The 72,089-nt window shown below is 43.5% G+C and overlaps 1 protein-coding gene across 1 annotated transcript; it reads right to left on the bottom strand.

Annotated features, from left to right (window-relative positions):
• Positions 1-11,841: 11,841 nt before the first annotated feature.
• plppr4b (phospholipid phosphatase related 4b) lies at positions 11,842-70,299 on the bottom strand (the record flags this gene model as incomplete). Its single annotated transcript, XM_080793825.1, has 10 exons — positions 11,842-13,347; positions 13,755-13,957; positions 15,273-15,417; positions 19,044-19,214; positions 20,651-20,824; positions 22,576-22,633; positions 32,722-32,917; positions 36,482-36,611; positions 54,840-55,025; positions 70,219-70,299. 10 exons carry the CDS (start codon positions 70,297-70,299, stop codon positions 11,842-11,844), a joined length of 2,850 nt encoding a protein of 949 aa, XP_080649951.1.
• Positions 70,300-72,089: the final 1,790 nt, after the last annotated feature.

The following is a 72,089-nucleotide window of genomic DNA, read 5'->3' as shown; positions in this document are numbered from 1 at the left end:
CCAATGTTTCTCAATATTAATGCATGCTTGAGCGATGAGCGACAGAAAGACATGGAGCCTGTGCCTCATTTAGTTGCGTGCCGTGCAGCCAGACATTTCCGAGCTACAAGCTCGCAATGCAACGATGCGATCATGCGCGAGCTCATAGCCAATTCAGACAGCACTTTCTCCCAGCCTGGCCGGAAATCTGCGATGTTGTACCACTGCTACAAAGCAGTGTTGTTTTCGTCGACTAAAACTGTGACACATTTTTTTCGTCGACTACCTTTTTTCACAGATGAAAACTAAATGGAAACTAAAGGAAAAGTAAGCTATGATGACTAAAATGAAGACTAAATATATTGACAATTTCGTCAACAAATAAAAACTAGACTAAAATGTTAGGAAGGGACTAGTGGAGAAGAGATCTAGTAATTTTACACTTGGTTGCATGCTGAAAATAGCCGATCTACAAGCTCACAACTTGTGAACTTGTAGATTGGCTATTTTCAAGGCCCGCCAGAATACATTTTAGTCGACTAAATCAACTGTGGATTTAGTCGACTAAAATCTCATGGCATTTTGTCGACTAAAACTAGACTAACACTAAAACATTCCAGGTGACTAAAATGTGACTAAAACTAAATGAAAACTATTGCAAAAAACAACACTGCTAGTGCTACAAAGGCTTGTTTGAAAGCACTCCAGGAAACTATACAGTGGTTTATAATTACATTTCTCCTAAAGTAGCCTACATTATAATGGAGAAAATCCCCTGAAGAGCAAATATAGGGTGGAGTGTGATGCACCTTTTAAATAATTTGTCAACATCTTCTCCATCTTCTTATGAGATTTGAGCTTTAGCATACAGAATGTCTATAGTTATTGAATTATGGATTATGACCATTTGAATAATTCACTAAGCTACTCAATTGAGATGAAGACATTCGTTTGGAATGCGGCTAGTTCATTTTTTTCTCCTGTTCCATATCAAATATGCATTTTCTGTAAGGGAGTGATTCGACCGGAATGCTGGTAGCCTTACTTACAGTAACGTCATCATGCGAGAGTTGTCATTGCTTTTCAATGCTCTGTTGCAAGTATAAAGTCTGGAATTCTAAATTGACTTAAAAGGTAGCCTAAAAGTGCTCATTATGCAGAAAGTTTTAAAGAAAGATCTTTTGAATATAGCAGATCTAGAGGAGCTTACCATGCGTCGAGGGCTTGTAGATCGTCTATTTTCAAATAGCTGAAATGTATAGGCCTATATTGGGCTGAAGTGATTCATGCACTGTAAGGTGTTTTTGTAATAGAAATTGAAAGCTACAAAGTAAATAAAGTTTTCAAATAATTGTAGTGGAGTAAAAGTACAATATGTGCCTCTCACATGTAGTGGAGTATAAGTAAAAGTAGGCCTACTGTAAATACTCCGGTAAAGTGAATACCTCAGTACTTCTACTTAAGTAAATGCATAGTTAATTTCCGCCACTGGCTATCACAGTACAGTGCTCGGTTTAAGCTCGACCCAACACACCCGCATGGATACTGTTTGTTTCCACTCACTGACACGGGTCGCCGGTTACATCTAAACTAACCCGTGGTAGGTTAAAACTAACAATACAGCCTCCATCTGGGATTGTGCAGGGATTGGCTTTCAAACTGACCCGCGCTGAGGGCGGCGTACCAATCAGCGGCAGCTATACGGGCGGGATATATAGGTGAGACTGTGACGCCATCGAGAATTAAGAGCCTGTTCTAATTGTATTTCCTATTGCACCTTACTTACGGGTTTCTAAAAGGCCTAAGGCTATCAGGCCTAAGGCTATCAGGCGTTCATTAAAACTTTTATGGCTCGCGGGGGTTGCTTACTTTCCTGCTGGCACAGCTACGGTATACGATACATCTAGACCAGTGGTTCCCAAACTTTTTCCTGTCAAGGACCCCTAAAATGTACACTAATTCCCCCATTTGGCCCAGGGAACCCGCCTAAAGAGAATATTTGTATGGCTCTAACAGAGATTCTCAACCCGTTTTAATTTCAAGGACCCCCCCCCCCCCGCCCGTTTGACAATTTATATTGTAAAATCAATGTTAATTTAACTCTCAGAGTTACAGACCCATAAAGGTCCATTTGGTTCCAAACTATTATTTAGCTGGGGACCCCCTGGAACTCCCTCAAGGACCCCTAGGGGTCCCCACTTTGGGAACCACTGGTCTAGACTTTCATGTCAATATGGTTGACAGACAGTCCCATCAAATCACCTGCCACATGTGTGTGCCCTTGTATTCTTTCAGAATATAGCGACGTGGAGTGCCCATCCAATTTCGAAAAACGTCTTCTGTTCTAAAGACATCTGGAGACGTCTTGGGCACAAAATGTGTAAAGCTGGAAAAAAAGGGACGGCTTTCTTCAGCGATCGTGCTATACATACAGAGAAGCCATCCAGTAGAACTGAAAGACAAGCAGTGTTGTGATCTACAACTAAACTGTGAGCTTATAGATCTACAACGTGCTGTGAGCTTATAGATCTACAACGTGCTATGAGGCTTATAGATCGCCCATTAGATCGCCCATTTCCAAATCAGGCATTGGCCCGCAAAATTATATATATTTTTGTCGACAAAATCAACTTTGGATTTATATAGTCGATTAAAATCTCATGATATTTAGCCTGCTTAAACTACAGTAGACTAAACTAAAACATTCCAGATGGCTAAAATATGATTGAAACTAAATGTAATTGCATTCAAAAGACTATACGACTGTCAGAATCAACACATTGGGCCTTCTGGGCCCAATTTGGTCTCTCCTTCCCATCTCGTTTTCCTCCAACAAGATAGGAATCCTCTCTGAACAAACCCTCACTCTTTCATTTAGGCCAATCCCATGACCCAGTTCCAACCCAGCTGATGGTAATTACACATGGCAGGGCGAGCGAGTGCAGTTACACACAGAGAGAGACAGCGGTGGAAGAAAAGCACTCCAATTGGTTTTACTTGAGTAAAAGTATAGCAATACCATGATCTACAAGCTCACAAATGTGTCGCATATCGCTGTGCCTCGTGAGCTTGTAGATCAGCTATTTTCAATTTGCCCAAATATAAAATATTTTGAGTAATACTATAGTGACTAAGATATTGAATTAATTGTAATTGAGGGGAAAAATAAATAAAAATCTACAATATTTGACTCTGAGATGTTAGTCCTAGTATAAAGTATAAAACATGGAAAATTATCAAATAAAGAAAACATAGGCCTACCTTTTTTTTTTTTTTTTTTTTACAGTACTTGAGTAATTGTACTTAAAGTTACTTTCCACCATGAGAGAGAGAGAGAGATTATTTTTTCCCTTTTTCAAATGACGAGGGTTGCGTTTTTTTAAACGCTTGTTGCTTGTTTTAAGAAATGTGGTGGCTTAGGTTTGGGGAGTGTGAATCACGTCGAGTGACAGAATGGGTCTGGTGTCTCTACTTATTAAATTAATAAGTGACCAAATCATTAATTATTATAGACATACTGTACATAGTATTTATAATTATCATACTATAATTCAGCGAATGTCTGTCTGTCTGAATATCTGAATGTCACTGACAGCGCGTTATCTCATCATTAACTGCACGAATCACTCCCACTTTTCACACAGGCATGGACCATAATTATATGGAGGTCTTAACGGAGCCCTTTTTCCCATTTGACACATTAATGATTAATAATCAATTTATTAGTGAAAGTTTACCCCCGTTTATCCGTCTGTGGTCTATCTCCGACCGAGCCACACTATTAGCACACATTAATTACACACACATTACAGACGCAACTGTCATATTTACTGTACAAATATTGTTTTTACATCACCACACGATGGGCAATGCGCCCGGGCGCAGTACCCCCCACGGCCACAAGAGGGGGGCAAATATCTCACAACGGGTAAGGGCTAGTAATGATAAATGCATCAAATATTTTTTTCTTTTTTTTTAGGATTACAGTATATGACCATATTATTGGGCTTGTTTTGGCTTGTTTTTTGAGGGGAGATTAGGCTTATTTCTCTCACAAGAGTTGACTTTTTTTTGGCTTGTTTTTGGAGGTGGGTTGCCTTATTTCAAGCTTTCTTCGTTGCTAACATGCCTATTGGACAAGGATGGGTTGGGGATTCATGAACGCGGCGGGCCGCAAGTCGTTCGTCGCAAGTCGTTTGTTGGTTCCTTCGTGCTTGCGTGCGTGCGATGTGCGTGCGAGTCATGAACGAGCACTCGACAGTGGCGGTATACGACGCATGTTCATGTTTTAGTCCCAGTTGGGCTTGAGCTGCAGTGCCTACAATCAGCCAGCAGGTCCATTTTGGTTTCAACGCTTTGACTCTCGGCGGCCGGGGCTTGTGTACGATTGTGTCACATTTGAGAAACCTGCGGACTGCAGTTACACTATGACTATGCAGAGAGCCTATAAGAGCAGTGGCCGTGGTTCTCTGGTTCTACTGAAAAATCGTAGCGAAACCGTAGTAAAATACGCACCTCACTGAGACCCCCTTTTCCACCAGTTGGTTCCCAATATGGGGATAATAATAAATAGTAAATAAAAGTAATATAGACTCAATCATCTGAGCTGACGAGAGCTGACGAGATGTGAGAAATGTGGAAAGGACCATTATTTGGTTTAATAACAAATATTTATTCCAATCATTTTTAGACAATGCACAGTTTTTCATCTACCCTGATCAGCGTGCTCTGACTGAATGGTCTGTCTGATAGCTAGATGTGTGTGTTTATATATACATATATACACACATACATACATACATACATACATACTACATACATACATACATACATACATAATATAGTAGGCCTATATATGCATAGAATTCAAACAGCTGGTCACGTATTCACAGTATCATAAAAACAGCTTTATTAATTTGGGGATGTCACAACTTGGAGGCTATACACATGCAGATAGCATCTGTTCACAGATCTACCCATTTGATCTATGTTTTCATATGTTCTGCTACTGTACGTATAATATACGCTCTTCAATTTCACACACCTTTAGGGACAGACTCGCAAGGCATTAATACCCAATGGTGGAAAAAAGCATACACTGTATACTCAAGGAAAATACTCAAGTATTCAAAGGTATACAAATTAACCGGTTGAAAAAAGAAAATCATACTTATTTACTGTCCACCACTGGTAATAGCCTACCGTATATAAATATAAATATCCATGTCTAATTCTGTTCCCTTATCTCAGTTAAACAGCATAGTTACAGTGTTATCCACTTTGATTTTTTTTTTTTTTCTGTTAATCTGTTGTGTATTCCTAAAAGGATTATGCTTACTCCGTTATACAGCTTTGGGACACAGTAATTCAAACTGTGTCTGGGGCTCTTTTTGGCAGTATTAAAGGTACAGGCCAGTGGTTCCCTAACTTTTTCATGTCAAGAGAGAATAAGATAATATTTGTACGGCTCTAGCAGTGATTTTCAACCCTTTTAATTTCACGGTTTGACCTGAATTAGGCTACAGTCCCCAATTGAATGGCATTTCTATCTCTGGGACCTCAATTTATATTGTGGAATCAAAGTTAATTTGAATTCAGAGAGTCTACAAATGGACACACACACTCTGAGTTCCAGATCTGTAAGGGTCCATTTGGTTCCAAACTATCATTTGGCTGGGGACCCCCTGGAACCCCCTCAAGGACCCCTAGGGGTACCCGGACCTCACTTTGGGAACCACTGGTATATAGGCCACTGACAGTTTCCATGTCAAGGACTCCTAAATTAAAAAAAGTATGCATATTACAGTACAAGCTCACGTAAGTCACACACCGCGTCACAGCGTTGCGCGGCTTTAGTGTAGATTTTTACAGCAAATCTTGATTTTGTTTTAGTCAGTCTTTTGAACACGCTTTCATTTAGTTGTTTTGGTCACATTTTAGTCATCTGAAATGTTTAGATGTGCGTTTAGAGTCCAGTTTAGTCTAGTTTAAGTCGACTAAATATCATCAAGATTTTAGTCATCGACTAACATTTGGGCAGGCCTTGATGGCGTCATAATGGCTGGTTGTAGACTTGGTTGCTTGCTGAAAATAGCCGATCTACAAGTAAGCTTGTAGATCTGCTTTTTTCAGCATGCAACCATGCATTACATGACTACATTGAGGGAACACACACCCCTAAAAGCTTTATGTTCTGTGGAAACGTTGGTTGCTTCGATGTTTATCCCATTTGCCAATGATTACAGTAGATTGCTTACAGCTAGTCAAACATTTTCCAAAGCAATGTGGTAAAATTAATGGAATCGGACCGAGAGCCAAAAAGAAAGAACGTTATCGGGACATCCCTAGTCTGTGCGATTTTTAGGAAGCCACTGGAATCCATTAATTTCGGTACCTTAATGAAAAAAATCGCAAAGACTTGAAACTAAATGGTCATATTGTAGGCATTCCAACACACTAAACGTCTTCGCACAGTTTGTTGCATTTTAATGCACTATAAAATATGGATTGATTTGAAAAGTCCAGCCCAAAGGTGGTCCCTATTGAGTAAAGGTTGATTTGTAAACACAATTAAAACGTGCATAACTTATTAACCACATAGAATAACGTTTGGCCACCATTCAATTTAAGTGTTCAAGTAAAGGTTCATTATTGTTTGAGTGAAAAATACAAAACGATAATACTGAAAAAATATATTTTTATGGTCGATTATATAATGGTTAAATCTGTGAATTGACATTTACAGTGTATGTACAGTGTCGATGCTGGTATTCAGTCAGTTGAATTAAAATACGGTGGACTTATAAGATGAACAGGTGTTTTTAGTTTAATAGCACTCGGATCGTGATGGCACCTGACAGGGGCAACAGTACTTGAAAGGATTGTCAATTAAATTGATTAATATGGAACGTATAGAACAAAGCACATTTAACACTGTAACTTAAGTCTACAATATAAATCTGTGACATTCACTAGACAATGTGTCCATGCAAAACATTTACAGGGGCATAGCATGAAAGTCGATATACGCACGCATGGACAATATGTCCGTACACAAACAAATGTGTACGGACACTTGTCCTTGTCCGTGGTTTGTTTTACACACCATTATAATGTTGTTATTTTGATCATAAGACCCAATTACTGAATGTCAAGTCTCCAGGTTCCCAATGGGAACCGGTTCAGTTCTTTTAGGTTGTTAGTCCATGAGCCAGAGCTCCAGAATTGGTGGGAAAAACTAGACCTATATATTAAATTGTTTATAGGATCAATACAATCAAATGCATACATGATAATCCTCCCACAGTAGTAGCACATTTTGCTATTTTCCTACATAATGCCTCGTTTGCATTTAAAAATGTAAAATTTGTAATACAATAAATCAATGTCTTCGTGTAAGTACTCAATTGGGGAAGTTTCATGGTGATAACAATCTAATATAGGTATGGTTTTGCACACTCAATTCATAATTAACGTTCCAATTTTGGAGCTCTGGCTCATGGACTAAGAACCAAAAAGAACTGAACCGGTGGAAAAGGGGCCTGCAAAGAGTGTACAAATGGAAACAACTGGACCTGTTGAGGGTCCATTTGGGTCCAATCAGCACTATCTATTTATGTGTTTATGGTCATGTTGTTGTGCGCTCATTTTGTATGTCGGTGGAAAAAATAGAATTTTGACAAAAAGGTCCACACGCCTGATTATACGTGGTGGCGCACAGTCACACACACACACACACACACACACACACACACACACACCGTATGCTGATCTACAAGCTCAAAATGCTATATTGTGAGTGGGGTTGGGGCGGGGGGGGGGGATTGGGAACCAACACATTCAGAGCTGGTATGTGTTTACAGGACCACCGTAACTCTGAAAGTACTGCCCTGTGTGTATCGCAATGCTTCTCAACCTGTACTATCCACGTTTAATGTCTAATAAAAAAACAAAACAAACTATCATTATAAAAATATTGGTTAAACATTGGCCGAATTGTCAAATAATAAAGAAATCGGCTATTCTTTTGTTGCATCTGTGGAACTGAGTCAAACTAAATATAATGCCTCAACTACTTCAATTCCAAGTCCTTGTCAGGGTAGGGTCAGGTCGGGTATGATTATTATATGATTATTTTGGTGGGTCACAGCCTGAAAAGGTTGAGAACTTCTGATGCATCGTAGCTTTAAGAGGCAATCGTTAACCCATTCTAGACCGGGACCCGTTTTGGTGTTTTAACTAAGCATTATTTAGCTATTGAAAAATAGCAGATATACAAGCTCATAGCGCGGCACTCGGTGCCGCGCTATGAGCTTGTAGATCTGCTATTTTAGAAAAATCGTAAAAATGTGGCACAAATATTTGAATATATATTCTTTCAGAAGACTTTTTATTTATTTCGATGTCAGGCCTAAATGGGTTGGAATCGGTAAAAATCACCAAGGATGCCGGCCAATAGATAAAAAGCTAGATTGGAGCAGCGCGTATCGCACTGTAAGGTGGAAGACAAGTCAAGCGAAAGGGCGGAAGGCACACTCCGTCGCTGCCACTCGCGTGACTATACTGGCCAATCACAGTCCCCCTTTTTTCCCCCCGGGACTTATGAATTGAATCCAAAGGTGCTTTGTTGGCATGAGAAAACAAACGTTTACCTTGCCTCCGACTGGCCTATACAGAACGTCCCCTTTCTGTCGCACATCACGAAGCTTGCCTCCTCTCGAGATACACATACGCCCCCAGAGCCGAAGGAGGTGTCTATGGGTGCGTTCGGAAATGCGCACCGGGAATGTGGTCAGTTTGTTGAGTGTGGTGGGGGGCGGTGACGTCCCAGAGTGTCTTATTTACGAACGACCACAGCTGTGACGCATTCACACCGCCGACACCGGACAACCCCAGCTTCAGGGTATAGGGTCGCTCAGTGCGGGCACTCGGCACTGAATAAACGAATGACAAGAGAGCACACCAGTGCGTTCAGGGGGCATTTCCGAACGCACCCTATACCTTGTATGTCTATGATGCCGACTCTAATTGTGAGCTTGTAGATCACCTGTTTGTTGGTGCGAGACACGCAAAAAGTATAACTTGGATCTAAATGTACAATAGAATGCAGGCTTACTAGTATTACCAGTGCCGTCACAGGCACAAACATATCATGCATAATAGGGCAACGACATAGTCAGCAACATCCCTGATTATTACTTTAATGAGAATTACAGTTACTATAGTCCTGTTTTTCTATGAAAAGCCCTAGCTTTGGCAAACATTTTGGGTATTTCTTACTTTGTCTTTTCTATTTTGTGCTGATATGTGGATGTTGCTTTCTTGCATCCAGTGCATGTTAAGTTCTAGAAATATAAAGTATTTTTGATATGTATCATATTGAACACTTTATCAGAGTTCCTTATCGTTGCTGGCATAAACCGGTTCATATACCTCATATCGCCATACTTAAAATGTGTATGTTTATTAATTTGTAAATTAATGGGTTTTCAAAAGGTGGTCCATGAAGGTATTGCATGTGGTCCATGACCATGTATTTACGAATGTAGGATTTGTAGATATTTTAAAATGTCTTTCCAATAGAGGGTATGTGCATGCTTAAAGTGAATGGCACATCGAGTGGCAAATCGAGTGGCAAGGCAACAGGCAAAGTGAGTTTAATGTTGTTTAATGCAATCAGATGGGACTTTTCTGTTTGGATGCATGGGCTGTCAAGGCCAGAAAGTAGGTTTTTTTGGCCACTAGGCGTTCTCACATAACGTCCAGTTTAGATGAAGATGTCATGCGCATACCCTCTATAGTTAATAGTATATATAGTAATAGTAAAAAACCGTGAAGTGAATGCTCCGGCGATTAATGATGACCGTCCATGTGCATTTATACTGACAAGTTGGAGGTCAAGGAATTAAACGGAAAAAGGGAGTTTTTATAGAATCTCAAGAGGGGGAAGTGCACCGGATTGCATGGTTGAGTCATTATTCTATTGGTTGAGAAACAGTGGGATGTATATAGCATAGCAAAGTGTTAGAAAAGCACTAATCTTAGCCCATATCCCCACCCAGCACAACAGTGGTCCCCAGGTTGATTTCAAGTCAGGGTGGTGGTCCCTCACTCACAAACAGTTGAAAACCTTTGCTCTAATTCATCATACAATAGTGTCCCACAAGAGCAGTGAGAATAGAAGATCTACAACCAAGCTTGTATAGGCCTGCTATTTTCACTACTTAGATTTTGTTTAAAATAGTTTAAAATAATGGTTTTGGACATACAAGGTTTCCAACCGACCAATGCAATCTCGAGTTGTGAATATAGAAAATTGAATATAGTCATGTCCTGTCTACTTGCTGATTTTCACAATCCTTTGTATATTGTTTTCTTTTTTTAAACGAGACATAAAATATATCTATATATTTTTTTTATGACAAAAATATTGCAACCCAAATGAAGGTTGTACTTTTAAAGCTACAGTCCAGAACACATTTTTATAAACACAACGCTAATTTATCCAATTTGTATGATAGTATAGACTATTATATAACTCATATTATGTATCTTATGTAACCCATTTGTAATGAGTATGAGAGGGCCTGTAGTGGTTGTCAGCGCTCCAGATTTGAGACTGGATGCACTGCCATATTTATTGTAGTAATTACTATATACTCTGTCGGGAACAGCAATAACATTTACATATTGTAGCTTTATGCTGTAATTTAGTACGCTCTGTCTGTGTGTGTGTGTGTGTGTGTGTGTGTGTGTGTGTGTGTGTGCGCGTGTGCGTGTGCATGTGTGCGTGCGTGCGTCAACAGAGGATATTGGCTCATCACTAGCTACCATGCAACTCCTGCTATACATTACGAGCACAGTGTTTTTATATAACCGTTGATATAACAAATCCAGTTGTTGAGTATGGGTTCTTTAAAATGTAGGCAATTATTTTTTTAACCTGGTGTCATGGATTAGAAAATAAAATATCATTACAATAATGTGGGGTTTTGTGCCATAAATATATAGGAAAGGGGCTTGATTGGGGACCAGGGGAAACCTGCTTCAATAAGGTAAGGTAACGTACAGTATACATTTTGCAAGTTACAGTAAACGCATGTTTCAGTGCAAGTCACAGCATATTTGACTTCATTGCTACAGAAGGGATGCTACAGTATAAGCACACTTATGGTTAAAAACAGTTTTTCTTTTGTTGAGTTGTGTGGACTCTGTACATTGGGGACAATAATACAAAACGTATCTCTGTCACTAAAATCAATTTCATCTATTCAAATTATACTGTATATTATATTAAATGGTCTTTTACTGGTGTATAGCACCCACCATTACACAGTATTTACAGTAGAGGAAAAAGTAAACATTGGTTTCACAGCTATTGTACAATAACTTTGCAATAGCTTTGCTACAGCTTCAGTGCTTTAATTTTAAACGTTGTTTTTATTCTATTTTTGTTTCTTTATTTTTTTGTGATCCAAAATTCCACGCTAACCGTCTAAAAAAACCATTATCGCTGCATTCCCAAACAGTTGGCACGGCATCGGACGCTGCTATATATCTTTTTAAGAATGACCACAAAAAAAGTACACAGTGATTATTTCTACAACACTTAAAAAGGTTGTGCTTTAGTTTCAACACGTACAAAAAAAAAAAAAAAAAAACTCATGCTGCATAAAACCTTTCTCTTTTGTCTATATAACAATAATTATGTACAGTGAGTGCAGTGGTACTATACTGGCTCATATACCACAGAGACATCGGGGTTTGCCGATGCACAAGTATAACAGCCAAATCTGAATTCCTTCGTCACGTCTCTCAAAAATCTTTTTTTTGTTGTTTTGTTATATATTTCCCAACCCCGCGTTATTCCTTGAACGTGTGAGTCATGGACGTTCCTTTGTAGAAAATGTTCCGGGTGCTATCCGGGCTGTCGGCTCTCTCCGGGATCAGGATGATGTTGTTGGCCTTCCGCCGCAGCGTCGACTCGCGGCTCGAGGCCGACGACGACGGCACCTCCGAGCCGCCGCCCTCCGCCGCGGCCCCGCCCCCTCCTCCCGGGACGGAGACGACGGAGGGCCCGGACACGCCCACGCCGCCGTCCCCCCCCGGGGTCACGCGGATGGTGGAGAGACCCTGGGAGGCGGAGGGCGGCGGCCTCAGCTCTCCGCCGTGGCCGCCCGTGTTCTGCGTGTGAACCGTGACGGTCGGCGACGACGCCGCCGCGGCGGTGGCGTTGTGGTTGTTGGCGACGCCGCGGTTGGCGGCGCGCTGCTTCCTGTCGACGGAGCCGTCGCGCGGCGTCGACTCCGAGCTCTCCGAGTCTCTGTTGAGGTCGTTGAGCTCGAACGACTGCTTCGCGCCTCCTCCTCCTCCTCCTCCTCCTCCTCCTCCTCCTCCTCCCCCGCCCCCGCCCGTGCCGTGATCCAGCGAGCGCCACCGCCACGAGCCGCCGTCCTGGGCCGAGGGCGGCTGGATCACGGGCCGGTGGGGGTGGTGGTGGTGGTTGCTGTTCTCGGGGTGGGCCTCCACTCGGACGATGCTCCCCGAGACGCCGTCCACCATGCCGCCGCCCCCCAAGGGGGAGGAGGGGGGGGGCTCCTGGTGGTGGTGGTCCGGCGCCTGCTGCAGGCCCCGGTAGCGAGAAGGCGGCGCCGCCGCCCCGCAGCCCCCCCCGCCGCCGCAGCCGCCCCCCACGCTGCCCTCGTCCAGGCTCTTGGAGTGCGTCTGCAGCAGGCCCTGCTGCTTGGACATGGCGATGACCTGCATGATCCGCGGCTGCGGCTGCTGCTGCTGCCCGCCGCCGTCGCTAGTCCTGTAGGCCGCATTGGCGGCGGTCGCCTCCGCCGCCGCCCGTTGCCAGTTGGCCTGCGCCTGTGCCTGTGCCGCTGCGCTGTTGGCCGCCATCGCCTCCCCTCCTCCTCCTACTCCCGTTGTCCTCGGAGACGACGCCGCGGCGGCGTAGTACTGGTGGTGGTGGTTGAAGTTCTCGTGGGCCTCCTCCGGGATGTGCACGAGCTGCGAGGAGCCCGGCCGCGACTGCATCATCATCATGGCGGCCGTCGCCTGCATGACGCTGTTGCGGCCGCCTCCGGCGATGCCGCTGCTGCTGCCGCAGTTGCCGGGCAGCGTGGCGCTGGCTCCGGCCGCCGCCATGTGCTTCATGGACGCCATGTAGGACTGCAGAGCTACGCCGGAGGGGTCAACAAAGCCCCCCCCTCCTCCTCCCCCGTTCAGGAGGAGGCCCACGGCGGAGGAGGAGGAGGGCTCGGAGGCCACACGGAGGAGCTCCATGCTGCCGTGGTGGTGAGGTGCATGCTGGGAGGACTGGCCCGACGACGAGTCCACAGACGACGAGAAGGAGTCGGGGACCTGCGGGGGAGAAGCCAAAGGTGTCCATGTTTAACATATTTATAGGCCTGACCTCAAACGTAAAAATAAATCCTCCAGTTTTCTGAAATAAATATTTTCACCATTTTTCAAAAATAGCAGACCTATACAAGCTCATAGCGCGCCACTCACTTGCAGTGGCCCCTGGTCCGTCTGTCACTGACCTGTAAGGAACACTTGCGGTGGCCCCTGGTCCATCTGTCACTGACCTGTAAGGAACACTTGCGGTGGCCCCTGGTCCATCTGTCACTGACCTGTAAGGAACACTTGCGGTGGCCCCTGGTCCATCTGTCACTGACCTGTAAGGAACACTTGCGGTGGCCCCTGGTCCATCTGTCACTGACCTGTAAGGAACACTTGCGGTGGCCCCTGGTCCATCTGTCACTGACCTGTAAGGAACACTTGCGGTGGCCCTGGTCCTGGCTGCTGCTCTTCTTCCACTGGGACAGCAGCTGCTTGGAGCGGCTGGAGTCCATGGAGCCGTGGTGCAGCGTGGCGGCGTGCCGCCGCGCCGCCTCCTCGTACGCCGCCATGGCCTGGGGCGTGTGCACCCGCGGCAGGGTGTGGCTGAAGGTCACCATGGGGTCCTTACCTGTTGGGGGCGCGGCGGCGGACAGGACAGGGCATTGCGGTGGTTATTGTCACTATGTATAACGACATTTTGTTGCACACGCTTAAAACTCATTCACCGCCGAGGTCGTCTTTTGGCAACCTTCTGGCCCCAAACGGCTTTGGGCGTGTTTTATTTAATTTCATTACGGTTCACAACTCTGTGCTGTACACACGCTCGGATCACTCTGGTTCTGCTGCGGAAAAAACCAAGAAAAACAGAAGTGAAAACTCCGCTGGCTTATAAATGCTGTCTTTTGGGAACACAGTTTTTAGAATCGTAATATCTTGGATTCCTCTTCCAGGCTCCGTTTGGGATCAAAACCAGGTTGATTTGTGGCTCATTAACGATATGATCGCCGGTTACAAAATATATGATTTTTTTTGGGTGACTTAAATAACATTGTTGCGTGTAGTATATTGTGGTATCTTGTATTAAGGTGGTCTGGTGTAGCTTTATATTATATTAGTTGTAATTCACTTAGTTTGCTTTGCTATTCCTAATTCCCTTTCTCCTTGTGTTGCAGTGGATTGGGGAGCAGAGCTGTGATGATCAATCAGTCAAGCGGCGGCACCTGGGCCCGGTGCCGACGCCCTGTATAAAAGCCTGCCTCCCCAGTCCCTTCCTCAGCTCTGTTGTATTCAGTTCTCCTTTGCTCCTCTCCCACCATGCACCTTTTCCAGCATTTGGGTTAACACATACAACATGCACACACATCTCACTCATGCATACACGCACTACACTACTGATTACTGATTTCCACACCTCATCTGTTTGCCCTCGATTTGGGTATGATTTGGTTTAATTCTTATTTTGATTACTAAATAAATGTATATTTCATTTGTGTACTGTGTCTCCCCTGTATTTTTGTTGCATACTTGGGCTCCCCTAGGCCAGGTATCTAACAAATGTTGCGTGCACGTCCCCCCTCCCCAGAACATTGGCCCCCTTACAGATTAGGCATTTAGCAGACGCTCTTAATCCAGAGCGATTTACATTAAGCAAGAGCAAAAAAGCATGGGAATACATCACATAAAAAGCATTTATCATGAAACGTGCGTAAGCTAAGAACGTAACAGTGGAATATCTATATAATGAAACTATACATATACACTATACTATGCTATACATATGTACTATGACGTGCTATGACTACATATACAATGCAATTATAGTGCTGTCTACATAACATGCTACAAGCCTGTATCAAATGCTATCTATAAGTCTACAGAAATGCTATCTATACAGACTATCTTCCAGTGCCCCCTGGTGGTGACCGGCGGTCATTGACCCTCACCCAGCGGGCTGCGGGGAGACATCACGTCCACGTCGGCGCTGGAACGCTTCAAGGTGTCCCCGCCGCCGCCGCAGGAGGCCTGCTGCTGCTGCTGCTGGAGAGCCCGGTGCAGGAGGCCGTCGGAGTAGGAGGCGGGCAGGCCCTGCTGGAGCCCGCAAGGTTATAATGGTTATTACTAAAACTAACAAAACGAAAAAACGAAAACTAGAATAAAAAATACATTTGAGTTAAAACTCCTTCAGTGCCACCTGGTGGCAGAGGCGGAAAGTTCTTATAACGGCAGGGGGTTCAAGCAGCGCCCCCCCCCAGCGGTGGAAAAAAAACGAGTTTTGTTTTTTCGAACAAAAGCCACCTTATTAGCATTTGAATGCGGCATGCGCGGCGGCCCAACACCTATCTTGTAACTACGTGCATGACAACATGACCACTGGGGAGGGGGAATTTCAGTGGACAGTCAGTGGGTGCATAATTTACTGCAGTGCATAGGCTATAGATATATTTTGCCAAAATGCAGTGGGTTCAGTCGCGCCTTTGCCAAAATGCCAGGGGGTTCAATCGCGCCTCTGAACCCACGGAGTTTCCGCCACTGCCTGGTGGTCACCAGTTTAGTGCCAATTCTCCCATTATAAAGAAAGAAATAATTTGTAATTATGTTATGCATGTAATGTGCATGTCATCACCTGTACACCAGATTAGAGGAATTTTCAAAATATAGATAGAAAAAAAAAACGCCCGTGGCATCCATTACTTGGTAGGCAATTGGACGTATTTCTGGCTACTATAACTGAAACTAATAAAAACAAAAAATAAATTTAAAAACGATAACTAAACTGAAACTGTTTTGTATGTCAAAACTATAACTAAAACTAAACTATAATGAAAAAAAACCAAAACTATTATAACCTTGGCTGGTGGTGGTGATGTCTCACATAGGCAAATGTTGTACTTTTAACGCCAAAACTGTAGTTACTATAGTTACTTTGTAGATTTTGATTATTATTACAAAACATACATTAACCACTACATTTCAGCCATTCAAAAAGACTTGATCTACTACAGGCTCACAATGCGTCGCGATGCGATCATTCTGCATTATTGTCCTGATCGTTTCCATGTTGAAAACAACAGATATGGTGTTGTGAGGTATATACCCATATCGCCCCATTCCTAACAGACATGGTGTTGTGAGTTATATACCCATATCGTCCCACCCCTAACAGACATGGTGTTGTGAGGTATATACCCATATCGTCCCACCCCTAACAGACATGGTGTTGTGAGGTATATACCCATATCGTCCCACCCCTAACAGACATGGTGTTGTGAGGTATATACCCATATCGTCCCACCCCTAACAGACATGGTATTGTGAGGTATATACCCATATCGTCCCACCCCTAACAGACATGGTGTTGTGAGGTATATATCCATATCGTCCCACCCCTAACAGACATGGTATTGTGAGGTATATACCCATATCGTCCCACCCCTAACAGATATCGTATTGTGAGGTATATCCATATCGTCCCACCCCTAACAGATATCGTATTGTGAGGTATATCCATATCGTCCCACCCCTAACAGACATGGGCCCTCATTTATCAACCGTGCGTACGCCAAAATATGGGTGCACGCCGAAATTACCGACATTTTTGACATTTACCATTTCCGCCAAAGCTTGAAATTGAACGTGACAACGATCAAAATCCACGTTTGCTCCTCAGCTGGCGTACGCATGTTTTTCTGTCGCAGAACGGCGGAGCAGCATTGTTTGACCAGCTGAGAGGCTGCCAAAGGCATCGTATTCACTCCTAAAATGTTAATATAAAACTGTATGTATATGGGCTACATGTAAAAAAAGAAAAAGAAAAAAGGAATGGACCTACAAGATGTGTCTTTGTGTCATATTAAATTTATAGGAGCTTTCCAACTTTACAATTAAAATCGCACTTGATTTAAGCCATTTAAACAGTGTTTTGCATGAGCGCATACATGCGAGGATTTGGGCTGTCTGTGCTGGAATATCTCCATGACGTTGGAAAGTATAGCCTATAGTGCAGTGCTGCCGGCAGCTGCGGAGAGTCCCAACATGCATGGGTAGCCTATATACTGTAGCCTAATCTACAGCAGGCCGATGTCTTTCTGGAGTTACATGTGCAATCTCCTCCTCGTTTAATAAACCCGACGCGTCGCTCGAATGCCAAATGTACCGCCAGCGCAAGTGGGAACCGCATCGGAGATGTAGGCTACCCAGCCAGCCCACCACCACCACTCCTCCAGTGCCAGCCACATGGGCTACGGTTTTAGCTGCACATTCATATATTGACAGTTGAGTTGAGTTGACAGCCTATCCACTGCAGCGACTAGCGACTGTGAGGCAATCTAAATAGACTGTCGAACGTGCATGGTCAGTTGATCACGGTGTCACGGACAGACAGACAGGCAGACAGGACAGGATCAGGATCGAGGAGCAGCGCCTATGCAAAACAGCAGCGTGTGTGTGTGTGTGTGTGTGTGTGTGTGTGTGTGCGCGCGCGCCTATTTGTTATTTAATTCATGGTTCACAGGTTCAGGTTTTCGTTCACTAATAGATCTTGTTGTATATTAAATTAAAAATACTTTAATAATTTAATATAACTGTACAACTAACAACACACAGTGACAGTTGCTTGCAAATTGCGATATGTGCGTCAGCGTGCGTGCGGGGGGGGGGGGGTGAGGCGGGCAGCAAGGGGGAAGCGAAGCGAGAGGAGAAACAGACCTACAGCTTTATTTAATTCATGCAGGTTTATTTATTTAAGATACAACAAGTTGCAAGTTGCGTGTGCGTGCGTGCGTCTGTGTGTGTATGAGAGAGCTGGGGCAGCAAGTCCATGTAACCATGGTTTCAGGAAACGTATTGCCGTTTTCAGGTCGCAAAAACGAGGGCGAGGCTTGATTTCATAGGGCGTGCCAGATAGATTTCAGCCGTCACATTTATTAACGTCAGAACGAAATTAAGGAAGGATCAGCTGTTTGCGATCACTTTATAAATGCCGTGGCGACGTGGGTGTACTACGAAACCTGCACTCGAATCTGTGGCAGATTTTACACTCGATTGATAAATGAGGGCCATGGTGTTGTGAGGTATATACCCATATCGTCCCACCCCTAACAGATATCGTGTTGTGAGGTATATACCCATATCGTCCCACCCCTAACAGATATCGTATTGTGAGGTATATCCATATCGTCCCACCCCTAACAGATATCGTATTGTGAGGTATATCCATATCGTCCCACCCCTAACAGACATGGTGTTGTGAGGTATATATCCATATCGTCCCACCCCTAACAGACATGGTGTTGTGAGGTATATACCCATATCGTCCCACCCCTAACAGACATGGTGTTGTGAGGTATATACCCATATCGTCCCACCCCTAACAGACATGGTGTTGTGAGGTATATACCCATATCGTCCCACCCCTAACAGACATGGTGTTGTGAGGTATATACCCATATCGTCCCACCCCTAACAGACATCGTGTTGTGAGGTATATACCCATATCGTCCCACCCCTAACAGACATGGTGTTGTGAGGTATATACCCATATCGTCCCACCCCTAACAGACATGGTGTTGTGAGGTATATACCCATATCGTCCCACCCCTAACAGATATGGTGTTGTGAGGTATATACCCATATCGTCCCACCCCTAACAGACATCGTGTTGTGAGGTATATACCCATATCGTCCCACCCCCCCCTTATAGGTGACGGGCGCTATACCTGGTGGTGGTGGTGGTTCCCGGCCATGGCCTTCATCTGCAGGTGGTGCAGGACGGCCTCCTGGCTGATGTGAGGGAGGGAGCAGGGGGGGCAGTGGACCCCCCGGGGAGGCGGAGGCACGCCGGCGGCCCCCTCCTCGCTGGGCTGGAAGTTGCCCACGGCGTACAGGCCCTGGGACGGGACGGAGGAGAGAAGTAGACTCTTTGGGGTGACCGGTCGGTGTCAGACTGCAGTGCATTCCATTGGCCTTATATGTGCTCACCGCTGCCATCTTGCACCAGGTGCAACTTCCCATTAGTTTAGTTTAGTTTATTCGCACAATAAAACATTACAAAAAAAGGTAACGTCAATAAAAAGAAAGTATGTGCAGGTGAGAAAAGAAACCCATGGTGGGCTTACAGTATATGTGGTTCTCACTAAAGATAATATACAAATAGTAGGTAGGTATGGAAAATAACAAAAACAAATACAACAAATACATAATTTACACTTACATGTGTGCGCGTGCGCGCAAACCTGAGTGTGCCTAAGTGTACATGCATGTCTGTCTGTGTCTGAGTATGCACAATAAAGCTACATTACGTTAGAACCAAGTGGTGAGGGTTGCTTCAAGAGTCTGCGGCTCTCAATCTATGTTTAAAGTTACAGAGTGAAGATGAGGCAATAAGTATCTGTGAATTCCAGAGTAAAATATTCTTTGAAAGTTGTAGGAAGCATATTTGGAAGGTGAGTGCATTTATAGATGAAAGAGCAGGACTGTCAATCTTTAAACAAAGGAGCAGATGGAGCCAATAGTGAGAAGAGGTAGCTATTCTTACACATTTCTTTTGAATAATTAATAATTTGTGTAAATTGGATGGATATGTACTTGCCCAAACAATATTGCAATATTGCATACAAGCCTGATGAACCCTAATTATTCTGATGGCAGCCCATTCATCCAAACAGAAAGGTCCTATCTGATGGTATTAAACAACGTCAAATTCACCAACAAGTAAGGATATTCAAGCTTTTCGTACAGCTGCAAAGCGTTTGTTTAACCCATTATACTGCCTCCTGCTGGACGCAGAGCCAACCACAGAATTTCTTTGTAAATGGTTTGAAATAACAATAATTAAAAACTAAATGTAGGAAACAAGGGACCCATACAAATGTTTCTGCGACCCACAAATGGGTCCCGATAAACCACTGTTTGGGAACCAGTGTTGATTTTGTCGACTAAAACTAATCCACTGATGAAAACTAAATGGAAACTAAATAAAAACTTCAGCTATGATGACTAAAACTAAGACTAAATGTACTGACAATTTCGTCAACAAATGAAAACTAGACTAAAATGTTAGGAAGGGACTAGTGGACAAGAGATCCAAGTCATTTTACCCTTGAAAATAGCAGATTTCAGAATGTAAAAACGGTGATTACGACACCATCAAGGCCCGCCAAAATAAATTTTAGTCGACTAAATCACCTGTAGATTTAGTCGACTATAAGTCTAGACTAACTCAAACATTCCAGGTGATTAAAATGTGACTAAGACTAAATGAAAACTATTCAAGAGACTATGACTAAAACTAAAATCAAAAAATGTGTGCGTTTATTTTTGTTACCAGGTAGATGGCGATGGCTCCTCCCAGGACGAAGCCCAGATAGACGTCCATGGCGTGGTTCTTGTACTGGATGATGCGCGTCAGGCCGCAGATGATGGCGCAGATGACGAAGGAGAACACCAGCAGTGGCTTCAGCAGCTTGGACGAGTCCGTCAGCGTGCTGTTGAAGTACATCTGCAGAGAGAGAGACATTAAAGGACCACATTGCATTTTTATAGTGCTTTTTCCAAGTGCTCAAAGCGCTTTACGATGGTTCAGTCAATCATACGTTGGGAGGTGAGGCGGCGAACAGTCGACGCCGGCGTCCTCACTTCCCACATTCACACACCAACGGTGGCGAGCTCACACCGACCGACTCATTGGAGGCAATGTAGGGTTCACTGTCTTGCCCAAGGACACTTCGACATGTGGACAGGAGGAGGAGCCGGGATTCTAACCGCCGACCCAGGGATCATTGGACGACCTGCTCTACCTCTTGAGCCACAGCCGCCCCATATAATAGGTCCCCACTAATAATCATGATAAAATGGCACGATTTTGTTCTACTCAGTCTGTCTCTCATATATAGGAGGGCTGTGGGCAGTTTAGAAACCGTCCTCCAGTGACATCATCATTAGGCAGCTTCTTTTTTTTTTAAACAAGATTTATTTTTACAAAAATGTTTAGATTCTTCAATTATCGTGAGAACGATGGCTTCCATTTTCGCATTGCAACTTTTCGGGACTAGAAAGCCTGCAGTTTCTATTAGCTTGTATTCCCCATCGATGATGTCACTGGAGGACGGTTTCTGAACTGCCCACAGCCCACCTATGAGACAGACTGAGTAGAAAAAAATGCGCCATTTTTTCATGATTATTAGTGAGGACCTATTATATGAAGACAGGTTGAAAAGTGGTGAAGTGGTCCTTTAAAGCTATGAGGTAAGTGATATTTATTTCGTTGAAATGTGTATGGGTGTCACAGCCCCTGTAGTCCTCCCTCCTTCCCTATAGGGCCTGTGTGTGTGGTTGTGTATTCCCATACTCTGTCTTTCCCATAGATTTAACTAGATTTAAAACCTGTTGCTATTTTAAAACCTGTGTTGCAAATTTAAAACATGTTATTTTGAAACCCACGTGTAACTTGTGTTGCTATACTTTAAAACCTATAGTGTTGCTGCTCGCAGTTATGCTCATTTGCTTTACGTTTCTAAATGTTATATTTTATTATTCTTCTCACACCGTTCAGGAGTGGGAGTGGCTCTCCTAATGTTGTTACAATGACGACGTCAAAGACTTAGATGACTTTCTATAAGTATACATAATACAGGCTGATCAAGAGAGAGAGAGAGAGAGAGAGAGGGAGAGATAAGGGGACAGAGAGAGAGAGAGAGAGAGAGAGAGAGAGAGAGAGAGTAATGTCCAGCTCTCTCTCCATTGGTCACGCTCCAGTCATTGTGAGTCAGCAGTATTTTCCTAGCATGGGCTGCTATGATGCCAGCCCATGCCCGCTGTGTGCCCAGCACCTCAGTGTCGTGGGCACCAATACTCCGTGCCAGTCGCTCAACAGGCACCTGAGGTCATCCTTCCTTCCTCCACTCTGAGTCAGCACTTATGTGTGTGTGTGTGTGTGTGTGTGTGTGTGTGCGTGTGTGTGTGTGTGTGTGTGTGTGTGTCTGGCAGACGTCGTGTTGTTGTAAACCGGCAGCTACTGTACGACTATAGGCTGACATTATCGCCTATTTACCCAACCTGGGCCGTTGTTATTAAGGATGTTGTTGGATGGTGTTTTTCTGTACAGGCACAAGGGAAGTTAACCGTCTATTGCAAGGTTTCTGTCACTATATATATAGGCAAAAACGATGTCATCTGGCAACACTATATACAAGAGGACAGATTCAACCTTGTTCCTTTTATTATTATATCTTTTGTTTGTTTGTTACTCACCGAGATGTAGACAGCTGCGAAGGATGCTAAAGTGGCATGTTGAGACGGGAAAGATTTTCTGGGGGAGAGAGAAAGAGAGAGAGAGAGAGAGAGTTAAGTTAATGTTCTATTTGTATGTTTGATATTGTTTTCTGTTATATATTCTTTGCTGCATTGTATGCTTTGGCAATACTGTAGTTATTTCATTCATGCCAATAAAGGTAATTAGAGAGAGAGAGAGAGAGAGAGAGAGGGATGTTAGAGCCATACTGTATGTAATAGTATACAATTTGGTCTATTTTGGGGTTTTTGTTTCTATACATTGCAGAAACAAGTGGAGAGAGAGAGAGAGACAGAGAGACAGAGGCGTCTCTCATATGCAGCCTCTCGCATATATTGCGTGCAGTTCTTTTAGGCAGCAGAACAAATTGGGCCTATATTGGGCATTGCTTCAAAGTGCATTCACGTGACGCTGCTGCGCATGCAGCGAGTGTGAGTGCACCCAGCGAGCCTCCAAGCTCAATTTCACACCTTGCTGTGGCGTGACTTGTGTGTGTGCTGCGTTTTGAATGCAGTGTTGTAAATTAACAAAGCACATTTACTCAAGTCATTTTAGTAATTTTGTAATTTTTAGGTATTTATACGTTACTTGAGTATATGTCCAATTTAAATTGTCAGTACTTTTACTTCTTCTCCACTATACATCTCAGGGCCAAATATTGTACTTTTACTCCACTACAATTGTTTGAAACCTTTGTTGCTTTGTAGATTTTAATTTTGATTAGGAGACGTATACCGTAAACCACTTCGACCCTATATCTATATTCATTTTGACCATTTGAAAATAGCAGGTCTATAACAAGAGAGAACGATACGCCTGCACACTGAATATCGGCCTGGTTCAGGAGTGTTGTGTTTAGATCTACAGATCTACAGAGAGAACAGAGAGAACGATACGCCTGCACACTGAATATCGGCCTGGTACAGGAGTGTTGTGTTTAGATCTACAGATCTACAGAGAGAACAGAGAGAACGATACGCCTGCACACTGAATATCGGCCTGGTTCAGGAGTGTTGTGTTTAGATCTACAGATCTACTGCAGATCTGCTGTACAAGCTCACAATGCGACGCATCACATTATGAACTTGTGAAATGGGACATTCTGCAATACTTGGCACTTGTACTTTTAGTACTTTTATAAGTACATTTTGATGCCGATACTTTTGTACTTTTACTCAAGTACACGTTGAATACGAAACCTCTACTGTAATAGAGTACATCTACATTGCAGTATTAATACTTTTACTTAAGTAAAACATTTGAGTACCGTAGAATCTGATGAGATCACAGTATATGACGGTTCCATATAGCATCAGTAATGTGTGCAAGAAGACGACGTTATCCCTATAATGACACTTGTTTCACTATACGGGCATCATTTCTACAAGAAAAGCATATACGGCCACTGCATTCAGTGATTCAGACCTTCATGTTTAAACACGCTCTAATGTGACTGCTGAGTTCAGCGCTAATTACACTCTTACAGTCTGTAAATGAACCGCTATATACCCGTCTATTCACACACGGCTCCATCCCTAGCTGTGACCTACTTTGTGTGATGTGCGCGTGCGTGAGTGCGGGCAGGCAGGCGGGCGGGTGCGTGCGTGCGTGTGCGCATGTGTGTGTTGGCAGATAATCCTTTCTGTTCTTGGACAAGTCCAGGTGTGTCTTGGGATTCTGGGAAAGTGAGAAAACACTGATGTAATGTAGGGCGGGCGGGGGGGGGATTTAATTATTATCCCTGCACATTTTGGGAAATGTATATACAGTCTGATATGTTTGATTTGATTGTCTGATTTATTTGTTTGTTATCAGTTATCAATTTAGTTTTTTTCACCCAGTGTCAATTAGCTAACGGACTTATACCTCATGCTTCCTTCTGTGCATGAGGAGTCCAAGCCGCTTCTTTTCAACTGACAGCGGGGGAGTTTCCCTGGTTGGACGTAGCGCGCGGAAGGAACACGTTATTCCAACCAGTTACTTTGCCCTCCATCAGGTGCCCCGGCTGGCCAGGGGGAGGCAGTTTAGAGACCAGGATTACTGCATGTTTTTGTGAGGGTATACCTATCTGGTATGCACAGGCAGATTAGACACACCGACATGCGGAAACAACGGTCGGACATGCGGTCGGACATGTGGTCGAACATGCGGTCGAACATGCGCTGCTCCCGTGCTTGCGCTTAGGTTTCTGGTTTAAGGACTTCAGTGTTTTGTACCGAACAGTACAGAGTACAGAACAAAGAATGTTCGCTTTCGCCATCTTTGTTGATTCTGGGCAATTATGTTTTAGCTTCTTTAATGCCAGTATTATTTTTTAGTTGGCTAAGACTAGATTAAAACAAAATAGTTTAAGTAGCCTATAGGCAGGCCTAAAGTTCAATGGTGTGTTCAAAGACTATGAGCTTAAATTATAACTTGCTACTAAAAGTAACCCTATAAGCCTAAATTGCAAAAATACTTTTAGTCTTACTAGAATTACTAATGAATGATTTTTTGTGTCTGTCCGTCCGTATGAGGATATGCTGTTCCTTATGCTGTTTAGATTTACCACCATTTATGTAAATAAATGTGCAGAGCAAGTTCAGTCAGGTAACCTCAGTGCAGTTGCTGCCGTTCATTGGGCCGCCTCAGCATTACGTTCTCACACACATGGTTCACTCAGCCAATCACACACTCACTCCATCTGCATACCGGCTATTTAAACTGAAAGGGTTTGCACTCCAACCTCCTGCTTGCTTGCTTTGCAGCTGCTGGTTCTGCTGCGCTGCCGTATGCTAAAGTTTTGCTGCTCACCCTCCACCACCCCAGCTGCCACCTGTCGTTTTGGATCTGCTGTTTAGGTACGGGGGATTCTGAGTCCCTATGGTTGGGACTGATGCGCTTGATCTGAGCAGGGGAGAGCCGCCATGGTTGTAACATTTTGCACGTTTCACTCTTTTACTCATAGAGATCCGTTTATCTACATATGTAATATTTTCAGGCAACGGACCTATACATGTCTGCTATCATAAACCACTTCAAGTTTTTCAATTGATAAAACAGGTCGGGAGTTATTAAACTGAACGTGGACGCTGTTCCAGTGTTACATTTGCTGCGCATATGGGATTTATTCTAACGGCATGTGCGAAAAATGTAAATGTAACGCTAAAAAATACAATTAAACATATGGAAATATTACATACATAAAGGAAATTAAATAGTACCGGGTGTACCAGTTTGAGTGTTTGAGTCAGTTCAATGGGAAAATACATCGATTACACAAAAAATTATAAAACGTTTGATTGATTGAGTTGTACAATGTTATACAACCCTAAACTAATTTAGAATACACTCTTTAATTGAAAGACCGCTGCCTGAACATAATATGTCAAATATATAAATATTACATAATGGTATGAAATGGTATGGCGTGTGTGACCCACTTTGCAAAGTTGTTCTTTGGCGTTGCTTACAGACCAGAATGAACGTGCATTGCGTCTAAACACGATGGAAACTAATGAAGAACATAAGCATGAAGACATCCATGTGGATTTTTACTCACCAACATCAAAGAAAAAAACTGTAGCCCACAGATACTCCAGGTGTAAAATCTTACGCCTTTTGAGAAAAGCCAGTTTTTCGCCAATAATTCCCAGTAGGATGAAGGTAAACACTTCAAACTTTCTGGGCATGTAGAGTACAATGCTGTAAACATACTGATAAGAGATAGCATGTTACAACCATAACGCGTTACAACATTGGCGGCTCTCCCCCTAAAAAGCAGATCCAACTCATCGCCAAACCATAATCAATATATTGCTCATATTATTCCAACCATTCTTGAGTTGTCCTGACTGAATAACAATAATTATAAAATGTGCTATTGTAAAAATAAGAACACAGACAATTGCAGATGAAGCTGCTTTGGGAAAGAATGGCTCTGTTTATGCCAAGAGGGCTTTGGTTATAATTAGTTACCTTAGTCTGTAGCTACAGTATATCCTTGCCAACAACCCTGTGTCTCTGCTTACGCACGCAAACACACACACACGCACACGCACATGCACACGCACACGTGCAGCAGCCAACCCCACAAAATTAGCCAAGGATCCCATATTGCGGCTCTTCATGGGTTGAATGCAAAAACAAACCGTAGTGGAGAGAGAGACACACACACACGCGCGCGCGCGCACACACGCACACACAGTCACACACATAGCGAGACATTGTTGATGCCTGAAGATACTCGCACAGTGTTGTGTCGTGGCATTTTGTGGGTCATCACATTTCAGTACATCTGTGCTATGAAATCCTAAATGCTAATTTGAAAATGTAGACATGTAGCATTGCAGGCAGTGGCGGACAATCACTCAACCACTAGTACCACGAGTCAAGGATACGCAGTAGGCGTATACAGTATGATAGGCCTACTCAACTAGTACCACGAGTCAAAGGATACGCAGTAGGCCTATATGATACTCGACTAGTACCACGAGTCAAAGGATACGCAGTAGGCCTACGTATATGATACTCAACTAGTACCACGAGTCAAAGGATACGCAGTAGGCCTATATGATACTCAACTAGTACCACGAGTCAAAGGATACGCAGTAGGCCTATATGATACTCAACTAGTACCACGAGTCAAAGGATACGCAGTAGGCCTATATGATACTCAACTAGTACCACGAGTCAAAGCATACGCAGTAGGCCTATATGATACTCAACTAGTACCACGAGTCTAAGGATACGCAGTAGGCCTATATGATACTCAACTAGTACCACGAGTCTAAGGATATATACGCAGTAGGCCTATATGATACTCAACTAGTACCACGAGTCAAGTAGGCCTATATAGTATGTATACGATACTCCTGGTCAAATATTACTCAAATCAAGTCATACCGTTTGGGCCTAGTGGCCCTGGTGTTATACCGGGGTGCATACTTAGTTTAGACTAGTCATTGGTTAGACATGGGTTAAGGTTAGGTTTAGGTGTGCTGCCCCGTGCGAGGTTAGGTTTAGGGTGAGGGTTTGAGATAGGTTCTAGTTGTAGGACTAATGAGTCTAAACCAAAAACTGTCTAAACTAAGTACTGCACCCGTTATACCGACCAACCTTGGTCCCCTGGCTGCAGCCTTATGCCAATTGCCAAACCAGTTGTCTCCAACCTTGACGTCAAGTTTGACAATGCACTAAAACTGGACAAGCATGCATGTAAACGCTGTGGTCAGATCCAGTTTTTGCTTGCCAAAATCAAGTCTGTCCTTTCTTTTAACGATTTTGAACGTGTCATTCATGCTTTCATCTCCACTCGTTCGGAACTATTGCAACACACTGTATGTTGGCTCAAACCAGGCCTCCATGGCACGTCTAACAGCTGGTCCAAAATTCTGCGGCGCATCTCCTAACTGGAACCTGCAGGCGTGACGACCATGATTATAAAACCTGTTCTGGCCTCTCTTCACTGACTCCCCATTCGTTTTAGAGTTGATTTTAAGATTGTATTGTTTGTCTTCCAATCACTGAATGGGGCTGTCACCGCACTATCTCTGTGATCTTGTGGAGGTTTACCCCCTCAAGGTCATTGCAGGCCAGTTGAATCTTAAGGTCACAAAAAAGGCACGTCGAAAGACCATATGTGACCGAGCTTTTGCTGTTGCGTAGCCCCCAAATTGTGGAACGACCTCCCCTCCCATGTCAAACTGGCCCCCTGCACCATCCAAACTGTGGAACGACCTCCCCTCCCATGTCCAACTGGCCCCCTGCACCATCCAAACTGTGGAACGACCTCCCCTCCCATGTCAAACTGGCCCCCTGCACCATCCAGACTTTTAAATATCGCTTTAAGACCCACCTTTACACTTTGGCTTTTAATTCCGTTTGAGAGTTTCTGTGTTTTTTGTGTGGCTTTTGTGATTTTTCAGTTTTTTTTTTCCAGTTTTGGCTATACAGTGTATTTAGCTTTTGACTTTCTGTACAGCACTTTGTGAACCCTGAGTTGTGAAATGTGCTATATAAATGAAGTGGATTGGATTGGAACTACAAGGGAAAGGTGCAGTGAAATGTTGCACTTCAGTTAAAGTGCTGCAGTGTGTACTGTATATGTGCTTAAATACAATCACACTCGTGAGAAGTGAGAGGCGCACAATGCATTTGTATTCGGCCAGATGTCTTTAGTCCATACTTGGCTGCATGGCAAACGATCTTTCTACATCACAAGTGCTCTATAACCAAACGTAAAAAAATCCCATGGACTTGGCTGCCATATGACTTAATCTTCACAAGCCATGTATTGGAGTGGCTATAGCGCCCCTAAAAAAACAAAAACATAATACAGTACAGTACAGTACAGTACACAAGTAGGGAATTCTAGGGGGTCCCCAGACTCCCCACCCAGGTAAATGATTGATAGAAGTGATGAAGAAGTGGGTCCTTTTGACATGAAATAGGTTGAGGATAACTGGTTTAGCACTGCTATAAAGTGTGCGTGTGCATGCGTGTGCGTGTGCGTGTGTGTGTGTGTGTGCGTGTGTGTGTGTGTGTGTGTGTGCGTGTGTGTGTGATCGACCAACGGAAACCACAACATGGCACACCGCGGTACGTTTCGGTGGTCACCCCTTCACCGAAAACTGGACTATGGATCCATGTATGCCTTTATACTGTTCATATTGGTGCTCTCCAGAAGAACGGCCATTTGTGGGTTTTCTTCTGTCCATAAAGTGTGCGCCTTGACGTAGCCATTTGACCTCATTAACGACAACATCAAAACGCTATACCCATTTCTCTTTTTCTCCCTCGCAATTTCTATCCATGGCACTCGTTCTCTTGTTCCCCCCCCTCTCCCCCCCCCCCCTCTCTCTCTCTCTCTCTCTCTCTCTCTCTCTCTCTCTCTCTCTCTCTCCCCCCTATCTTTTTCATTGTGACCAAAATAGATCTGTCTTGGCTCCTACGCTCGGGTGTGAAAATAGATACAAGTGTGTGTGTGCGGCTGTGCGCAGACAGACGCACGCACGCACGCGCACGCAGGCATGCACGCGCACACGCAAACATGCGCACACGCACACATGCACATGCGCACAACGCGGCAATCAGCTAAATCCTCCCACGGCCATGCAGAGAAACTCTTAATTGCAGCAAGACTTGAATCCTTGGAACCGTATTTTTTTATTTTATTTATTTATTTTTTACCATCGCTCTATACTTGAAGAACAAACCTTGATACTGTTGCCGCATTCAAATTCCACACACTGTACGCTCATTATATGTTCATATTCAGAATCGGCTTATAACCGAAACATTTCGGGGTCATATAAATTCCAACTAGAAAAGGTGTGTGTGTGTGTGTGTGTGTGTGTGTGTGTGTGTGTGTGTGTGTGTGTGTGTGTGTGTGTGTGTGTGTGTGTGTGTGTGTGTGTGTGTGTGTGTGTGTGTGTGTGTGTGTGTGTGTGTGTGTGTGTGTGTGTGTGTGTGTGTGTGTGTGTGTGTGTGTGTGTGTGTGTGTGTGTGTGCGCGTGTGTGCGTGTGCGCGCGTGCGCGTGCGTGCGTGTGTGTGGCATTGCGGCTATGTGTACAAAGCGGGCTACTGCTGAAAACTTTAGAAGCCAATCGTAGCCAATCAGGTTGGATTATGAGAAATCAAACTAACCCGCCTTGATCACATGACTACGGAGAGCATGTGTACCGATTTGCGTGACATTTGGATACAATCTGAAGGAGTAATATTAGAAAATGTGTTTTACATATGTCGACCTCCTGGTGGCGCTATAAAGAGCAGATGGGAAAAATTCCATGCAAAGGATTTTCCTTGGCCTCTAGGGAGTGTGCATATACAAAGTTTTACACATATCCGTGCCGTTAGAGGTAAAAAACACTAATTGGCCAGTTATAGCGCCACCATGAGGCTGAGTTGAAAATGTTCCAGTGGCATTTCTTCCTCTGCCTAGTGGGAATGTGCGTGCACAATTTCACGGAAATCACACGATGTGTTCATGATTTGCGGCATTTTGTTTGAAACTGAGCACTCCTGCGAACTTTGGAAGCCAATCTTAGCCAATCAAGATGGAGACAGTCTGAAAAATCTGAAAGACCCGTTTCGTTGAATGGCTCTAGAGAGACTGTGTACCAATTTGCATGATGTTTGGACAAAATCTGTTCGGTCTCCTGTTCAAAAAGAGACAAAGCGGTCTCCTGGTGGCGCTATAAGAGGCCAATGTGAAAACCTTGGGGGCAGAGGTTCAGCTGTGGCATTCGGGGAGTGTGTGTGCAGAGTGTTGCTGCGATCAAGCCAACGGTGCTGGAGATTAGCTGTCCACAGACGGACACACGGACACACAGACGGATACACACGGACGGACGGACGGAGTGCAAAACATACTCTCTCCCCATGCCTTCGGCCTGGTGGAGACATTAACTTACATTTAAAGGGGAATTAAACCCAATGTGTGATGAGTTTAGTGCCATCTATAGGTTAACACGCTCCCCATGGAGCCCTCGGCCCTCACACACACACACACACACACACACACACACACACACACACACACACAGACCCCTGGGGATCCCTGCGGGGCCCCACTTTGAGAACCGCTGTTAGCATGTTGTAAGCAACAAGGTGGCCTTGATCCAACCCTATACAGCCCTCACCAGGGACGCACACATAGACATCAAAGGGGGCTTCAGCCCCTGCCCTCTCTCTTGTCTGTAAAACAAACTGCGCTCTCCTTTCCAGACCACGAATGCAGCTATAATGTACTGGCCCCTCACCAGCTCACTGCGATCAGCCAACGCAGCAAGTCTGAACCAATTGACCAACATACTCCAACATGTCCAGTTTGGATTTTTCACATTGCGACACATTGTCGATCGGCTATTTTCACATGGACGGCTGACGTGGTTAACCCATTCTGACCTGAGATCAGATTCATACGAGGTTTTCCACTGGACACACACTGGTCTGATTAACCCTTTCTGACCTGAGAACAGATTCTAGAAATGTCAGTCGTTCTTCGATTTTTCAAAAATAGCAGACCTACAAGCTCGTAGCGCGCCACTCGGTGGCGCGCTATGAGCTTGTAGATCTGCTATTTTTCAATAGCTAAAGCATAACGTGATGCTAAACACCAAAATGGGTTCCCGGTCAGAATGGGTTAATGTATGTTTTTGTAATAATAATAATCACAAATCTACAAAGCAACACGTATAAGTAAAGTGCTCGTAGTGAAGTAAAAGTACAAATTATCTGGACCTGAGATGTAGTGTAGGAAAAGTAAACTACAACAAATACCTCTAATTTCTACTTTAAGTCTACAGCCCTTTAACCGATTCAGGACGGGAACCCCTTTTGGTGTTTTAAGCATTATGTTATACGACAAGCTTGTAGCTCTGCTATTTTTGAAAAATCTTGAAAATGTGGCGCACATCTTTGAATATATACTTCTTAAACTCATATCTTTGCTTTCAGGGTGTCCCTGAAACAACATATTTTCCGATGGGGGTCCGCGGCCAAATATGGATGATTCTGGAGGTCCTTGAGATGGAAAGGTTTGAGAACCACTGACTCAAACTCAAAACTTACGGTTTTTCAGAACACTGTCAGGACTCAGAAGACACTTTGTGGAATCCGGTCCTCGGGGGCTAAATGGGTAAAGTAAATGTGCCTTGTCTTCCTGTTCTGTTTGGTTTTCTGTTACTCTGTTGGTTTTGTGTATCTTATTTTGTAGTACGGTCCCTAGTGTTTCCTGTCTGCCTAGTTAATGTTCCCTACCTTGTCTCACCTACCTTGTGATGTGTCAGTGTTTTCACCTGTGTCCTCTTTGTCCTGTTAGCCTATCCTGTGATTGATTGTATTTTGAGTTCACCTGTGTCTAGTTAGTCTATTTATATAGCCCAGTTTGTTCAGTTCCTTGTCAGATCATCATTTCATGTCAGCGTGTATACGGCGTCCTTATTTTGCCTGCCCCATTTTATGGGAAGTTTAAGTTATAGTTTAATAAACATCCTGAACTGTGAATCTTTTGCCTTTTGGTCGTACAGCTTTTGGGTCCTCTGAACGCACCCAGACAAAATGTGCTTTGGTTATACATTCCACCTATACTGTATAGTATACACCGTTTCCTTCTCCTCACCTGCCCTGGTTGATGGCGGCGGGGTCCGGGCCGGCGCAGATGTCGTCCAGGACGTAGGGGTTCTGCTCGCAGGTGACGTTGCGCGTGCCGTAGTCGGGCCGGCACACGGTGAGGAAGTACGGCGCCGGGTAGCCCGTCATCAGCTGCAGCACGTCCGTGATGAGGGCCGTGGCGCACAGGCCGAACGCGTGGACCCCTGAAAGTAAGTAATTAATTAGTTTTTCCCCCAATAAGCTATAATATTTCCATTAATTAAAGGTATATTCAGTGATTTCACTCAAAAAACCTTGGGTTTCGTTTTTGCCTTGGGACCCAAGCTTTCATCCAATCAGGATAGAGAACCAAAAACTAAACCTAAGGTTTTTTTTACCCCCAGGGGTTAACTGCAGGGGACAGGGAGGAACTCCTTATATGGTCAGCACACTCTATAGTAGAGAGTATTATCACAACAAAACAAAAAAATAAGTGATATTTGAATGTGGAAATTCCATTCCATACATTTAGAAAACGTATGTTTAAGAAGTATAGTAAAAAATAGCCCATCTACAAGGTCACAACGTGATGTGAAGCAAATAAAAAAGATCCATAGTGGAAAGCTAAAATGAATATCAAATATGTAAATACTGAATCAAGCACCTAAAAACTGTCTTGGGTGTTCACAAAAGTAGACAATGAAACAGTTTTTTTTGCGTGAAATATCCCTTTAGAGTAGCATAACATTTTCCCAGCTATCCAGAAACTATTAAAAAATGTTTACTGAAACGCTTGTCTGTAATAACCTGTAAAAAGGAATGAAAACAAAGTAAACATAAAGTAGCATGAATAAAATAAAACAACTTTTCGATGCTCTCATCATGACAGATGATATAAATTCAAACAGGGCTTTAATCTCTAATTTTAAATAAATGCATAAATAAGACCAAAAAGGCACAGAAGAACAGAAGGTTTCTGCTCGACAGTGACGATATGAATAATATATGAACTGCACACAAACACAGACACACATGCACGCACACACACACACACAATATGCTAAATGCTAAACCAAACACTTGGCAAATAATGCAAGTGGCACACACACACACACACACACACACACACACACACACACACACACACACACACACACACACACACACACACACACTGTTTTCTATTCAACTTCTATTCAAGGTCTTATCAGGGTTCAGTTTAAATAATTCATTAGGACAGTCAGGTTCTCAAAGTGTGTGTGTGTGTGTGTGTGTGTGGGGGGGGGGGCAGAAAACTCCTTTATGTTAGTTGTCAGTTAAATGTACTGTCTAAAAATACATATTAGCGTGAACACAATTCTACACTGCCCTCATAATGCCGTCAAACAAGTCTATGAAGCTATCTATGAAATCTCTCTAAGGTCGTCCTCAGACGTCCTCCTGAGCGTCCTCCATCACTTCCAGTCATCCTGGTTCTCCGTACATCTGTCCAGCTCGTTGGTGCTTTGCGCTCCTGCGTCGTCTTTCTCACGTACATCCACATAATGTTAATGTGGGACGTCCTCTTGACCGGTGCCCGTGTGTTGGCTCCCACAGCACTATAACTTGCTGGCTTGGCAGCTCTTGGTGTCTTTGACGGTGTATAGTGCAGGTAGTGTATATAGTCTCATTCTCCTTGGCTGATATTTTCGGACTCCACCCTTGGCATTCCATCATACAGATTCTTATTGGTAACATGTGTACTCTTGCTGATGTTAAACCCATTCTGAAACCCATATCTACGATCTGGATCTACAAGCTCATAGCGCGGCACCGAGTGCCCCGCTACAAGCTTGTAGGTCTGCTATTTTAGAAAAAAACGCACAAATGTGGCGCACATCTTTGAATATTCTTTCAGAGCAAACGTTTTTAACTCAAACTTTGATGCTGAGGGGTTCCTGGAACAACATATTTTCAGATGGGAGTCGGTGGCCAATTACATACATTTTTGGGGTCCTTGACATGAAATATTGAGAACCACCGACACAGAAACATGAGGTTTCTCTGAAAACTGTCATGATGTAGAAGACATTTTTTTGAATCGTTCCCCGGTCTAAATGGGTTAAGTACTGCACGCAGCATTTTGGTGTAGCACCCTTCGAGAGACTTTTTCTCAGGGTTGGCTTCAGGGTTCCAGCTTTCACTGCCGTATAGGAAAACAGACTCTATACCGCTGCATAGAAGAAGCTGAGTTTCTCCCCCTTGGGGGGAGGTTGGAGTTCCATACACATGCCGTTCAGGACCCTCCATCCATCCAAGTGCCTTCCTCACTTTGATATCTTACCGTGCCGTTGAGTTGACCATGTTGTTGTCAGAGATGGATGGTCCGATGATGTGATGTTATATATGATTTAACTTGGCGTTTTCTTGGCATTCAGCGACCGGAGGCCAACCTTAATTGACTCCACTCTGGTCGGGAGCGCCTGAGCTTGTCCCGCGTGGTCGGAGAGCAGGCTGATGTCGTTTGTGTGAAAGTTTAATCTGCGACACAATGTTATACAATATGTAGTGGGGCTGTGGGGGTCCCTGCTTCATCTATCTCTGCAGCTAAAGGCCTATTCATAGTCTGGATTTTCGGTGGTGAGGTGACCACCGCTCCGGTGGTGAGCTGACCACCGGAGCTGAAATAACGTTGAGCGGTGGTGAGTGACAAACAGAGAGAAGGGCTGGAGCGGTGGTTTGCTCTTCACCGCGGCTCTGTGACGTCATGTTGTAGTTCGGTGGTCACCTAACCACCGAAAATCCAGAATATGTATGAGCCGTTAGGGGTCCTTGGCCTGAAAAAAAGTAGACCCTCTCTATACTTATTCTTATACTTATACCTCTACACTTCGGAAATACCGCACCGGGAGCACACTCGCCTATTAGTTTGCATTGCACAGTGCGCTCAGTGTGCTGTTTCCGAACGCGCCCCGCATGTCTTTGCTTGTTTGAGTTTGAGAGTGACTGCATTACACCACTACCAGTGTCACAGTGTGCTTGACAGCACATATTTATTTATTTTTAGTTACATTTTAGTCACCTGGAATGTTTTAGTGTTAGTCGAGTAAATATCATAAGATTTTAGTTGACTAAATCTACAGTTGATTTGGTCAACTAAAATGTATTTTGGTGGGCCTGATTTTACACTTGCTAGAAATAGCCGAAAATAGTAGATCAGCTATTTTCAGCATGCAACCAAGTGTAAAATGACGTGTCTTTTAGTTCTACTGGCTCTCTTCTCCACTAGTCTCTCCCTAGCATTTTAGTTTTTAATTTGTTGACGAAATTGTCAATATATTTAGTCTCAGCTTTAGTCATCGTGGCTTAGTTTTTTGTTTGTTTGTTTGTTTTTTATTCCGTTTTCCTCTGTGTGAAACGGTAGTCGACGAACGTTTTTCGTCATAGTTTTATAGCCAGGGCCGTAGCTGACCATTTGGTTGCCCTATACTCGTAGGATATTTGTGCTGCCCGCCCTCCCGACGAGAGCGCTGCTGTTCCTCATGCAGATCGGCTATTTTCACTATTTGTGAGGACGCACACACACGGCCGCTCCTTATTACGCGGCGGAGCCGCAAAGAAAATTGTTATTTTAAGGGTCGGCTTGGCACTTTTTGGCACATTTTGTTGCCCCCCTCGGCGTGTTGCCTTACTCGCTGCGCGTATAGGTAGCGACGGCACTGGTTAGAAGAAGGGTATGAAAGCAGCCCATGCAGCTCACCATTCGTCATTGTTTTAGGCTATAGAAGAAGGGTATGAAAGCAGCTCACCAACGAAGCGGACCGCTCTGCGTATGAAGGAGTTGAAGTTGCAGCCGGCCGCGTTGATGTTGGCCTCGGTGCCCGGTCCAGTCTTCCTCCGCGACAGGCAGCAGAACAAGATGGCCTCTCCTATCATTATCTGGGTAATAATAATAATAATAATAATAATGACACAATATCAATAATTAGAATAATTTCTCACACACACACACACACACGTGCGCGCGCACACACGCACACACACACACACACGTGCACACACTCTCACACACTCAGCATGGGCAGACTTGAGCAGACAGCCGCGGACAGAAAAAGCTGTGTTTTACGTCATTTCCGAGTTTTTAGACAGCTGGTGGATTCCCGGAAACGCTCGCCTCCGCGGCAGTCAACCGCGGGGGTGCGTGGAGCTTAATTTCCATCCACCAGCTGTCTAAAAACTCGGAAATGACGTAAAACACAGCTTCTTCTGTCCGCGGCTGTCGGCTCAAATGTGCCCATGGGTACTGGAGGGTCCCTGGGTGGAAATCTAACAGCATCTACTATATAAAGCACCACGTCTCTGCCTACGAGTGTGCATGCGTGTGTATACGTGTGTGTACGGTTGTAATGCACGTAACTCGAGAACCGTTTCACCCACCGACTTCACATTCGACACACGCGTTCCACACCCCCACAGGGAGTGCAGTGCCAGGTGTCAAGTCGTTCGGACCCACGGTTCTCCAGAACCACCACAACAGGCTCTGCCAGTGGGCCTAATGAGGCCAACTCCTTTCACCTGTGCAATTTCCAGCCTCTGCCTCAGCTAATTGAGGCTCAACCAATCAGGCTCTGCCAGTGGGTCGAATTGATTGCCAAGTACACATTTCAGTTTGTAGTCTTCACACACACAGGCACATGTACACAGATCTCCATGTGGGACACCGGCTGACAGTTAAAACGGGTGATATGACAATGTATATCATTAGATTTCCAAGTTGCATCGTTCCCAAGTATAGGCTGGTGGCCGACTGCGACGGGCACGTACAGGTCTAGTCTTTGCCACGGCAAGGCTTCAAGTTCAAGTCCCTCTGAACCGCTGGCGCTTAATTATACATTGCTTCAGCCAAAACACTCTGAAGTAAATCAAACTTAAATGTAACTAAAACGCGTCGACGAGACCCATTTTCATATAATGCTGAATTAGAGACCTTGGTGATGCCATGTTGAAAATCTGGAAATATCTAGCAGAATTGTTTACGTCGCGATCTTGGAGAGGAATCCAACCACGGACTGAATCATTCGAGAACGCCTCAATCAAATCCTATTATCCCCATAACCTGATGTGTCCCCCTTATCAGATTGTTGACGTACATGTGAACGTAGAGAGAGAGAGAGAGAGAGAGATTAAAGAGTTCTTAGAGGCATGCTTCAAGGGATCTCCATAATGGCATTACTGACATGCTGTGGTTGTGATTCCCCGCGCTGTGACGGGGCTCAGTGGGAAATGAACGCAGCGTCTGAAGGGAAAAGAGACATCACTCAGTTCTCCCTCAATTGGATTAAATTCAAATTAGAACTCTCGGTATTCCTATCTAATTCCTTCCTCTCGGCTCTTTTGAAACTTCAAAATTCACGATTTCTCGAAAACTAGTGTGGGAATGAACCACGTGAGCCCAAGAACTCCCCCATATATTCAGGAGGATCAGGCAAGTCTTGACGAGCACAAAGCTTGTAGATCAGCTGCTCGCGGTCACTCCCCCCGTTCTCAATCTATACCAGCCTTCCTGGACTACACAATCTAACTCACTTCCTTCCTGTACTACAATTCCCATAATGCTTTGGTGCACTGCTCCTCCTTGTGGATAGGGGGAGGGCTGTCTTACTGAGACAACTTGTAGTCCAGGAAGAAAAGTGAGCCCCACCCTCTTTTTGAAACCGCCTCCTCGCCACTTGCCCTACACATGCGCGTTCACGCGAGGCTGTGCCATATTATGTGTCGTCCGAAACCAAGCAGCCTTGAGTGGAAGCGGCTTATAAAGCCCTCAAGAGCGAGTCTATGCCGATCTAGACTCGATTGCCTTGTGCAGCCCAATAAATGATAAATAAACTGCTCCTAAACAATCTTCATCTGATGCTGAATAGACAACGCTCCAACTGATGTTCACAAAAGGGCTCTTTATTTACTCTATACAAAAAAAAACTATACATTTAATAAACCACACGAACAAGACACCTTTTAACACAAAATGATTTATAAACACCATGGATGTATTATGAAATGTCCTTTTTGACAATCACGCTGTAAATTCCTTCTAAATGTCGATATTAATGAAATCCACATGTCACAAAACACGATGCAATGCAACAGGACTGTACAACCAAAATAACAAGTAACACAATGACATGATGGTAACTGTAATGTTTATCCATTTGACAGTTTAACCTTTCATCCATAATTGGGCACTTGGCATGTCAGAATACTATAGTAACACCACTGAAGAAAAGGCCCCTGGATGTCAGTATGTTCTGTGTTGTCGGTGAAGCACGTTGATTCATTCACTCTTGCATTGATTCATGTGTTGCTATCAAGAGAAGTCAATAGAGCGTCGCAGTCCCGCCCCCTTTCAGAATGACGAGTGGCCCAGAAAATGATTCCACGTTCATTTTCTCCATAGGCCTTTCAAAAAGTATTTATTTAAAGACGGTTACGCCCGGGGACAAAGCCAAATCGGACCGTGACACATCATGACAATGAACACAATGTTTTGGGCCGATCAAAAAATGTATAATACAGTTACAGAAGTCATTTGTGTTTAGCTCAGAGGATGAGAACCATAGAAGAAGACATGATTTTAAACATCTGTTCGCCCGGACTACACTAAAACAAATGTGCACTTCTGTCACAGGTATACAATTATGGAATTCACAAAACCAGGAGTTGAAGAGTTGTACAACAGTGTTTCAGTTTAAGAAAGTGTTTAAAAAGGAAAAAATGATAAAATATGAACGAGAAGGTTATAGATAAGTGTTATTTTGTTCCCTCAGCGTTGTTTTGTTTTGTTTTTGTTTGTTCTCTTGTTGAGCTCTATGTTATTTCGTCTTGTTGTTCTCTTTTTTAGGGTTAGGGTGAGTAAGTATGTAAAAACCAAACTGAAATTAAATAAATAAATATGAAATGAAATGAAATGAAATATAAGAAGAAAAACTAAACAAATAGTGTTGTATCCTGCCTTTATTTTCTTCTTTCTAATTATTAATTATCGGCCCAAAATATTGTGTTTGCTGTCATGATTTGTCACGATCCGAGATGGCTTTGTCCGTCCGCGGCGTAACCGTCTTTAAATAAATAGTTTTTGAAAAGCCTATGGAGAAAATGAATGGAGAATCATTTCCTGGGCCACTCGTCGTTCTGAAAGGGGGCGGGGACTGCGACGCTCTATAAACCAGTCTTTGGAGTTAAAGCAGTGCTTTGGGGATTCATTCCAAAACTGTACAGTAACCATGGCAACGAGTGGTGTCTGTTTCCTGTTTCTGCACAAGAAGGGTGAATCATGAGGCCTTTCCAAACTGTTTTTTTATACCCAGCATCCTAATCAAGGGAACTTGATTCAGCTGGAGGGGCACTTCCACTTCAAATAGGGCCCCGGTGTCCATGACATCATGGAGTCCATGGACACTTTGAAATCATAAAAATATCTAGTAAAAACACAAATTACCCACATAAACACCCCACAGGAAAGTGTTTCTCGTCTCCCAATTATCAAAACAAGATATGGTTGCCAAAGGGGTGACGTGGCCATTTTAACGCAGGAAAGAAACATCTAAATATATATGGAGAGATATGCCCGACAGCAACGATACAAAGGGTTTCCGACCCTGTGTCTGTGTGCGTAATGCGAGCGTGCATGTGTGTGTACATACAGTATGTGATTCAACGGGCCTCGTAGGGCGCGTGTGCGTGACCCACCAGGATAGTTTAAAGTAAATCCACACGGACAGCCCAGCCCGTCCGGCCCTAGGGTTGTCTGGACTGATACGCACACAGCCTCATGGCCTGACGAAGATGTAACTTAAACATGGAACCATTTTTATTTGCACTTATATTAAACTATAAGGGCCTATTTTGTCTGAGCTGCTCCAGTGCCTTCTTTTTCGCATCGTATACTCCACAGCCTTTGCACAGTGGTGCTCAACCTTTAAGGACGTGACCCCCCTCCCACGTCCTCCCCTTCCTGACAAGCACTTTGAAACATTTTTAATCGGTTCCACAGATAAATATTGTGGAAAATAGTTGATCTACAACAAGTAGATCCGCTATTTTCACTATAGTTTGGGTCCCGGGCGAATATCAATTTCTGTTTTTGGTTTACCCACCTGCTCTGCTGTGCTACGCAATCTTATGGACATGGATTGTTCTTAATCTTGAGTAGCCCTACATATAATACCGATGTTGAAATGGTCAATTTGTACACCACCACCACCACCACAATGCATACAAAATGTGGTGCCGGCCAGTCCAGCAGTTCATCTCCTTATTTCTACATACTGAGAGACAGATACACAGGCAGACAGATAAAGATCCTGGAATTCTTTTTAGATAGATATCGAGATGTTTCTCAACGACCTATTTGACCAGGTCCAGTTGTTGGTCAGCTGCTCTTAAGACATTTTAACCTCATTATCTTCTAGTCAGTCAATAGTCAAGTAATTAGTAACTAAAGTTTTCAAATGTAGTGTACAACATTTGCCTCTGAGATGTAGTGGGGTAGAAGTAAAAGTATTGGAAATTGGAGATACTTAAGTAAAGTACAAATACCTCAAAATTGTGCTTAAGTGCCGTACTTAAGTAAATGCACTTAGTTACTTTCCAACACTGTATGCATATTGATTCTGTTGACATGTATGGATTTACTCTTTGTTAAACACCCTGAGTACAGAATGCTGTTTTGAAAACGTGACTGTGTTGCTAAATATGTTAACATTTTGATAAAATGCTTATTTTTCTACTTACATAAATCATATCAATCATGCACATGCAAGAGGACTCCTCATCACCTCACATAACGAGGTTGTTTTTAACTGTTAACTGTTTTTGAGAATGCGTCAGCAGCAACTACATGTTACACTTAGATTCACAGCCGTACACGATAAGCACATTTCTATGAAAGAAACCAAGAAATAATAACATCTTAGAAGTAAAAAGTCAGTTAATAAAACAGCACTTTATTTACTATATGAGGAGTGTCTGGATACCCACTGCACCGTCCTATGGCCAGTGAAAGTGACATTTTATTATTCTGCACAGCCTTCCACCAGCCTATAGCTTGCATTTCAATAGATGATAGAGCTAATAGTTTATGTTCTCATATTAAATTGCTTCCCCGTATTCCATATTTGGACACACATCTTCTCACAGACGCTGGGAACTAAGTCCAGCCCATTCTCCCATTGACTGGGGGCGGATCTGAAGCTCTAGGCTGTAGGTTTTGGGGTGGTCTCTCCTCCTATAAATAAGGAGGGAGAATGCTCAGATGTTAGAGTATCTCTCTCCACCACAGGAGAACTGCCACTACTGCTGCTGCTGACTTCTGCCCCTGACATCCACTTCACCACTTCCATCTGCTCTCAACAAGTCGCCGCACCAAGTCTCCGCACTCCCAAAGGATTCCGATTCTGTAAGTCATCACAATCTCTCATGCTTTTCTCACTCTTACTCTATTTGTATGCCATTGTACTATATGGCACATGGGAAACCAAGAAGGAAAAACAGAGTTTATTTTAAGCCTATGTCTATAATGTCATGTCATGTATATCAGAAACCCATCTTCCACTGACATAATTGTGAGGCAGATTTTTTTAAAGCAAAAAAAATATATATTTGATTTTTATTATCGCCAGAACAATGACTTCCATTATCACAGTGTAACTTTTCAGCAATAGAAAGCCTGCAGTTTCTATTAGCTTGGATTCGACCATCGATGAGGTCACTGGAAGACTATGGGCTCCATTTCCGTCACCGCTAAACCCCTTATCCCTAAACTTCTTTGCCTTTTTTCTTTTTTTTTTTTTTACTATTTTGCAAAACATCTTTGAATAGTTAAAATGGCCAGTCTACAAGCTCACAACATGTCAATGTAGATTGGCTAACTGCCCATAAATATAGACACTGACTTGAGTATAGGGAAAACATTAGTGAGGACCAGTTATATGAAGATAGGTTGAAAAGTGGTGAAGTTGTCCTTTAAGTAAAGTAGGCTAATATTGCAGGCAGAAACATTTTTTGTGGGTTATTTTTTTGCACATTAAAGCTCGCTATCACTATGACCATGTATAGTGCCTTAACCCATTCTGACCTGAGATCAGATTCATACGAGGTTTCCACGGGACACACACTGGTCTGATTAACCCATTCTGACCTGAGATCAGATTCTAAAAATGTCAGTCGTTCTTCGAATTTTTCAAAAATAGCAGACCTACAAGCTCGTATCGCGCCACTCGGTGGCGCGATACGAGCTTGTAGATCTGCTATTTTTCAATAGCTAAAGCATAACATGATGCTAACACCAAAATGGGTTCCCGGTCAGAATGGGTTAAATAACACTATATAATGCATAACAGTGCATATAATGCATTCAATTAATATAGTGTACATGATAATTATAGTACAATTTGATCCTGGGACTGCTCAGCAACCATGAATGATGAAACTTGACCTTAAAAGTCAGCATGACATGCTTAAAACTCTGTTACGATTACAGTTATAAACCATTAAGACTATTTATCAGTGCATATTACTTTAATTAGGCTACACTGTGTTATTAGCAGATTATAATGCATGCCAAGTAACACTTTGCAACATTCTAGACATTTACATTTTAAATGTGCATTATTACCAATTATTATTATTATTATTATTATTATTACCAATCAAGTAGACTATACAGGGGGGGGAATACATGTGTTTAATATGATTAATTAGTGATTTTATTGTCTCCAGTTCAATGGTGTATAATAATAATAATAATATTTTTTCCTCTTCAGAATTTTTAGACTCTGCCTCGTGTAATTAATGGTTTAATAACAATGGACATTCATGTTCTTGTCTACAGTTGGGACAATGGTGTCCCCAACCATGAAGCTGATGCTGGTCCTCACAGCGCTGACCGGCATCTCATCTCTTCCGTACCCAGGCAAGATATTTATGAATAACTTGTATATCAACAATTATGTTTCTGGTTGTTGCATGTTTCTTTTCACAAGCACATCGATTGTCCTTACCGGGGCTATAAGCATTCATTGTGGTTATGAGGAAGGTCACATCACATTAAGTATACACGTGCATGTGTCTTCATTCAATCAAGTAAGGTGTAAATGTCCCACTGTATGACTGTTATGTGTTCACCACTATGGAAAAGGTTGACTTACTGTAGCCTTCCAACATGATTCACTGTGATATGTATGATGCTACATGGATGGGGCAAAGCAGAGCTATAGAGTAAGACAGAGTTATGACATTGAGGGCGCAGAAAACAGCCCGGTCACGTGGTTCATGTGACTCGTTTGTCACTGACTTGACTCCAATGCACTCCGTAAACTCCATAAACAGGCCTTTTGTCACTATTCGCCAATAGAGGTCTATGTGGAGTGGAGCCACATGACGTAACTCTGTCTTATACTCTATGGCTCTATGACTCTACTCTTTTTTCAATTTGCAAAGGTCCTGTCTGCAGGAACCAGCCGCTGGACCTCGTGTTCATCATTGACAGCTCAGGGAGCATTGGCTTGACCAACTTTAATCGATTTGTCAAGCCGTTTGTCAGAGATTTAGTGGGAAAGTTCACAATTGCACAGGACGCAACCAGGGTGGGACTGGTGCTCTACAGCTATGAGGTTAGAGTGGAGTTCGACTTGAGGATATACGACACCGTAGAGGATATCAAAAACCATATCATGCGATTGGAATATCTACAATCTGGCACTTTCACCGGCAAAGCTATCAAGACGGCCACTGAGGCGGTTTTCAACACGGCCAGGGAAGGAGTCAGGAAATTAGCCATCGTCATCACAGACGGAGAATCGAACAATTATAGGGAGCTTGTGAATGCTGTGAATGCTGCTAAGCACGCAGGCATCGTGATGCACGCTGTTGGGATTCATGACGAAAGTGACGCAGACTTCGCCCGATTCAAGACGGAGCTCAGCCTCATCGCCTCTAAAGAGGAATATATACACCATGTCACGGACTTTCAAAAACTAGCAGGTGATTAATGTGTACTGTAATGTTTAGTTGTGTCTCAATGAAAAAACAAATGCTGTTGCACAACGGTGGCTATAAGATAAAACTACAACACGTCTTACATGAATCTAAAGCATTTCCTGTTATCTAAAATATATCGTAAAATATATTATTTTTTTCAGAATTTGAGAAAAAAATCCTCGAAGAGGTGTGTACTGAAGAAGACGATAGTGCCAAGAGCCATGCAGGTGAGCAGCAGTTTGATTCAAATCCACTAACTAACTAGTTGTGTTTAACCACTTTAACCAACATTTTACACTTTATCTATGTATTTTCTTTTTTTGTTGGTTTTTAATAGCAGATCTACAAGCTCATAACGCATCGTGACGCGTTGTGCGCTTTTTTTTTCGTGAGCTGCTATTTTCAAATAGCCTAGTCGCTTCTTTTGGGCTTGTTCTCATAGACCTGGTTGGTTATTTCTCTCACACAATCTGGCAACACTGTCTGCTGTCCCTATTCCGAGCATGTCGTTATACAAGTAGAAAAAGTACAAGGTAGGGCTTGTGTGGTTAAGCCTTGACGCAACGTGTTTTGATGCTAGCTATAAACCAATGCATAAGATTTAAGAATAAAATAAAGGTTGACATCATGTTTCTTGCACTATTTCTCCAGACCGTCGCTGTGACCTGCCAGCGAAGCAGACAGGTTCTTGCGGTGAATGGACTCCAGCCTGGTCCTATGACAAAGAGAACGAAATATGTAAAAAGTTCTGGTATGGACAATGCGGCGGAAACCAGAATCGCTTTGAGTCGGAAGAGGAATGCAAAACTGCATGCGTTGGTTGGTTATTTCTCTCACACAATCTGGCAACACTTAGAGATATTAATGAAACAATTATGTTTCTGGTTGTTGCATGTTTCTGTTCACAAGCACATCAATTGTCCTTACCGGGGCTATAAGCATTCATTATGGTTATGAGGAAGGTCACATCACATTAAGTATACACGTGCATGTGTCTTCATTCAATCAAGTAAGGTGTAAATGTCCTACTGTATGGCTGTTATGTGTTCACCACTATGGAAAAGGTTGACTTACTGTAGCCTTCCAACATGATTCACTGTGATATGTATGATGCTACATGGATGGGGCAAAGCAGAGCCATAGAGTAAGACAGTTATGACATTAAGGGGGCAGAAAACAGCCCGGTCACGTGGTTCATGTGTCTCGTTTGTCACTGTAAAGCCCATAGACTCCAATGCATTCCGTGAACTTCCGGTTCAGGCCTTTGTAGAAGAGTTGGAGTGGAGCCACATGACGTAACTCTGTCTTATACTCTATGGCTCTGGGACAAAGCTAAATGGTTTGTGGGGTTTGCATATCAGGCTCACCTTTATCAATAGCATTGATAGCAAAACAATGTCTAACCGTGCTCTATGTGTGTGCACACAGTCTACGAGAAGTGTACTACCTGTCACTTGGACCTCGCCTTTATACTGGACAGCTCTGACGCCGCCCTTAGATTTGGCTTTAAAGATGAGCAGTCGAATTCCAGGGAACTGTTGAGGCGTCTCGGCGAACTCGAGGACCGTCTGGGCCCAAAGGGCCTCAGGAGAAGGACGGCTGTGATGCAGTACAGCACCGAAACGGAAGCAAAGCGGTTCAGTGAGGGGCTGACCGACGACGACGTCCAGGATACCATCAGAGATTTTGAATACATGGCATTAGGCCAAAACACCGCCGGTGCCATCAACAAAATGACCGACATCTACCGGAGAGAGTCCCGCAATGAGCAGATCAAAGTAGCCCTGCTGTATACGAATGGCAGAAGACTGGACGAATCTTTGAAACGAGCTCTCGAATCGGCCAGGATTCAGGGCATCAAGATCATCACCGTGGGCGTCGAGAGTCAAAGAGACTTCAATAGAATCATAGAAGAAATTGTGAGTAGAGTTTACAAATGTATAATAATCTACAAGCTCTGCAATGCATCATGATGCGACGCATTGTGAGCTTGTTTTTTCAAAATATGGTTAATGTAGGTTTTGTGATTATAATCAAAATCTAAAAATAACTATAGTAGCTGAAGTTTTCAAGTAAATGTAGTGGAGTTAAAGTACAATATTTAGATCCGAGATGTAGTGGAGTACAAGTTAAAGTATTGGAAATTGAAAATACTCACATCAAAACTGTACTAAAGTAAAGTACTTAAGTAAATGGTCAGTTACTTTTTACCCACGGCCCAATGATATGTGACGCAGCCTAATGCCCCCCCCCCCCGTCCACTCACCACTGCCTCATTTTGATTTGCTGTCAATATGATTTTAAATATTAGTGTATTAAGTTATTTAGTTTACTTTCTGAATTCTTAACTGCCCTTCTTCATACATGTTTTGTTATTCGTCACTTACCTCTCTCTCTCTCTCTCTCACATACAGGCCAGCACCATAAACTACAAGGTAAGCAGTAATACTTATAATAAAGTGGTATCAGTAGTAGTATTTTTTATGTATTTTATTGGTTTGGGTATTGCTCATGTGTATATTGTGCTTTCATAGTATGCACCCAGTGGTGGGAGGAGTTCAGTAAAAGTAGAAATACCATGACAAGAAGAAATACTGTTTACTTGCAGTACTTTCTTTTCAATTCTTCCAAATTGATCACAATAAACAACTAACCGATCTACAAGTTCACAACGCATCACAATGTGACACCTTGTGAGCTTTTAGATCTGCCATTTCCGGATAGTCCAATAATAAATCAGGGCTTACTTGGTTAACGTACGTTTTGTAATACTACCTAAAGCAAGTTGTTGTCAAATAATTCTAGTACAGTAAACAGTACAATATTTGCCTTTGGAAATGTATAGTGGAGTAGAATGATTGTGTAATGAAAAATGGCCTCTACTATAAGTCTAAATGAAAGTAAAAGTACCTCAGGGTTGTACTTAAGGACAGTATTTAGGTAGATGTACTTAGATGTAGTTACCTTCCAGCACTGCATGCAGACAACAACAGATGCATGACTGACTGTGTAGAATTCCATCACAACATTGACCTGTCATGTCCGTCCTTTTTGAAGTGCCGTTGCCCAACAGTACGGCCGACAACACCACCACCACCACCAACAACAGGACCGGAACCTTGCCCAGGCAAGATAATTATGAATAACTTGTACAGTATATCAACAATTATGTTTCTCGTTGTTGCGTGTCTCTGTTCACAAGCACATAGATTGTCATTACCGGCTATAAGCATTCGTTATGTTTTTGAGGAAGATCTCAAACCACCGTATACCATTGTAATGTAATGTGCACAGTAAAATCCTCAGGGTTTATTTAACTCTAACAAAATGGACCCAAATGGACCTCGAAGGCTTTCAGAGTCAGATTAACCCTGAGGATGTGATGGTGTGTGTGGTGTTTATAGTGTCACATTAAGTGCATGTGAATGGTGTGCGTCTTCACTCACGTAAGGTGTAAATGTCCTACAGTATGACTGTATGTTCACCGGTATGAAACGAGTTGACTTAGTATGTACTGTAGCCATCCCGACATGATTCACTGTGATATGTAATGATGCATATCAGGCTAGAAAGGCTCACCTTTGTCAATAGCATTGATGACAAAACAATGTCTAACCGCGCTCTATACCGTGCACAATCACAGACGACAGGGGGTGCACGTGCCGCTTGGACCTCGCCTTTCTGCTGGACAGCTCCGACGAGGTCTTGAACTTTAAGTTAATGCAGAAAGCTACTACGCTACTGGTCGACCAACTCCCCAGCATCTGGAGGAGTGCGAGACGAGAGGAGGCCGTGAAGACGAGGACGTCCGTGATGCAGTACAGCGAAATTACTGAAATAGTGCCGTTCAGCGGCTACAACACCGCCGTTAAGGAGAGCATCAAAAATGTAGTGTACCGCGGGTTAACCCAAATGACCACAGCTGCCGTCGAAAAGATGATCGCGCACTACCGGGACGAGGCCTACGACTGCAGCGTCAAAGTGGCCCTGCTTTATACGGACGACAGGCGTCGGCCCGCTGTCACCGATAGCGTGAGGGCGGCCGAGGCCCAGGGCATCACCGTCATCACCGTGAGCATCAGGAAACAAAGAGGACGAGCAATGCCTTGCCACCTTACCGGTAGCGACGACTACACGTGCAAAATGGAGGACATCCCCAAACTCAAAGAAGAAATTGTGAGTAGACAAACATTCTTTTTTTCTTTTTTTTTTAAGAAAGAAAAATGCGTCACTCGAGTAAAAGTACTAAAGTGTTGGCTTCGAAATTGATCATAAGTACTCGTCGTGCAGAATGTCCCGTTTCAAGTTTACAAGTAAATGTAGTGAAGTACACTATTTTGATCCGAGATGTAGTGGAGTACAAGTAAAAGTATTGGAAATACTCACCTCATAATTGTACTTAAGTAAATGTACATAGTTACTTTTCACCCCTTCCCAAAATGATACGCTGCGCAGCCTAACCCATTTTGGGCGGGAACCCCTTTTAGCGTTAGCATTATGTTATGCTTTAGCTATTGAAAAATAGCAGATCTACAAGCTCATAGCGTGCCACCGAGTGGCGCGCTACGAGCTTGTCGGTCTGCTATTTTTGAAAAATCGAAGAACGACTGACGTAGAAACATAGCTTTTTCAGAAAACTGTCAGGATGTAGAAGACATTTTTTTTATCTCAGGTCAAAATAGTACAGTAGTTAAGTAAATGTACATAGTTACTTTTCACCCCTTCCCAAAATGATATGCTACGCAGCCTAATGGCCATAATGCCCCCCCTCCACACACTGCCTCAATTGATTTGCTGTCAATATGATATTCAATATACCGGTGTGTGTGGTTTACTTTCTGAATTCTTAACTCCCCTTGACTCCCATCCCCAAACATGTTTTTATTTGTGATTCATCACTTAACCCCCCACCCCCCCCTCTCTCTCCCTCTCTCCCTCTCTCTCTCTCTCTCTCTCTCTCTCTCTCATACAGGCCAACGTCCTAAACACGGAGGTAAGTAGTATTAGTAATTACATTTGTATTCATATTTATATCATCAGATTTGTATTTATTTGTAATGTATTTTATTTTAAGCATGGAATTGTGTTAGGCATAACACCCAGTGGTGGGAGGAGTTCAGTAAAAAGTAGAAATACCATGACAAGTAGAAATACTGTTACGAGTATAGAAGGCCTGCATTTACTCGCGGTATACCAAAGCAAAGCAAATACTCAAAATTATTCAAAATTGATCAACCTTTTTTTTCCAGAACTAGCCAATCTACAAGTTCACAACGCATCACAATGTGACACTTTGTGAGCTTTTAGATCTGCCATTTCCGGATAGTACCATTATAAATAAGGGCTTACTTACGATATCTATACAGTCAGTTGTTGACAAATAATTCTAGTACGGTAAACAGTACAACATTTGCCTTTAGAAATGTAGTGGAGTAGAATGCTTATGCGATGAAAAACGGCCTCTACTGAATGAAAGTAAATGCACCTCAGGGTTGTACTTAAGGACAGTATTTAGGTAGATGTGCTTATAGCTACCTTCCAGCACTGCATGCAGACAACGACAGATGCATGACTGACTGTGTAGAATTCCATCACAACATTGACCTGTCATGTCCGTCCTTTTTGAAGTGCCGTTGCCACGTAGCGCCGACAACAAGACTGACAAGACCGTCAACAAGAAAACCGCCAATCCTCGAACCATCGTGTGGTAAGATATTAATGAAAAACCTCTATCAACAATTATGTTTCTGGTTGTTGCATGTTTCCGTTCATAAGCAAAGCACATATAATTGCCATTACCGGCTATAAGCATTCGTTATGTTTTTGAGGAAGATCTGTGTTTAACCACTTTAACCAACATTTTAAACTTTATCGATTAAAAAAATAGCAGATATTCAAGCTTGTAGCACGGCATTCCTTGCTTGTATAGATTCCCCCCCTACCCACCTTCGGCCATGTCATTATATAAGTGGATATGCAAAATAATGCTAGCTAAAAACCAATGAATAAGATTTAAGAATGATATAAAGGTTTTAAATCATGTTTCTCGCACTATTTCACTATTTCTCCAGACTGCTGTGACCAGCCAGCGGCGCAGACAGGTTCTTGCGGTGGCTGGACTCCAGCCTGGTCCTATGACAAACAGAACAACAGATGTATTAGGTTCTGGTATGGACAATGCGGCGGAAACGAGAATCGCTTTGAGTCGGAAGAGGCATGCAAAACTAGATGCGTTTGATCCAGAACAGGTAAAAAATAATTTATCATAATACACAAATACCTGTATCTACAAGATGAATGTTTATAAATTGATATTATACTAAAAGTATTTTTGCTTTTGTTTTCCTCAGACGGTTAAACTAGAAGAAAGTCATTAATAAGAGGCCCCAGGAAGCAGCCCATTGGTTGCCAAAGGGGTGACGTGGCCATTTTAACGCAGGAAAGAAATATATAAATATATATGGAGAGATATGCCCGACAGTAACGATACAAAGGGTTTTGTGTTCTGTGTCTGTCGCGTTTATTCCGGCCGGTGGGCTCATTATAATATTAAGTGCCGACCCAGCTTATTTTTGTAACTTCATGTTTGTGTTGTATATGTATAGATGATGGTGCTATTAAGGAAGTTCACTGCCTATACAGTAAATACTCTGTTTTATATAAGAACAGAAATCCTCTTACAGCAACCAATTACAGTATCTCAGGGATGTAGATATTAATACAGTCAATTGGGGGGTAAAATGTGTTATACTATGTGTTAGGCATGAGGAAGTATCAGATGTCAAGAGGCATGCTTTCAAAGTATGAGGCGGGATGCGGGCTGGATTCTAGTTCATTCTAAAACAATGTAGTGAACAGGAGACATGGCGTTTGCGTAAGTCTTTATAAATGTGTTAATAAGTACAGTTAAATGCTCTAAATACAGTCATAATGATACGCTTGTGCAGTCGCTCTAGATCTGTGAATAATAGTATGTGTTGTGTTTCTTTTGTGTTTCAGTTTATTACCTAATGCCACTATAATGTCGCGACTAATGCCGTGACCTCTGAATATGTGATATGATTAAGGACAATCAGTTGTGGAAGCTATTGAACTATATCTTTTTTTGTGACCAACTTTTTATTTTGTTTTTGTTTTTAAAAGAACCCCGGGTTAGCACAGACATTACAGGAGAGGGAAACAACAATGGTGCATACGTATGAAATAATACATATTTATTTTTCTTTTTTTTTGACAATTATGATGGATGATGGACTATTGAACTATATCTAAACACGGGCCAGACAGGGCAAAGTGTTTAGTAGAAGTGTGTTTGTACGTGTATGAGTGTGTTATGAGATTATAGTAATAAAATGGCCGAAAATAAGTGATTGTTTGCGAGCCTTATTGCAACTTGGAGGTAGTGTGTGTTTGAGTAATATAACGGTGTGTGTTTAAATCACAAATTACCATACCCGTTTGTTACACTCTTTTACGGAGGGTTGAATCAATAGTTAAGCAAAGTTATGACACAGCAAAGTTTAATTATATCCGTACAGTGTCTGTGTGCGTAATGCGAGCGTGCGTGTGTGTGTATACAGTGTGTGATTCAACGGGCCTCGTAGGGCGCGTGTGCGTGACCCACCAGGATAGTTTAAAGTAAATCCACACGGACAGGCCAGCCCGTCCGGCCCTAGGGTTGTCTGGACTGATACGCACACAGCCTCATGACCTGACGAAGATGTAACTTAAACATCGAACCGTTGTCACTTTCTATTTGCACCCTGTTATTGTTAAACTCTAAGGGCCTGAATAGTCTGAGCTGCTCCAGTGCCTTCTTTTTCGCATCGTATACTCCACAGCCTTTGCACAGTGGTGCTCAACCTTTAAGGACGTGACCCCGCTCCCACGTCCTCCCCTTCCTGACAAGCACTTTGAAACATTTTTAATCGGTTCCACAGATAAATATTGTGGAAAATAGTTGATCTACAACAAGTAGATCCGCTATTTTCACTATAGTTTGGGTCCCGGGCGAATATCAATTTCTGTTTTTGGTCACAGACTAAAATGTTTGGGAACCACTGCACCTTTATCTACATATTGTATGAAATTGTGTTGCAGATTCAACTTTTTCATAGAAGTCATAGAAAGCTTCATATAATGTAGACTTTGTTTGAAGGCGCTATCATCACTTTTCCATCATGTTCCGCTTTTCTATCACTTCCGCACACCCGGTTCAGTTTTAAGTCCCATTTTGGTGTTTTAAGAATTATGTTGTACTTTAGCTGTTGAAAAATAGCAGATCTACAAGCTTGTTTCATCGTGAAAATGTGGCTCCAAATGTTTGAATGAATATTCTTGCAGAGCGAACGTTTTTAACTCAAATCTTTCTCTCTGGGGGTGGGGTCCCTGCAACAACAAGATATTTTCAGATGGGGGTCGGCGGCCAAATACATACAATTCTGGGGGTTCTTGACATGAAATAGTTTGAGCACCACTGACACAGAAACATAGGTTTTTCAGAAAACTGTCTGGATTCAGAAGACATTTAGTAGAATGGTCCTCCGGTCTAAATGGGTTAAGCAGGTGCGTGGGTGACGAGGCAGTAGACGTGTAGGTAGGAGAAGGAGGGAGGCCCGCACATTGCCACTTTTTTTTATTTCGATGAAAACAATTAAATTGAAATGAAAAAGCTCCTGAACCAGCAAAGTGGCAATAATGTGTGAGCTTGGTACTTGGTACTGCTAATATTTCCCTCTACAACCAAACCTCTTTTGCCAAACATGTCCGAGCAGTACAAGTATATAGGCTATACAAGCTCACAACACCTCGCAGCGCCAGGAAAGAAAAAAAAGAGGCCAACCAAGAATAGCCCCCTCCCCTCCCCCCCCTATAGTCAACGACATATATAAGGGGTTCCAACAGTTCAAAGCATATAAGAGCATCAAAGACGTCGTGACGGCAAAACATAAAGGAACTCGTACAGTGCATGGAGTGTATTCTAGTGGTGTAAAAAAGTGCCAGTGCTGTGATCAAAGTTTCCCCGAGCACTAGCTTGAATGGTGCGTGGCATGTGCACGAGGTGTTAAGGAACTCTTTGATGTCATGTTACTTACACAACATGTAGAGAAGAGCGATACGGAATTTACAGTATCGAAACCACTTGAACCCCATGGCATGGCATGGCATGGCATGGCATGGCATGGCATGCAGCAGTATCTAGAAGGAAACGGTCGCAGACAAAGTACAGGGGTGTGTGTGTGTGTGTGCGACTGTGCAATTCTATATGTAACATTACACCTCGTTGAAAACACTGCTGCCAGGATAGTAACCATGTCATGACAAGAGAATGAAGATGTGACGTCACGTGCCCACCTCTCTACACTGGCTCCCTAATACATGCCAAGTCTGATTTTAACAATTTACAGTATCGAAACCACTTGAACCCCATGGCATGGCATGGCATGGCATGGCATGGCATGGCATGCAGCAGTATCTAGAAGGAAACGGTCGCAGACAAAGTACAGGGGTGTGTGTGTGTGTGTGTGTGCGACTGTGCAATTCTATATGTAACATTACACCTCGTTGAAAACACTGCTGCCAGGATAGTAACCATGTCATGACAAGAGAATGAAGATGTGACGTCACGTGCCCACCTCTCTACACTGGCTCCCTAATACATGCCAAGTCTGATTTTAACATTTTTTACTCTTAACCGACAGAATAGTACACAATATCACACATATCGTGATACGTGTCGTATCGCGAGTTGAGTGTATCGTTGCATGCTTAGAAATAATATATATATATACCGTAATTAAATGGTGTGTTATTCAAAAGAAACTCAAAATCTGCCCCTCGGATAAAAAAAAAGCACACCTGTGTGAACCAAGTGGTGCAACTCCCCTCTCTCTCTCTCTCTCTCTCTCTCTCTCTCTCTCTCTCTGCTCCGTTAGATTAGCGATTTGCGTCCAGCAGGTGGCAGCAATGTCACATACTTCTGTCGTTCCAATTTCACGCATGCGCACACCACTCGTGCTCATTTGACGTACATCACAACACACGGACATTGCGAGCTGGTTGTAGAAGTGGTTGCACCACTTAAAAAGAAAACGTGACGTATTTATATATATATAGCCAAATGTCACTCACCGTGATGGCGGGCCCGGCGAACGCCAGGCTGAGCAGCATCATCAGGGGGATGACCTCGTGGTGGGGGTCCACGTAGGGCAGGCTGAGCGAGCGGTCGTGGCAGGAGAAGCCGGCGCGCACGGGCGCAAACACGTCCGTCCACTCCAGGAAGTACAGCACCACCACGCACGACACCAGGATGGGCAGCTGTCGAAACACAACATGGAGGAGGAGGAGAGTGACATTTTGTAGTTGCATTTATTTCAGGCACGTGTAAATGCAGAAGTATATACTCGGTATACCTGCACGAAGGCCGCGGTTATATAGGCCGAAACGATGTATTTCTTTGTCCTGCTCTGTTATCGATAACTTACTGTGGGAGCTTTTTTAAAACGGTGTGCGGATCTCCTCTCTCCTTCCTCAGTCCTTATATTTTGGATCCTGCGCCCGCTTTAAAAAAATTGGATGTGCGTGCGCCTCTTGACACTTTCATGAATGAACATTTGGGGCCTTTAATTATTTATTACACACTGGTGTTTTTTGGTTTTTTTTTTTTTTTCACTTAATTTTTATTGGAGTTAGAACAGACACAAACAAAAAAACAACTAACAAGACAATACGGAAAAGAAAAAGGACTAAAAGTAAAAGAAAAAAAGGCTGCATTTTTCATATTACAATAAACATTCAATGAAATTCTATTGCACTATCACTAGGCTGAGAGAAGAGATTCCACTTTTCCCATTTTTTATAAAATGTATCCTCTTGTAGTCTCAGTATGAACTGGTGTTTTTTGGTTTTAAACGCGTCACATGTTCCAGGACGCGTGCAGCACCGAGGAGGCTATTTTCTGTGACACTGTAGTATACAGTTCAAGTACAGTTCAACCCCCCCCCCCCCCCCCCGGCACCCTTATCTCAATATATAAAAAGTATTTGGAGATTACAAGACGAGATACTATCTTCCCATGTGTCTCATATCAGTCCAGTAGCACTGCGACACACACAATGTGAACGCATTAAGAAACCGATAAAACAGGCAGGCGATGAAGCACAATAATGTCACCCACGAAGACACGGTTCGACGGCCGCGCTAATTTGATTTGATAAAAGGCTCGGGGGGGAAATAATTTGTGTGACCTGAAGGGGGTGGGACGGGATGGGGACGGACGGACGGACGACACTCAAAATAATTGATTGCACTTATCTGTTGCAGGGCGGTTTGCATTGCAATCACGCGGATTAAAGTTCAAATCTATAAAATATAGTAAGAGATCACTTTAACCCGTTCTGGACTTGCAGGAACCAAAATTGTACTTGTACATTTTGGGGCGGGAACCCTTTTTGGTGTTTTAAAGCATTGCGTTCTACTTTAGCTATTGAAAAATAGCAGATCTATACAGCGTGGCAACGAGTGCCGCGCTATGAGCTTGTAGGGCTGCTATTTTTGAAAGATCGTTAAAATGTGGCGCAAATCATTGAATATATATTTCAGAGCGAACATTTTTAACTAAAATATTTGCTTCTGTGGGGTCCCTGGAACTACATATTTTGAGATGGGGGTCCGTGGCCCAATAGAGATAATTCTGGCGGTCCTTGACATGAAAAAGGTTGAGCACCACTGACATAGAAACATAGGTTTTTCAGAAAAACATTAGGATTTAGAAGCCTTTTTTTTAATCGACCTCAGTCTAAAATAGTACTTAAGTACATTAGTTGCTGTAACCGCAGTGTGACTCATGAACACGAAGCTCCACGCAGCGCCAAACACTAAAGCTTCACAACCAGCAGTTTGCCTTGCCCGGGCCGTACGTCTTCAAATATTCATACGAGGCAAATCGCTGCAGCTGCATACAGGGTTCCATGCAGCGTTGTTATGAGACACTGAGAAAATGTTGGACACGTTCAACCATGGACGGAAATGCAACGACAGAATGTTTGCCGTCAAAGCAGATGGATGGATGGATGGGTGGATGGAGCAACAAGAGACAAGTGCCTTACCCCTTATTCCTAAACTTCTTTGCCTTTTTTCTCTCCAATCTCTCTCTCTCTCTCTCTCTCTCTCTCTCTCTCTCGGTGTGCACCAGAGCACTGCGGGCAGTAAAATGCAGAGCTTACATTTAACTCTGGAAGAGAGTGACACATTGGAACCGCACGGATGCATGTCCACTCTCCCAGAGTTCAATGAACACGCACGCTGCGTGAGTGTGTACGGTACGGTAGGTATACAGGCTCTGGGCTGTCTCTCCTCCCTCGCGGCAGTATCCAGCCATGTGGAAATATAGGTCAGTGGTGTCACTGCTTATAATGCTGCACCACAACGCTATATGTAAACACTCGCATACTGACAGTAGCCTGTACTTGCGACCGATTTATAGCATACCGAAGTCTGACAGTAGCCTGTGCATGCTATCGGTGTGCGAATGGGTGGATGTATACGCACAATCTATGTATGGTTAAAGGTGCTGTATAAATGCTCCATTTACATTTACCATTTAGCCTACACATGCTAGAGCCGACCGTTTTAGAGTACCGAATTCTGACCGTAGCGCTATACGTCATATAAATAAAGCTTGTAAATATCTGTCAATAAGATAAGAGAGACCCTACGAGTGTGCCATTTGTGCTTCTAAATATCTGACACCCATTACTTGTACTTGTTGTGGTAAAAGTGCTCAGGCTCTATTCCTTCCTGCCTTGATCTCCTTATTGCACAGGTGTCGGGACCTTGGCTCATTAGGTCCACTGGCAGTGCCGACCAGAGCCTTTTATGGTGGTTCTGGACAACCATGTATCCGACCGAGTCAAGGCAGGGCCACTGCACTCCCTGTGGTGGCGTGGAACGTGTGTGGAATTTGAAGTCGGTGGTGGGGTGAATGGTTCTCAAGTTACGTGCCAACATACGATAAGATAACTGATGTAGGCTAGCTTTCTTATAGCAGCTTATGCGATGATGTGTCGGTGTATAATGCATAAACAATTAGGACGTACAGTTCTGAGAGGCACAGATTTGCTGCATGAGCATTTCAGACCAACCCTCCTCGCTCCGCTGGTGGACCAGCAGCCTTCTGGGATTACGAGAGAGTGATCTTTGAATAATGGATGCATGATGAAGCCTGCGGCGTACGTCAAACCAAGTTGAACTTTTTTTTGTATCTGTTTCTGTGGCAGGTCACTGAGGACAAAATGACGTCATTGTGGAGCAAGCGAGCAAAAGACGCAAGCGTATTTTGTTGCCGACGTGTGATTTCATGTAGTGCCAAATCACAACAAGTTCATGACCCGACATTGTCCCTGTTTGCTGCCCCACGAAGGGAGGGACTTTCCCACAAAGGGAGGGGCTGGAAGGAGCGTGATTGGATTGTGGCTTGTGATTGGATGAGACCAAGGTCAGTGGGGGGTAGGGAGTGCTCCGCTGTGTTCATTGTATAGGGGGATGATTTACTATATTATCTGCCTATCGGGTCACAATCGATCGGGGCTGAGTCAGCTCAAGCGTACTTCGCAATGTCCGACGCGGCAACTCGCTCGATGTAGCTCGCTCTGTGGTGTCTCTCGTATAGCTCCAGTTTGCTTAAACTGTGTCGCGGCACAAACTGAGCAAGCAAGAAAAGGTTGAGAACCACTGACTTATATTGTTGTATTTCTGCAATCTGCCTGCGGCGTACCATGGATCACTTTGAAGAATGGTTGGAGAATGGTCGGGAGGTAAAGACCTCTGTAATCCCTCTCTGGACAAAACCTGATGGAAACGAATAGCATTCTGTCACCCCGAAATGGCAAAATCTCAGAGACAAATCACGTCAGAGGTTCCCGTAAAACAAGCGGTGTTTAAGTAAGTGTAAAACACTCCAATCCCATCACGATGCACCTCTACTTTGCAGATGACATTGCCCTATATAGTCTCGGACACAGCGACGAAAGGAACGGAAGAAGCCTAACACTGGCAGAAGAAACGGAAAGCAGGAAGATTGGCCTCAAGCTCAATGCCAAGAAAATAAAAGCAATGACATTTAACACAGGAAGAAAAAAAAGAATAATACAAAAAGACAACATTGCCACTATACCAACAGGACAGTGCTCAAGGGAGCCGAGGACTGCAAGGATCTTGGTGCCTTGACTGCGTCGGGCTGCAGGTTAGACATGCTAACAGTCCCTCAGGCATTACTAGTCCAACAACACCGTTGCTCCAGTGTGTGTGGCCGGTAACAGGACAACTCACCCCTTTTCAGTTTTCCTCCTGGGAATCTTACCCAGTGAGGGGTGGGAGAGGGCTGGACAGCAGATGTAATGGCTATTCTAGAATGCCAAATAGATTGCTAAATATATGCATTATTCTGCCTTCCATTCAGTGTCTTTGCTCACCAATGTGCTCAGTCTAATTCACCATACAGCTGTTAATCTAACAGCTGACTTGACTCCTCCACGCTGTCAGCAAAGGTATACTTATTTGTGCGTCGCCCTTATGTTTAGCGCAGATCCTTATATGGACATTCAGTATAGCATCTCTGTTAAGACTATATAAGGACTGTCTGAGAATGGGATTGGGGGTGGCTTGCGCCCAGAGGGTCTTCTGGAACAGCCAAGGAGGCCTGTTCCTCACTCTCTGTATGTTGTTACTCTGCTGAATCTTCTGAATGAAGTCTCACTTCACTTCGTCATTCCTTCATTTTTGGAAGATTATTTAATCTACAACACAGACGGCTGTCAACACACAACGGACGTGCGCAAAAATAAAAAAACTTTGGCGAAAAGAGAAGCCAACGCGAGGATAGAGGAAACACTCGGTCCAAAATCACACCCCTGTGAAGTGAGGGACACTCTTATCATCATACATATACAGTACATCATCATACATCATCTCATTCCGGCCAATCACAGTTTGCGTCCTCACCTTCGTCGTCAATGTTTGTGTTTACAAAATGTCTGTGTTTAGACAGATCTACTCAAAGCATTGTCATTGTCAATGGCATTCAATGTTTGTACTAAGACTAAGACTACATCTGAATTTGCTGTCAAAGTTAACACTAAGACTAAGACTAAAACACTAAGATTTTGATATTTATTGATATTTAGTCGAATAAACAATTGTCAGACGGCTAAAACGGGACTAAAACTAAACGGTGTGTTATTATTCACAAAAGGCTAAGACTAAATCACAGTTTGCTGTCAAAATGAACGCTGGGTGACGTCACTCTGGGCACGGCCCGGTGTTCTATATATATATATATATATATATATATATATAACGGACCAGCGGAGGGGCGGAACACACCATGGAGGACACCCGAGCACAGCTGGAGGTGGGCTTACAGACCCTCCAGGAGAGGCTCGAGCGGATGCAAGAGGGGCTGGCACAGGAGCGCCAGAGGCTGCAGGGGAGGCCCGAGCGGATGCAAGAGGGGCCGGCGCAGGAGCGCCAGAGGCTGCAGGGGAGGCCTGCAGCGCCGCAGGCGCGGATCGAGGAGAGGCTGGAGAGGCTGGCGAGTGAACACGAGAGGATGGCGCGGGAGCACGAGAGGCTGGCGCGGGAATACGAGAGGCTGGCGCGAGAGGTGGAGACGCTGGAGCGGGAGAGGCTGGAGCGGGCGCTGCGGGTAGAGGGCGGCGGGCCGGGGCTGCAGGCGCTCATGGGCTCCGCCGTCTTGATCGAGGCCGCCGACGGGCTCGTCGAGATCCTCCGGGACATGGAGGAGGACATGGAGGCGGCGCGCTCCTCCGACCCGGACGTTTACCCGCCGCCGGCCGCCGCCAATCTGATAGAACTTCTGCCACACGCCACCGTCGTCCATGACGACACGCTGCAGGAAGACTCCTGTCCCGTCTGCTGCGGCGAGTTCGCCCGAGGCGACGTGTGCGCTCGCATGCCCTCATGCGGCCACGCGTTCCACCGGCCGTGCATCGAGCGCTGGCTGCAGAGGTCCGGCACCTGCCCGGTGTGCCGTCGGGTCTTGACTCCGCCCATGCAGCCCCCCGCCAGAAATGGATGAATGAATGACGGATCAATTCCCACATGGGACTCTATATTCAGTGTTTTAGCTGTGACGTGAGCGCCCGCTCCTGAGATACTTCCGGGTCCTACTTTTGTCTCGCTTTTGTGTCCCCATATAGTTATACTGTGACGCTCCGTCGGACTAAATATGAGATGAAAACAACCACGAAAGTCTCATTTTACCGTTTTCCTCGCAACAACAAAGCTGCGCTGCACTCCCAAATCTGGCTGTGACAGGCCGTCTGCCCCACATGGAATACTATTTATTGTATTTTTACATTAATCTTTTTATTTTACTGTCAACTAAATCCTCATTAATGCAAACTAGATTCAACATACTCAAGCCTGCACACATTCTAAATATGCCCCCGAAATATTTTACCGAGCAAATGGTACCTTCAATAATAATGATAATAGTCTTTATTGTCTCCACATCATATATTTTCTTTGTCATGGACACACAGAACATTAATAATTAAGACCCATTTTAACCCTCAATGGCTTCCTTTCTGAAAAATAACGTCCTTGTAAAAAGTTTCACACGTTTAGATATTCTATTTACAATGAGATGCGGCCGGGAGCCGGTGCCACTTGGACCCGGACGTAACGTAGCACTACGAAATGACGTCGGACTTAAATACTGAATTTCCACATGGGACTCTATATAGGCCCATTAGTGTCTTTTCTGTTGTCTGTTATTGTGGGGAGAGCTTCTCAGCCGAACGACGCATTGTGATCTGCTATTTTCCGGGAAAGCTTTCCCCGCACGATACGCATACTGGGGTTTACGTTGATTAAACTTGGCAAGCGTATCGCCCAAGAGAGTATGATATGTGCTGTATAGGGACAGCCATTTAGAAAAGGTAACCCGGAATTCGTTAACGGTTATAATTAACCATTAAGATGAATTATTCTTTCTTATTTTTGAGGGGCGGCTAAGCCACTCCTATGCCCAGCTTTGTGTGTTTGTGTACCACATAGTGATGATTTGATTGGCTGAGCACGGAATGTTGTATGATAAGAGCGCCCTGCACTTCACATGAGTGTGATCTTTCTTTTATAAAGGCAGCAATAAGGCATCACTAGTGTCTTTGCACCAAAATAATAATAAAATAATAATAGTAGTAGTAACTAGAAATGCACTCTGACGAGCTGCCAACTTGCGCTTCGCACACAAGTTGGCCATGAATGAAATGAAAAAATGCACCGACATTACGCAGCCGAACACTGAGGTGGGAGCAGACTGAAGGGACCGGATGTGGTGTAGTGTAGGCACACACACACACACACACACACACTGATGCTTTAAAAGCCTCCGGTCTCCGCTGGGACAACACAACGACTGGCACTGGGACAAAGATGTTCCATTGACCTACATTACATTATACATCCAACTGCTCTGCCAGGCGGCCCTCTCTCTCTCTCTCTCTCTCTCTCTCCCTCTCCCTCTCTCTCTCTCTCTCTCTCTCTCTCTCTCTCTCTCTCTCTCTCTCACACTTACTCACTCAGTCAGGAGCATGGACTTGGGCATCTCATACATCCACAGACAGAAGGTGGATGGATGTGGGGATATTCAAGGAATTGGCTATGACAAAATACAGCGTTAAATGGTTGGAAGAAATCAATGACAAACCTAACCTATATGTACATATATTGCCAGTGTAAAACTGTGTATGAATGTGAAAAATGTGTTGTGTATGATCTATCTATAGAGCCAACGATCTCTGTGTGCACAGTTCCCCTCGGGAATTAGATCAAAGACTGTGTAGCTATTGTGAACTTGGTGAGGTCGAGGATGAATTCCATTTTCTATTGTATACTGCCCTTTTTATCATGCTTTAAGAAAAACACTCTTTGATTAAAAAAAATAATACATGTAGGTCAGTGCCTGGACAGCATTTTAGTTTTGATAACCATACATTCGCAATTTCAAACTTTTATCCATAAAGCCTGGAACAGAACAACTTATGCATAGTGGCACGGTGATGGATCATACCATGTCCTACGCTGAGATTTGTGTATTTGTGTGTGTACATGCATGCACATGTGTATATATATTTATGTAGCCTATGTGTGTGTATACATCTATACCTTGTCGAAGTTAGACGCAAATCGGTCTTCATGATCTGTCCATTATCTCCTTGTGTTCTTCTCTCTCTCTCTCTCTCGCCCTCTCTCTCTCGCCCTCCACTTTAGTCTCTATCTCGACAAAATGGAATACTTGAATGTACAGTAATCTTGATTATGTTACGTATACATTGTATGACATTTACTTTTGTTTAATATTTTGGTGTCAGTGTGTTGGCACATGCAGGAAATATAATTTGTACTGTAAATTGTGCCTGAATAATCCCGTAAGGGATGCGCTGCAGAAGGCAGTCAAGACACGTAAATAAAATAATTCATTCACTCAATTCAAATTGGGTCAAATGTCCGCCAAATATGACGTAAATTGTACGATGACAAGAGCGCCCCTCACTTACACGGGTGTGATTTTTTTAACATCTAAGATGCATTAAGATCTGAGGCACATTTCTATACAAACGCCTTCTAAATCTTCTTCTCACACTTTCAAGAATTAGAAAAATGCTCAGAAATAGCAGATGTACTTGCAAGCATAATTATGCTACTTTTGAGGAGCGCCAGCCCCGTCATGTGGCAGCCAAGTCTGTGGGATTTGTTTATGCTTGTTTAGGGAACTTATGACGTAAATCGTTTGCCAGCCAAGTATCTGGACTTTGAGGATATTGCAATGTTTGTTTAGAGCACTGTAGAGAAGCACTTTAGAGCCAGCCAAATATGGACTTTAATGTTTGTTTAGGGCACTACACGAGTGACAATGTAAGACGTCATGAGGCTGATTTAAATACAGTGGGGACCCCTCACTTCACACGAGTGTGGTTTCTGAATAGCCAATGCTAAAATTGAAAATGACGCAAATGCTGGATTGTGTAACTACGTTAATGCATTTACCGTTGTTACACAATCGCAATTTTTTCATATAATCTTTCAGTTTTTTTCGCAATAGACATTCTTTTTTTGGACAACTTCTGGAAGCATGACTCGCGGAGTATCTTCCCCCGGCAGTACTCACTGCAAAATGCACCGGAAATATAATGGAAATGGTATTTGTTCATGTATACTTTTACCGTAAGGGATTGTGCCATGAATATTCTGCAAACTATAAGGACACAATGGTGCATAATACGGCAGAACAAGGACTTTTCCAATGCACTCAAGGGGCCAATGATTCTCAAATAGCTTCACACTGAGACTGAACCTTTGCATGTCCCATAATAAACTGGCAGAATAAGCCCACAGTAAAAATCAATTGAGGTATAATATCGTTGCCATCGGGCAGTAACCTTGTATCTCCACTTTTTATGTTATGCCTCCTTACGTACATCAATGTCCGACTTCATCATACAAGAGAGTCGCACAAATGTAGTGAAAATAGCAATCCCACAATGTGTCACAATGCGACACGCTGTGAGTTTGTAGATCTGACCAAAACCACTTAAATAACTGGGGAAACGCTTTCTTCGTCCTTTGTTCCAGGTTTACTGCCGGTGCGGTGGTCTCAAAAGGAAAGGAAAACTGGCTCGCTCAGAAGCACTGACGAAGGTCCAGTACCAAAAACATTTGCTAATTTTAACTCACTATGAGCACAAGAGCACTTTATCATATAACAAATAATATACATTCTATTTTCTTAAGTGTCAGTCTAAGGAGTTTTCCATAATTGTTCATACAGCCAGTCTTTTTCTGCCAGTTTTCGAAGCAACATTTTAAAAAATGAATGGTTTTGGTCATACAAGCTGGCTTCCACCGGAGAAAAACATGTTTCATGTGTGACACGGACAGGACATCTGAACATCTGCGCAACTTAAAAAAAGATGACAGAAGTAGAGCTGTAGGCAGCAATATTTCCACTTCAATACTCATTGGCTCGCAGTCTATAAGCACAATATGTTTTCCCAGCGGACAAACAACAATAACAACGCCGCGTGATTTAGTGAACTCGTTTTTAAATGTTGGTGACAAGTTCTTGAGCTTAGTCCAGTTACCCTGGGTAACATAGAAAAACTGACATAGAAAAACAGAGGTTTATCAGAAAACTGTCGTGATTTCGAAGACATTCTGTAGAATCGTCCTCAGGTCTAAATACAGTTAAGTTGAACTCAATATTGATTCACGTTCGAACACTGACGTTATGTGACGGCCTACAACACAATTTCACCGTAACACTGTCATGCTGGAGTGAGCGAGTGCATGTGGCTGAGACGTTGGGTTCTGGAATCCAGCTTAGCTGCCCCTGAGGAGCAGGTCGGCGTTCTTCTCTGCCGTCAATGTGATGTCATTGCACATTGTAAAGCGCTTTGGATAAAGCCAATCTATATATATATATATATAAATATATATATATATATATATATATATAAATGCACCATTTACCAAATAAACACTGACGATTTCACAGTGCAGATTATATAGGGTCCCATTGCAGAAAATAGATGTAGAATATGTAAATAAAAAATGTCTTGAAGCATATCAGAGTGTGTGTGTGTGTGTGTGTGTGTGTGTGTGTGTGTGTGTGTGTGTGTGTGTGTGTGTGTGGGGGGGGGTCCTTGAAATGAAAAAGGTCGAGAATCACTGCTGTTGTTGCACCTCGACCATACCAAAGAGCTGATTAGTGTGTGTGTGTGTGTGTGTGTGTGTGTGTGTGTGTGTGTGTGTGTGTGTGTGTGTGCGTGCGTGCGTGCGTGCGTGCGTCGTGCGTGCATGCATGCCTGCCTGCCTGTGCGAGCGTGTGCGCACACTGTAATAATCCAGCATTGAATTGAATCATGGTTCAGCGCTGACCTAGTTTACAAGCCCCATACTGTTGCTAGAAATGCACTGCTGAGAGAACACACACACACATCCCTCCATTCTTCCACCGTGTGCCATAATAACGCATGGTATGGAATCTGTCAGATTGATGCAATGTTATACACTTACACTGACTTACTGTAGCGTAGCCTATATAAGCCTATAAGCTGTTATTATCATTATTCACAGCAGCAGCTCTCAAAGTGGGGTCCTTGAGCGGACTCTAGGGGGTCCACAGTGAAATGTGTTAACATCATTTGTAGATATAGTATTATGATGTAGACATAGCATTCTGTAGTTTCATTGTACAGATATTCTACTGTTCTTTGTTTACTTATCGTCCTAGTTGACTATTTCTATGCATTTGATGGTGTTCTTAGTTCTTACTTACTGTAAATCGCTCTGGATTAAGAGTGACTATACTAATTAAATGCCTAAATTGTAAATTGCATAAAAGGCCTGCATGATTGACATTGCAAGTGCCCCCCCCCCCCCCCCCCAAATATTCACTAAAACACTAACACACAACGTTAATGTTAAAACCTAATAATCAATTTTCATTATTTCATGATGATTCATGTTTATTTTCTGCTATTTTCTGCTTTTCGGCTGTCATGATTACACATTTAAGCTGACAAAAGTATAGGCTACTATAGACGAATAAAAGTCCAAATTTTATTCTGACCCCTCCACGAAAACGCCTAGTTGTCCTTATCCTTATCCATCATTTACACATTATGGATAATTACTTAGTGTGGACTTAAACTATTATTCGTCTATATAGTACTTGTCACACAACTAATTGCGAGAATCACGTCACGACATGTTGTAAGCTTGCAGATCTGCTATTTCCGCAATGTTTTTGAAAGATTATTGAAAATACCATTTCCAACATGGAAACGATTATGCAAATAAATAATTGCGATTATCTTAAATAATTAGAGATTAGGTGATTATGTAGTCATTGTGACTAGGCCTATAGCCGTGATCCACAGAAGCGTGGGAACGGCTGCTCTTCAGATGGCGTACTCATGTGAGTGCGATGCATTACATCAGAGAATCAATTCAATGAGAGGCGACAGGCTATTTGCGAGCGGGTTGTCATATCTGTGGTCACCAGGTATTCCACACTGAATCAAGTGTCACTTGTGTCACTTCACATCTGAAAAGGCCCATTTTGGTGTTAGCATCATGTCGTGCTTTAGCTATTGAAAAATATCAGATCTACATAGCACGCCACCGAGTGGCGCGCTACGAGCTTGTATAGGTCTGCTATTTTTGAAAAATCGAAGCGCGACAGACATACAAGACATTTTTAGAATCTGATCTCAGGTCCGAATGAAAACTGTCAGGATGTATAAAGACATTTTTAGAATCTGATCTCAGGTCAGAATGGGTTAATGGTCCATCTGGTTCCTAACTATAAATCATTTAGATGGAGACCACCTGGAACCCCCTCAAGGACCCCTGGGGGGGTTGGGGGGGGGGGGGGGTCCCACGGGCACCCACATTGAGAGGCGGCGCTAATAGGAATAGAAAATGCTTCATTTCCAATGCAAGCCCATGATGCATGATGACAATTTGATTCTGTTCCCCACAGGCTGGAGGGGTGAACTGGAGCGCGGATAACCCGCCTGGCAGTGCAATGTGCAACAGTCTCAAGCCCCCGTTTATATATTTTGCCCTGCGAAAACGGTGTCGTGCGCAGAAAATATAGGCGATCCGCATGTATGCTCACTTATACCCCCCGTCTGTATCTGTCCTGTGTTAACTATAAGCAACGGTCTTGTTTTGAGGCTAGACAAAAGCAATATGTCACCACTGTCTCCAACATGTCAGCACTGTCTCCAACGTGTCACCTCTGTCCCCAACATGTCTCCAACATGTCACCTCTGTCTTTATCATGTCCCCACTGTCTCCAACATGTCACCTCTGTCTTTATCATGTCCCCACTGTCTCCAACATGTCACCTCTGTCTTTATCATGTCCACACTGTCTCCAACATGTCACCTCTGTCTTTATCATGTCCCCACTGTCTCCAACATGTCACCTCTGTCTTTATCATGTCCACACTGTCTCCAACATGTCACCTCTGTCTTTATCATGTCCACACTGTCTCCAACATGTCACCTCTGTCTTTATCATGTCCACACTGTCTCCAACATGTCACCTCTGTCTTTATCATGTCCCCACTGTCTCCAACATGTCACCTCTGTCTTTATCATGTCCCCAACATGTCTCCAACATGTCACCTCTGTCTTTATCATGTCCCCAACATGTCTCCAACATGTCACCTCTGTCTTTATCATGTCCCCACTGTCTCCAACATGTCACCTCTGTCTTTATCATGTCCCCACTGTCTCCAACATGTCACCTCTGTCTTTATCATGTCCCCAACATGTCTCCAACATGTCACCTCTGTCTTTATCATGTCCCCACTGTCTCCAACATGTCACCTCTGTCTTTATCATGTCCACACTGTCTCCAACATGTCAACTCTGTCTTTATCATGTCCCCACTGTCTCCAACATGTCACCTCTGTCTTTATCATGTCCACACTGTCTCCAACATGTCACCTCTGTCTTTATCATGTCCCCACTGTCTCCAACATGTCACCTCTGTCTTTATCATGTCCACACTGTCTCCAACATGTCACCTCTGTCTTTATCATGTCCACACTGTCTCCAACATGTCACCTCTGTCTTTATCATGTCCACACTGTCTCCAACATGTCACCTCTGTCTTTATCATGTCCCCACTGTCTCCAACATGTCACCCCTGTCTTTATCATGTTAGCACTGTCTCCAAAATGTCACCTATATGACTGTAACATGTTAGCACTGTGTCCAACATGTCACCTGTCTGTTACATGTTAGCACTGTCTCCAACATGTAAGTCCGGTCTCCAACATGTCACCTCTGTCTGTAACATGTTAGCACTGTGTCCAACATGTCACCTCTGTCTGTGACATGTTAGCACTGTCTCCAACATGTAAGTCCTGTCTCCAACATGTCACCTCTGTCTGTAACATGTTAGCACTGTGTCCAACATGTCACCTCTGTCTGTGACATGTTAGCACTGTCTCCAACATGTAAGTCCTGTCTCCAACATGTCACCTCTGTCTGTAACATGTTAGCACTGTGTCCAACATGTCACCTCTGTCTGTAACATGTTAGCACTGTGTCCAACATCTCACCACTGTTCACCCCACAGTGAACTATAAGCAAAATCGCCAAGCTATTTATTTGGCTATAGGCTACCGTCAATTCCATAAGTCATCCGAAGCGTTGATTTTGTAACGGCGAGGTATAGCAACGATTTAGATTTTAGTATAAGTAAGGAGTCGCTAACATCCCGGTTTTTATCACCTCGATATGAGAGAGGATTCAGAGAAAAATGCGGCCAAAGATCGCGGTCATTACAGGAGTCCATGGAGGGTCCATCTTGGTCAGGGCAATAGTAGGACCTGTTATACCGCTGGCGCTATAGCATTAAAAAACAACTCTGGTTTGGCGGCGGGGTGCACGGTGAAACAACTCTGGAAACTTCAGCTTGGCAGCCAATGAACCAGAGAATCAATGTTTATACATTTATTATCAACACATTAACCGCATGCATGTTTTATATGCTTTGTCGCACAATGTTGTGCAGTGTTTTGAAAATATACCGGTATATAATATGCTCACAACGGGTCAATGCGACCCAACATATAACATCGTATAGATCTGATATTTCCCACTATTTTCAAAAGTTGCCTATAACGACATGCCGGGATTATGGATTGCTTACTTAATGAATTACTTACGGTTATCAGCATTTATTTTTATCATCACTTCAACCGGTTAGTTCGATTCACTGTTGCACCCTCTTAGCCACAACTGTCCCCATCTGACCACCTCATCATGCCATGGCCTCTAAATCCTATATACACATGCAGGCAGCCTAAAAACTATCAATCTTGTCTCCACAATATTTATATAGACTGCAGCTGAATTATTATTATTATTATTAGTAGTAGTATTAGTAGTAGTAGTAGTAGTTTTAAGTATTAGTAGCCTATATATAGGCTATATAGGCTATAGCCTATAAGTGCACATATAGTTCTGATTCACCTGTAGAGATCAAATCCATTGTCAACTGTAGCTGTTCGATCCGTGATACTGTAAGATCGTGCCAGAATCAGAAATCTCGTCCACTATACGGTGGACCTTTGTGTTGTTTGTGCGTGTCTGGTGGTGGTGGTGGTGGTGGTGGACGGTGTCCAATGCAATCCATGTTTTGAACCGATTCAGACAGACAGACAGGACAGTATATTATAGCCTGGCTGCCAGTGCAAATTGCAATGACAATGTAGGTTAGACATGACAATGACATGCTGTGATTGGCCTTGGTATTTGTATTAACCTGCAAATGAGTGTGACCATGCAAACGGCGGAGAGGAGAGACACAGAGCGAGAGAGAGAGAGAGAGAGAGAGAGAGAGAGAGAGAGAGAGAGGAGAGAGAGAGAGAGAGAGAGGGGATGAGAGAGTATCAACGCACCTCAACGAAATAGAAGCAGGGCAGGAGGCTCACGCTGTCTTTGGTCAACATCACCGCCTTGTCCCTGGGAGAAGAAGCCATGGTCGGGTTGGATCAGAATGATTATCCTCGATCCTTCCTGGCTCTGTCTTGTGAGAAGCAGCCCTGCTCTGCTGCTCTGCTGCTCTGTGGGATGGATGGATGCAGAATGCACGATCCTCCGTGCCAAGATCATAAGCGCACGGCTGCCGCAGCTCCTTCTCGCTCCAATGGCTCCATGTGGATGAATTAAACCAAAAAAATCAGTGAAGTGTGTGGGTTAATTATCGGAGACGACAGTGCACAGCGTGCACCAGGCGATATATTCGACGTGACACTCTCGATAATCCCGGCGCCAGTCGGTTTTATAGTGCGTGCGTGTTGACTGTGAGTCTGTGACTGTCTGTGTGTGTGTGTGTGTGTGTGTGTGTGTGGGGGGTGGAGCGCACACACACAGAGAGAGAGAGAGAGAGAGAGAGAGAGAGAGAGAGAGAGAGAGAGAGAGAGAGATAACTGCTATGATGGAGCCGGAGCGCTTCTGTTTTTTCTATATGCCATGCACGGCCACGGGCACCGAGCACCTGACGTGCGCAAGCGCACTGCTAGGAAGGATGATCTGTGAATTGGCTCCTGTAGGTTCTCATGAAGTTAGCCTAAACATTTTTATTTCAGCAGGACCCTGGGTCCCTGGCCTATACTAACTCGTATACACAACATTATATACATGCACACTTATTAGTCTATAGGCCTAATAAACCTAATATTAAAAGAGTAAAGATTTTTTTTTGCAAGTAAAATTGATTGTTCAACTGGGTTGTTAATGGGGGTGGCAGCTATAGCTATATAGGCAGTAGGATAATTATACCAAACTCAGAACATTATACCCAAATGCACACACTACACCCGGGTATATTTTACCCATGCAATATAATAAATAACATAATAATATATTAGTACAACAATTTCCATGGCAAATTGAGGTATTTAAAGGGACATTTCACCGCTGGAAGAAACTGCATGCAGTCACTCAATGTTAATAGTATTTGAATATAGTAGATAACAGATTTTAAATGTACACCCATATGGCCAGAACAATAGTGAAGTCTGTGTGTTAGTTTGACTAGGGTTTGACTGGATTGCTGAATTCCCACAATGCCCATAATGCTTTAGTGCACTTCCCCCTCCTTGTGGAGAGGGGAGAGGCTGTGTGGAGTCCAGGAAGGAAGTGAGACCATTTTCATGACAGGTTTTTGGTCATGAACATGGCTTAATTAATGGAGTAACCCCCCCCCCCTGGTTGCAAAATGGGCGAAGTAATATTCCAATCATGGCTGGGTGTGAATACTATTGAAGAGAAGACTTCCACACACTCGACTTACTACAGCAGGTGCGTATAGGCGACGTGTATAGGAGGAGGGAGGCACACTGCATTTGTTTTGCATTTTTTAACAGGGCCTATTTCTAAAACAATAGCCACATTTTGCACAGATTTTGCCCACCCATGATTGTACATAGAAGGAGGGAGACCCGCACACTGCCACTTGCTGCATGGTTCAAGAGCTTTTTATGTAATGTCAATAATGCAACGTTCCTCTGGCAGGCCCGAGGGAGGTCGAAGGACCCAAACGTTGCATTATTGACATTGAATAAAAAGCTCTTGAACCAGCAAGTGGCAGTGTGCAAAATCTGTGCAAAAAGTGGGTATTATTTTAGAAATAGGCCCTGCATTCTTCTTTTGTTCACCCATTCCTGGGACATGTGAGAATGGTCTAGTGAAGGCACAGTCCAGCTCACCGCCATTGCTGGCTTGTGGTGGACATCTGTAATATATTGTTTGCCACGGACATATACGT

Source organism: Protomyctophum bolini (assembly GCF_963924005.1).
Source record: "Protomyctophum bolini genome assembly, chromosome: 21".
NCBI lineage: Eukaryota > Metazoa > Chordata > Actinopteri > Myctophiformes > Myctophidae > Protomyctophum > Protomyctophum bolini.
This window is presented reverse-complemented; position numbering and strand designations above follow the sequence as displayed.